This window comes from Lactuca serriola, chromosome 8 (assembly GCF_051521515.1).
Source record: "Lactuca serriola cultivar US96UC23 chromosome 8, Lser_US96UC23_V15, whole genome shotgun sequence".
NCBI classification, from domain to species: domain Eukaryota; kingdom Viridiplantae; phylum Streptophyta; class Magnoliopsida; order Asterales; family Asteraceae; genus Lactuca; species Lactuca serriola.
In genome coordinates, this window is record NC_136415.1 from 284068195 (window position 1) to 284140283 (window position 72089).

Below are 72089 nucleotides of genomic sequence, written 5' to 3' on the forward strand. Positions count from 1 at the left end.
TTCTGTTATGCACTATCTACTCGCACACTAACAAAGCATCTCATATCGGCAAACTCCCCTAGACTAAGGCATCACAAATCAGGTCACTCTAGTCCTATCATGAATACCTAGTCTTCTAGCATGCATAACAATTCATATCATATAATATTGTTAGGTATTTTGGGGATCTTTACCGTTCGGGCGCTGACTGATCGTACACACTGCTTCTTTCTTGCTTACCACAAAACCATTTACAAAAGTTTATGCCTTTATTTAAAAAGTTTCCTCAAATCCTCGGTTTGAGTTCAGTTACCCCTGAAGGTGCACCCAAATCCCTCAAACCAAGGCTCTGATACCAATTGTAACAACGCAAATTTTCAAACAAATTTTTCATTTTAAAAAAATAAAGTATTTCCATTCAAAACAAGGCATAATTAATTTAGATGTCATGTCAAATACAAATTGTCTAAATCCCAAGATCATAAAAACATCCTTCAGTGTGTATCGATCACGCCGGCGCCTTCCCACGGTCCTCGCTAGTACCTGAAACACATACATAACAACTGTAAGCATAAATGCTTAGTGAGTTCCCCAATATACAACTTACGCACATACGCCTTTTCAGGCCCTGACCTTCCGGTCCATGTGTCTCAGGGGACTTCCGTCCCTGCTGGGTAAACCTTCCGGTCCTACCCACGCCGACCTTCCGGTCCATCACACAACATATCGCCTTCCGGCCCATAACATATTGCCTTCCGGCCCATAATATAATCGCCTTCCGGCCCATGACATACATAGCACACATATAACAAATAACTTACCACATATGGCATACATATCATATATCATATCCGACCTTCCGGTCACACAGTCAAACCCTTCCGGGTACAGTATAGTGAGAAGACTCACCTCGCGAATGCTGAAAGCTAGCAAATCCTGAAATCACTCGTGCACAATCCGACGAGCTACAACCTCCCTATAACATCACATATCCCTCATTAACACTTATATCTTCTAAGTGTGACTATCCCTAAGAAGTCAGACTTAGGGCAACTGTGGTCAACGGTCAACTCGACCGGACTCGGCGAGTGCCATGGCGACTCGGCGAGTCTAGACGTCCTCCCCAACTTCCCCTGATGTTCCCTTTCTACTCGTCGAGTATCCCTCTTGGCTCGACGAGATCCTCGTGGAAGAATCGCGGGGCCACCCCGACTCCACTCGCCGAGTCTGAAGAACAGCTCGACGAGTTCCAGTTAATCTCCAAGCCACTCGCCGAGTCTGTTCATCGGACTCGGCGAGTCCATGCCATGCAGTCGATCAAACTGCTTCCTGAGATAAGTTTTGTCCCGAAATACACAAGCATGGGACCTACTGGACCTCTAAGGGTCCTAATACAGGGTTATAGTCGTTTGGGTAACAATGTACTAATTCATCTAATCACCAAATGGGTTCCATAAACCCTAAATCCATGCACACATCAACAAAACAGAAAGAATCCGAAATATTACCTGAATAACGCACTCTCTGTGTCCCCAAACCGCAGAACTCGAATCCCTTGCTGTTCCTTTAGCCAAAACTCTTCTCCTCCTTGCACAACAATTTCTTCAAAGCCCTAATACCCTTCAACCTTGCTTTAGATGCCCACATCCGTTTAGGGTTCTTCTCAGTCGACTAAAGACGGACAATGACGGCCTATAAGTGCCTTATATACGTTCCAAAACCAAACGGCTAGGGTTTCCGCTGAACAGCGTCGACTCGCCGAGTCCATATCTGGACTCGTCGAGTCCAGTCGCGATCCCGCGACCAAGTCTGCGATCCTACTCGGCGAGTCTAGGCTCCAACTCGCCGAGTCCTCTCTTAAATCACCCTAAAAACATAATTTAATAATACCTGAGATTCCGGGCTGTTACACGAAGGAATTATCATACGGGAGACGGGTCGTTACACTAGAAAACACCATTAGAACACCAAGAGTAAGGTGTTCATGGCCTAAGAAGTTCCAGGGCCGTGAACTCCAAACAATAGGTCCAAATGGTGCTATAAACTCTTCTAAAGCCTTGTACACTAGCCTAGTTTAGTTCCTAGTTGAATTAGGAATTTGAAAACACCAAAAACACCCTTCCAGGGGAGATTACGGCCGTAATATCCAAGGGATTTGGTCCCAGGGCCATAAACTCCTAAAAGGAGTTATATAATGCCCTAAACTCTTCCATAGGCCAAGCCATTAAGTAGAAATGCTTCTTACGGTCTTGTAGAGCATCAAACACAAAATGGTCATATAAGTATGAGCTTACAGCCATAAACTCATGAGTTTACAACTGTAAACTCATTTGGTAGTGTCTTTAGGGCCGTGAACTTCATGGTGGAGTTTTCCTTGAGCCCTACACACAATAGCTTCCCCTACAAACACTTAGATGCAATCGTAGAGGCTAATAACACTTGATAAAGGTGTTTAGCATGTCCTAGGGTGTCTTGACTTGTTTATTAGTTGTTTATAGACTAATTTGATACATATATGTGATATTATATGTTAACTAGGGTCATAGAGTGTGTTCAAGACTTCACTTGACACCTAGGAATCCTACATCTCCAGTTCATCCGTACCAATCACAACAAGTGAGTTCATACCCCTTAATCAATGTTTTAAATGTTTTTAAATGTTTATTAGGGGGGGATACAAGTAGAATCATGCTAGTTATTATATCAATCATATGTGATTAATAAGCAGCATTCAAATGATTTACTACACATTAGCTGTTTTACCAAACAGTTGTTATTCAAAGGATTATCATATATGTTTTATATGTTTAAAGCTCCATTATTAAATTGTTCATTATACACTGTATGTTTCATTTCAAACTCATTTACAATTGTGTTTCAAACAAATGTTTCTTTGTATTTAAAATTGTTTTGTTAGACAAATACTTCCAACCCGTTTTATAGATTGACATCAAGTCGATCTTTTCTTAGATAGTAATCCTGTTCAAAAGGTTTTACAAAACTTATTTTATGTTTTTATATTGTCAATTGCATGCTTATATATGTATAGTTATATAAGAAATGTTTAAAGGACTTAGGAAGGCTATCCACCCTATTTCTTTTTCGTGCTTGAGATGTGGTCTCGTGGGATATCGGGTACCCGTCCGAGGGTCTTTTAAATATCAGTTATATATCATGTGTACATATATAGTCATAAAGGTTCATCTAGTTCAGTTCAATACCCTTGGGTAGCAAGGGTACACATCCATGTTCATACGTACCAGTTACATTACTAGTAAGCTACCATATGGGTAATTTGGGAAGATATTAGGACTATTACTAGAACACGATATCATACAATGAGTCAGTTCATTCATGAGTCTATACTTGCTAGATAGAGAGAGAAGACTCGTTATAGCTAGTACACACAGTACATTACTATACATGCTAGACAGAGAGAGAACACACATTACAGCTAGCACACGCAGAACATTACAGTACATTACTATACTATTACATAGATATGTTTACATGATTACTCTTACATGAGTACGTTTACATAGATACGTTTACATGAGTGCGCTTACATATACGATAATAGGACATACATCATTAGGTGCTATAGCATAGAACAAGTTCAGGATCTAACTATACCGATCAATCCCAATGCATTGTGGTAGTTATATCGGGTATACATGATCATAGTAACGTGGATGTTCACGGCTTGCATATAGGCAGGGGTCGTGTAAAGGTCCCAAAATCTCTTTGATAGGGGAGCGTTTAGCCTGGGATCTAGCCATTGATGGGTTTTGGCCATAAGAACATCCTATGTGCTCATACAAACCCTAATGCTTGGATCTAGGTTTCTCTATTGGACATGCAAGTTATCCAAGACTATAAACCCTAGATCTAGCATATGATAATCAATATAACATATAAATAACGGTTTAGATCATACCTTGATTATTATGTAGCAATAACAATCTCAAATCCTTCTTGTATTGACTTTAGAAAGCTTAGAGTCACAAATGTCACTCCTCTAATGGTTCACAAACACCAAGAGCAAGAGGATGAAGAAGAGAAGAGAAGGAGGCTGCCCAAAACATGTGGAAACCCTATAAAACAAGTTCACCACGTTTTTGGGGCATAAGGGTTCCTTAAATAGTGAGGATATTAGTGTTATCTAACAAGGAAACCCTAATTTGGATGCTTAATCCCTAAGCAACCCATGGGCTCCTTCCTTAAAGGCCTTGGACGATTTCTAATGGGTTTCCCCATAGAATTTGTCCACTCCTTTAATATGGAGTCCATTAGCTCAATATTCAACTATCATACAATTGACAGTTCTAGTCCCTTAGTTTAATTAATGTCTTTTAGTCACAAACTTAATTCTTGACTAATATTAATTAAACAATATGATTTCTCCTTTAATATATTATTCTTATAATATATTAATAAATCATATTTAATCCTTTCTCTCCATTATTCATCCTATCAAGTTGCTATGGTGAAGGCAACCCAAAAGGACCATGCACCATCGGGTCAAGTACATACCAAAATAGTTATGGACTTAGACACTAATCCAACAGTCTCCCACTTGGATAAGTCTAATAACTATTCTGTGTATGACTTCAGATCCTGATCTGCAATCGTAGCTTTCTAAAGCCGCTGTCAACTCTGATCTTATCAGATACGCGTTTCCTTAAGATAAGTGATCATATATTCCTCCATTCTAGATATCGTATAGACGGAGACATGGATCTAAATCATTCTCTCTGTCTATGTGTTGTTTCCCAAATTCAGATTTATGACGACTGACAATAGAATACAATTTGAACACATCAAATTAGTCCCGGCTTGGCCAAGCGCTTAGGTGCCATCACTAAATCATCGAGGGGCCCACAAATATCGCTTTTATCTTACTTTGAATCAAAGGAACGGATAAAATTTGACTCAATGCTCGCTTGCACTCACTCACCGAATCACACACAACAATATGTTTTATAACACCAAGTTACTGGTGCGTTTACATATTATCAATGTGCAACCGACTCGCAAGATACAACACACACATCTCGGTTTCAAGAATATAAGATGTTATCGTCTCACCAATCACTCGTGATACTATCCATGAAGTGATCCAAGTGAGTGTGGGTTTAATCCAACGCTCAAATCATATTCATAAGCACTCATGAACGTTGCAGCAAACATTTGCTTATGTCTAATGCTCTTTAGACAATCCACACACCAATTCACGATAGTCTTTATTCATATCTACTTCCAACATATGAATGATTGTGGCCTGTTCGAATAATTTGACTGTTCTCAACCAATTAAATTATTCAGGAAGTGAAAACATGCAAATTGAAACACATGAATAATACTAATCCCATATGGCCTCAAACCTTTGAGTATAAATAAAAAACCTTTTATTTATCACCATATCGATTACTCATTATTTGTCGTTTCGGGTAATCAACTTCTTACTCGAATTATTACTACACTTGTCCCATGCTCTTAGCATGCACACAATGTTTACCTACGGTTCTTGCTTTGTGAAATAGATCAAATTAACACATTTCCAATCATACTCATTTCACAACTCCTAATCCTTTTCATAAGTGAAAGAACATCAAATTCTTTCCACTTATGGAATATGTTAGATTCTAACATTTTATGTAATGATCCTTTCGTAATGTCATAGCACAAAAGTCACAATGACCATTGCCAATGAAATTACAAAGTCCTCTATCAGAGATTGTTACAATATAATTCCTTAGATGTGATATCACTCACTCAAGGTACATTCCTTTGAACATCCTTTTGCATAAAATTTCTAATCTAGACACAGCCTTTCAATATCCAACTCCCAATATGGAAACATTTCCATGTTTTTCCATATGACAACTCATTCTTGATAGAATCTTATCTATTCATAATAACGTCGATATGGTCCATCCAATACTATACTTCCAACTACTCACAAGCGACCAATCCTCGGCGAACTTTGGATTGTCCTTTGATAGTTGTCTAATTATCTTAGTCAAAACCGATTCTTGTCCTTTTCCCTCTAAATGCACTAGACATTTGGAAAACTTTAGAATGGTCAAATATTATAGCATTTTCCATCGATCCTATACTCGAAGCGTTTGCGACACGATGCATAATGTCTTACATAAAGATTCGATACTTTATCAAACTTCTGCCATAATATTATATGTGCTACGTTCTCTCAATTCGAAATATGAAGAGGAATGCCGTAATCATAATCGAATTTTAAGAACGCACTATGTTTCATTGACTAAATTTATTAACATTCCATAACCTAAGCCTTTAGATTTGAAATGAAGCATAATATTCTCTCCCTTAATTATAGCAAAACAACTTTACAACCATTGCGACTTTGCAAAGTATAACTCTTGTTTTCTATAATTAATATTGCTAACTTGCAATACTTGCCTTAATAATCATGCAATCATAATATTTATGCTCCCACTAGCACGATGATTATTACAAACATAACACTTATGCTCCTACTAGCTTTGACATGTATTCAGAAACAACTTAACTTTCAGAAAAACAATGCGTATTGAATTTCTTTAAGTTCATATTTCTAATACCCAATGCTTTGATAATCTTTTATCAATACTTCTTAAACTTATACACCTTTGCCTTAGATAGCTCATATGTGTGTCTTAAACAATTTAGACTAATTTCCAAATCTCATAATTCGAATCATGGAAAGGGATACCGTAACCATAATTGAATTCGAGAATACAATTTTCACAATTACTATCTTCTTAAAATCTTTCTTAGTGAAAGCATTTCCTCACAGTCATTTTCATGAAGGAGGGAATCTTATGACACTTAGATTTTAGTGGTGTATGTGTTCCTATCCATGTGAATTTGTCAAAACCAAAGTTTACGACAAATCCAAACTCATATAGACCGAACCTTCCCAATCTTGATTTCTTGCCTTATGGTAACACAACTGCCCACCATGTCTTCCAAGTAGTTAAGAAGCTTACCCTTTCATATCAACGTACTTTCAATTGATCAAGGTCCTTGCCTTTTATGCATTCAAATGAGAACTCAAAGGGCTCACATGCATAATTAACTCAACTGGAACGGTACAGAAACAAGGTAATGTCAACACAATAGGTTGTAAACCTCTACTCGTGTGCTAGTGACGATCGATAAGGTTTATTCTTGATTTGTTCTTGAAACCTTTCAAGACCATTAAGACTCCTACTGACTCCTTGACATATAATATTCTCTTGTCAATAAACATTTCTTGACAAACAAATATTCAAGAGTTAGTGTAGCCTTTATCAAGACAAAACATTTCATAAAATTGGTCCTAGTTGGTCTTTGTCTTATCCAAGACATTACAACTTTCCAATTTCAAATGTGTGAGAATAGGAAAGCTTTTTCCCAAATTCTAAATTTGATGAATGTTATAAACCTTCCTAAGACTTGTCACTTAATGTCACAATCTTAACTCTAAGACTTGTTTTGGAATGAAGTATGATTGACTTCTTGATTTAACCATTTCTTCAATTCTTGATTCCTCTTCTTATACATACACTTGTACTAAGATTTATTTAGAGCATCAATTGAGATATGGTTCTTAATCATTAAGTCATATCATAAAGCATAAAAGGTACTCTCCCTTCTTCTTAGAATAGAGAAACTTTTATCTTTCTACCTATTTGATTCTTCTTATTCATTCTGCTATTGATTTAAACCTTTTTCAATCAATTCAGAATTACACTTAATCTTATAAGCATAATCATATTTACTAATCCTTTAGTAAATCATGACGAATATCTTTGTTACTCTTGTGGTGGATTTTGATCAACACACATCTTTGTGTACTTGATCTCCTAGTCCTTTACTTGACACTTTGTCAACGAATTACTCTAATTTCCAAATATGAAATTTCTCATTCATCGTGCAACCAAGTTGCATGATTCCAAGTTTCTGTCCAATTGAAACTTGGGCAATGAGAAACTCTCCCTATTTGGTAAATTCTTGACATTTCCACTATTAACATAATTAAGAATCTTATCCATTCGTTGTAGAAATATGCAAACATCAATTTTTCATAACGATTTCATTGCAAGGAAATAAATAAATAAACATGTCAAACAAAAAATTTTATTTTATTCATAAAAGCAGCGGAAAACATTTGTCCTTACAGTGCAAAATCAACTGAAAAACTATGTAATCAAATATTCCTAACAACTCTATCATAACTTTCTAAGCTCAAAATCTAATCTTCAAATCCATGCGATCGAGATCCATTTCTTCGTGATTAGATTCATCTTGCTCTTTCATCAAGCTTCCTCTCTTTTCGCTGATCCTGCAAAGCATTCAAATGCAATCTTATCACATCATGTATTAAGAATCAACGAATAGGAACTTATTGGAGTTAGATAGTGGATTTTACCTGAAGCATAGCCATACTCTTTGACTCTCCCATCTTATGGACTCTTCAGGCTCTTAGGGCAAACTTGTATCCAACGCCCTTTCTCTTGGTAGCAAATGCAGGTTGGTTCTCCTAGAACGTCCTCGGAAGCATGGTTGGTTGACTTTCCCAACAAATATGCTCCATTTCTTTGCGAAATCATTTCTGATTCAGCAGCAATGAGCATGTAAGTTAGGTCAATGAGGTTTGCGTCCTGATCCATCATATAATACTTTCTTTTGAACTCATCGTATGATTCAGGAAGTGACTGCAGAACCCAGTTTACAGCCAACTTATCAAGGAATGACGCACCCAAAATTATCAACCTATCGATGTGTGATTTCATTCCTAGAACGTGGGCACACACGGGTTTACCATCTTCATGTTTCATTTCCAAAAGGGCCTTAGTGACATTGAACCTTTCAATTCTTCGATCTTGTGGGTTCGGTAGAATAACGGGATGAGGAGGAGGAAGCGAAGCATGATTTCTTGTTCCTCGAGCGAATCGTGGAATATCATCTTCATGTGGAATGCTTGTTCCATGGGATTTGGGAAGACCATAGTTGTCGAACTTTGACATCTACAAAACGGGAGAAAACGAATTCAAGTTAGTTGATTGATTGAGTCCTTAATAAATCACCCAAATGAGATATTAAGGCTAGGACCCAACACAATATGCTACAACCTAGAAAAGGGATGCCGTAATCTAGTTGCAGAATATTTGAAGGTAAGTGAATGACGATTCACTAATTTCCACCATGAAAAACGAAAAAGAAATTTAAGTTTTAAATCTATGAAAACTCCTAGCTCCTATGAGATTCATTGAACATTTCAATGGCATGTTTAAATCTCGATATGCCCCTCTAGTTTGTGACTGGGATGCCGAGGATCACAGAACGGGTGTGAATAACCATGCAAACTTACATGGTGCCCCCACATGTTACAGTCACCTATTCGATGTGCCGGTAAACCACACACGCTCCACCGAACTATGACAAACATTGAGTCATCCTTTGCTATGTTTTCTTAGAACCATTTAGTGTGCCGGTAAACCACACACGCTCCACTAAGTCTTCGCAAGGGCACAAAGTGTAATTTCATGGAATTTCATCAATTCACTTTTGCCTAAAGTAACTAAGATTGGGAATTTGTAAAACATTTAGTTACTTTTGTACTTCATTATACTTATAATGGAAGGTTTTGTCCTATCCTACCCATTCGGCTAACGACCCTCCACTAGTCAAGAGTGCGGTGGGTAAGAGTGGATACCCATTCAATCGCCATTTTATAGGCAATTTCCTTAAACACCCTTTATAGACTAGCTTTGTGAATGAGGCCTACTAACGTTAAGACTGACTTTTACTCATACATATATATAATGTTAGACTTTTAATGTTATATATATTATAGGGTGTATTTTACACTTTTAAAATACTAGGTGGTCTAATTTAATAATTATACTTTTAATTCAATTAAATTGTAAACCAAAACTTTGTGGATTTATTAAACCTCTTTTAATTATACACCTTAATTAATTAATAAAACCATAAGGGTGTGATTTGAACTTTTCAAAACAATACTAGGGTTTTAGAATTTAACATTCCTAAATTAAACTTTTAATCAACTTTTAAATTCCAAAACTTGAGGGCAAGTTTTGAAACATTTCAAAACATTAGAGTTTAGAATTTAAATATACATCAAAATTAAACTTTTAATCAAAATTTAAATTCCAAAACTTGAGGGCAAGTTTTGAAACCTTTTCAAAACATTAGGGTTTCAACTATTTAAATTTCAAAACAAAACTTTTAATTTCAAATTTAAACTATAAAACCTAAAGGGGAAAAATTGAAACTTTTCATGCAAGATAATTCAAATCTAAATTACAAATAATCAAATATTATCTAATAAAACAAATGATTATCTAAATTTTGACAATTATCTTCTATTGAGGTAAGGATAATCACCAAATATTGATAAAATTCAATTTTATAACAAAAACATATTTAAGGTAATTATCCAAACTCAAAATAGGAAGAAAACCGAGAAAATTAGCTGTTAGACGTTTCGACTCATCGAGTCTGGACTCGGACTCGTCGAGTACACCTGACTCGGCGAGTTCACCAAGTGACTCGGCGAGTCAAACACTCAGAACCCAAAATTTTCGATTTTCAGTGATGATTTCGATCAAATATGCATCCATACAATAGAAACCAATCTAGTCTCTGATACCACTGATGGGTTTTGGCCATAAGAGCATCCTATGTGCTCATACAAACCCTAATGCTTGGATCTAGGTTTCTCTATTGTACATGCAAGTTATCCAAGACTATAAACCCTAGATCTAGCATATGATAATCAATATAACATATAAATAAGGGTTTAGATCATACCTTGATTGTTATGTAGCAATAACAATCTCAAATCCTTCTTGTATTGACTTTAGAAAGCTTAGAGTCACAAATGTCACTCCTCTAATGGTTCACAAACACGAAGAGCAAGAGGATGAAGAAGAGAAGAGAAGGAGGCTGCCCAAAACGTGTGGAAACCCTAGAAAACAAGTTCACCACGTTTTTGGGGCATAAGGGTTCCTTAAATAGTGAGACTATTAGGGTTGTCTAACAAGGAAACCCTAATTTGGATGCTTAAGCCCTAAGCAACCCATGGGATCCTTCCTTAAAGGCCTTGGACGATTTCTAATGGGTTTCCCCATAGAATTTGTCCACTCCTTTAATATGGAGTCCATTAGCTCAATATTCAACTATCATACAATTGACAGTTCAAGTCCCTTAGTTTAATTAATGTCTTTTAGTCACAAACTTAATTCTTGACTAATATTAATTAAACAATATGATTTCTCCTTTAATATATTATTCTCATAATATATTAATAAATCATATTTAATCCTTTCTCTCCATTATTCATCCTATCAAGTTGCTATGGTGAAGGCAACCCAAAAGGACCATGCACCATCGGGTCAAGTACATACCAAAATAGTTATGGACTTAGACACTAATCTAACAGCCATCACATTAGGCCTTATCCCTCAAATAAGGCAATAGGAGTACAGAGGTAGTCACTTATTACAAATACTACAGTACTTACGAGATTACGATAGATTTAAGGTAGTTAGTATGGTTGTAGCTTCGATACTACACCATAGTACTATTTCCTTTTCCCATTACATTCATTTCGTGAACATTCACATGATGCACGGTAATGTAAAAGCTATATTTTGGATAATGATAGTCGGATTTGGGAAAATACACACTCTTATAAGAGACACACACACAAACACTAGATGCCTTGGTAGAAGGATACAATTAGTAGGAAACATAGGGCTTCCTAGGATCATATAAAACATTTTCATACTTACAGTTCATATACATTTTCAATACTTATAGTTCATATACATACAAATACTTACATACAAATTAAGAAACTAAAATACTTATGATCTTACCAGCTTTATAGCTGATACTCGCTTTCAAAATAACTTGTATCCTGAGGTCAACCATAGACAGGTACCGATGCAAGGTTCAGGGAAGATGGTGCTCGTTCAAGACGCATCTTTCATTTTGATTTATGCTTTAGTGTTTATCATAATTTGACAGAGCACACTTGTATTAAAATTATATTATTAATGCAATGGATGATGTTGTTGCTTGTTTACTACTTTTCATTGTTGTGATACTGTACATGACGTCCTCTGCCCCAGAATGTTTCCGCTGTTCATGGTTTTGGGGTATGACAGTAGGGATCTACATGTATCCCCTCTTTGTTGACCATGTTCCCTAAATAGTCCACCTTTTTAATCCAGAATTCACATTTTGAAAGCTTTGCATACAACTTTTTCCGCCCTTAATGTCTCCAAGACTTGTCGCAGATGTTGACTATGCTCCTCGTTACTTCGCGAATAGATTCGTATGTCATCGATGAACACTCTCACAAATGTATCTAGGTATGGTCGGCATATGAGGTTCATTAGATCCATGAACACCATGAATGCATTAGTCAATCCGAAGGGCATCACAACAAACTCACAAGGGCCGTAACGAGTCCTAAAGACCGTCTTAGGAATATCTTCCTCCTGGAATCTGAGCTGATGGTACCCCGACCTTTGGTCGATTTTCGAGAAGTAGCTTGATCCCTAAAGTTGGTCGAATAGATCGTTAATTCGGGTAGACGGTATCAGTTCTTGATGGTGAGTTTTTTCCACTCCAAATAGTCAATACACATATGGAATGATCCATCTTTCTTCTTTACGAACTAGACTGGTGCTCCCCAATGTGAGAAGCTTGGTTTGATAAATCCTTTGCTCAGCATTTTGTTCAGTTTACTAGACAATTCCTGCATTTCTGTCGGGGCTAATCGATATGGTGACCTGGCTATGGGGGTGACTTAGAAATCAAGTTGATTCTGAACTCCGCTTGTCGCATGGGTAGTACTCCCAGAAGGTATTCTGGGAATACGTTAGGAACGTTTAAAAGTTCTTCAATATCATTGATGTCCTTCACATCACTCTTCTCATCAACAACGTTGGCTAGGAATGTGTGGTACTTCTTGCAGATGTCCTTTTAAGCCTTGATGTATGTAACCTACACGTTTAGTTATCATGTTTTGTAATGAATAATATTATGAAATATTATTTGGAATATGAGTATTGAGTTCTAATAGATGGTTTTTACTTGAATTGAAGTAAAACTATGTTTAGAATCATTCAGAATGTTTTGGAAGTCTTATAAGATTCCGATCAAAAGTTAAATATTGAAATTTAACGAAAATTCAAAATTTGAAATAAGTATAATTTTTTTATTGAAAGTGTTAAAGAATCTCGTTAGAAATGTTTAGGCGAAAACCTCATCGAAATCCGAGTTATAATGAAGAAGTTATGACCAATCAAAGATCCGCGATAAAACCGACAAACACTACTTAGCGTGAAAAGTGAGTTTTCGATAAACTACTTTAAAGCTTTAGTGATCTAAACGAAAGTCGTAGTATTCGTTAAACCGATAATTTTCATAAAAAGAACGTCCAGATCTGACTTCGTATGAGAAAGTTATGATTTTTCTAAGTTTCGGAATAGCAGTAGATAGCTACATACTCGAAATAAAGATCGAGTGATTTTTAGCCGACGTAACCTAAACGAGAATCGAAGGTCTCGTCAATAGTAGTATAACGCTAAAATGACAGACAAAAACGGGCATCAGGTGAAAAGGTTATGAATTTTTAACGGACTTTTCCTTTCCCGGCCTGTTAAAAATATAACCATAAAAATAAAGTCGAAGTTAGCCGATGGAGTCTAAATGAAAGTTGTAGAGCATAATTTCACCTACGCATGCATATAAAGAATGTAAAAGACAGAGCTCGTATGCGAAAGTTATGGATCTTTGAAATTTGCGACACAAAAACCGAGAAAATCCCAAAATCCGAGGAATTTTGCATGGCCAAGCTTCAGCCACGTCACCCTTGCTCGTAGCGTGCACCGTGTCCGAAAATGAGTCATCCAAAGCCAGCTGTCGACTTGTGTCGCTGAACCTCGCACCCGAAGGCGCGGCCCAATCTGAGACCGCTACCCGCCTTGCCCTAGCTCCTGCCGCATGTTCAGTCTTCGCATCCGACGCCTGGACGACCCTCGCCTGCGACACGTGTTCCAATCCTCTCCCTCCGGATTCTAGCCTCGCCCCTATAAATAGGAGGGTGCGAACCCTCTCGACAAATGTTAGAAGATTTCATACTTTTCACTCCTAAACACATTTTTAAGCCATTCCAACTTCCCTGAAAGCCCCGGGATCATACCCAACACCTGAAATACGTTCTGAACTGCCCGAAGAGCCTGATAAATTTATCTTTTCGGTTTGAAGCTCAATCCTCGCTAGGCCCGGTTTTCAATAAAGCTTCCGGTTTTCATCAAAGAAAGTTAATTATAGTAACAAAGTGCTGCCTAAATTACTATTGTAACCTCCAGTTAATTCACGGTGAGTTCAATATATAGGAACAATTGTACGTTATGTGTTATATGTTCTATGTGCTTTTTCGTGTTATTATCTCGTCTTATTATTTCATGCTATTATGGAAGCAAAGTTGGACCTCTGACCATGTGACCAGTTAAAGGACTTAGATTCACGATGGTATTGGTATGTAGCCTCTGACCGTGTAGAGCATGCCTCATAAGAGAATGACTTCTACCCTATGGATTTGGCAGAATGTTAGATAGGGCTAAAAGCCTGAAATCTACCATAATATTTAATCAGAAAGTGTGTCTTCTGTGCCATTTGGGTTGAAGATTTATTGATGTATATCAAGTATGGAAATTTTTATGTCTCATTGATTGATATGGAAAGCTTGTCACATGATTCACATATGCCTTTGTTGTTCCTTGTTCCTCTTCGCTTCTGCCATATATATATATATATATATATATATATATATATATATATATATATATATATATATATATATATGGCATAACATTATATTATATCTATTATTGAACTCACTAAGCGTCTCTACTGATCCCTCTCAATGTTTAACATTGCAGGTAATAAGGATCCAGTATAGATATACTGTTAGAAGATTATGAATAGATAATACTATTACTTTTGTAATTAGTGTTCATGTATGTATAAGACTATAATATCCTGGGTAGTTATGTAATAAATATAATACATTGTAATAGTCTTAATAGTCGGTTTGCATCCAATCTTCTGTAATCAATTTATCAATGTAAAATATTATTTATGAATATGCGTGTAGCATGTTTTGGAGTAATTATATGTAGTTTTAAGTTTTATTGAAAGTGGTCCTCTCAATCATATGAAAGAGTGGATCTTTCAATCATGGTATCAAAGCAGTACTTTAAGTGAACTAAATACCATAGATTGGTATTTAGACTTAAACCCCGTCAGAAGTTCAATATATGAACGAATTCATTGTAAGTATGTGGGTACAAACCATAGGAAAGATTTAAGTAAAGTATTAGGTAATAATAAATCCTAATATTCTAAAATATTATATTACTCCAAATTGTAGAACAATGGCTGAACAAGTGGATAGCCATACACCAGAAGTGGGTGGAGATCCTCGTCCAGATGAAGTAAATACTCCAGCATCCCCTCGTGAGGAGCGACTATTGGGTAAACTTACTGGTGTTATTCGGAAGACTCTCGAAGAACACAAAAAGAATAGTGATAAAGGAAAATAGAAAGGCACTGGAGAATCTTCAAAAGGAGAGGTGAGACGTCCTTCATTTAAAACATTCAAAAGTAATGGTGCTATACAGTTTTCAGGTGTTCTTAATCCCATTGTTGTTCTTACATGGCCTAGAAAACAGAAAAATTATTCCGTATCTCTCATGTGGTTAATGAAGACAAGGCTAATTATGCTTCTGCAATGCTCATCGGAGAAGCCTTAGTCTGGTGGGAAGCAACATTCGAAGCTCTCAATGAGTATGACCAAGAGAACTTACCTTGGGAAATGTTCAGAACTCGCTTGCTAGGAAAGTATTGTCCTCTAGACATGAGGAGAAGATTGGAGAAAGAATTCCTTGAGTTTAAACAAGGAGGAATGACTATGAAACTCAACTCAATCAAAAAGCACGGTTTGCTGCAAAGTATATTCCAACTGAAGATGATAAAATTCAGTTATTCCTGGATTGACTACGGTATGAAATCCGCGACTTCATGGCTAATCGGGATGTTCTATCATTTGATAAAGTTGTTGAGTATGCTCGAAAGAGTGAGCATGACTTAGAAATACGTGGTGCCACTCTTTCTGTTCCGAAGCATCCACATATTGATCGAATTACTCCTATTTCCTCTATTCCACCAGCTCAATCTATTTGAAATGATCCTGGTAAACAAGTGCAAACTCATAATACCCCTCATGGCCGCCGTAGGTCGCAATCTTTTTCTCTTCAATCACCATCATGTCGAAATTGTGGAAAGAATCATTCGGGCAAATGCAAATTAGAAAAATGATCAGTGGTCTGTTATGGATGTGGAGAAGTAGGCCACATGAAGTCTGTTTGTCCGATGAAGAATGTTACATGCTTTGCTTGTGATGTTGCTGGCCACAGGAATCGTTTTTGCTCTACTCTTACTAGTCAAATGACGGGAAGTCAAGCTTCTGTTCAACAACTGGCGAGAATTCAAGCTCCTGTTCATAAACCAAAGAGTACTCCAACTAAAAAGGAGGAGGTGCCAAAGCTAAAGGCTGTGCATTTCAGATTACCACAGAGGAGGCACGTGAAGACCCGAATGTTGTGACTGGTGCATATCTAGTCAACTCTAGACCTGCTCATATCTTATTTGATTCTGGCGCCTCAGATTCTTTTGTGTCTCATGAATTTACGCATTCCTTTCAAATTGCTTGCTATGCACTCGCGCAACGATTTCATGTAGATACTGCGAGAAGTATATCATTACTTGCTGATAAAGTCAATAGGGATTGTGTGATAGAAATTGAAGGCTATAATTTTCTTGCTAACCTGACTCCTATCTCCTTACCCAACATTGTTATTATTCTCAGCATGGATTGGTTGTCAAAGAACCGCGTAGAACTCTTGTGCTATGAAAAGATAGTACATATTCCCATTGAAGGGGAGAATCCTATTTATGTCTACGATGAACAAAGACTTAAAATCGTAAAAATAATCTCTTCCCTAAAAGCTCGTAAATGCATATTGAAGGGGTGTTGTATTTATCTAGCCTATACAGTTGATATCTCAAAAGAGGAGAAGAAAACGGTAAATGATGTTCCCATTGTTAATGAATATCCTAATGTTTTTCCCGAAGAATTGCCTTGACTTCCTCTGGATAGACAAGTAGAATTCCGAATTGACCTTGTGCATGGTGCTGCTCCGATTGCAAAGACTCATTATCGTCTTGCCCCAACTGAAATGGAAGAAATGATGATCCACCTGCAGGAATTACTTGACAAAGTCTTTATTCGACCACGTACCTCTCTTTAGGGTGCTCCAGTGTTTTTTGTCAAGAAGAAAGACGGTTCGATGCAAATGTGTACTGATTACCGTGATCTAAATAAGGTAACTATCAAGAACAAGTACCCACTACCTCGTATTGACGATTTGTTTGATCAACCTCAGGGTGTTAGGTATTTCTCGAATATTGATTTGAGATCTGGCTCTCATTACTTGAAAGTACATGAGCAGGATGTACTGAAGACTGCTTTTCATACTCAATATAGGCATTATGAATTCATGTTCATGCGGTTCGGTTTGACAAATGCTCCTGTTTTATTCATGGATACGATGAATCTAGTATGCCGTCCAATGCTCGATAAATCTATCATTGTATTCATTGATGATATTCTAATCTATTCCAATTCTGAAGCTGATCATGCCATTCATATTCGTGAAGTATTAGAACTTCTTCGAAAGGAGAAATTATATGCTAAATTCTCGAAATGTGAATTTTGGCTTCGCCTAATTTAATTTCTCGGCCATGTGATTTTTGGTGACAGTATATCCGTAGATCCTACCAAAAATGAAGCCATTCAGAATTGGTAAGTGCCTCGTAATGCTTTTGAAATTTGTAGTTTCTTGAGTCTTGCAGGATATTACCAGAGATTCATTAAAGATTTCTCACGTATAGCTATACCTCTCATGAGTCTTACACGGAATGTAGCGAAGTTCGAATAGAGTGAAGAACAAGAAAAAGCTTTCTTAACTTTAAAAGATCTTTTGAATCATGCTCCGATCTTATCACTCCCAGAAAGTGATAATGATTTCTCTGTATATAGCGATGCTTCAAGGTTGGGACTCGGTTGTGTGTTGATGCAACGTGGTAAAGTGATAGCTTATGCCTCAAGACAACTAAAACAATATGAAAAGAATTATCCCACCCATGACCTCGAACCCGCTGTAGTGGTATTTTCCCTAAAACTTTGGAGACATTATCTTTTTGCAACAAAATGCCAATTGTTTACCGACTACAAAAGTCTCAAGTACATATTCAGTCAGCAAAATTTGAACATGAGACATCAACGAGCCATGAAGATGATCCAAGATTATGACTGTGAAATCCAGTATCATCTTGGAAAGGCCAATGTAGTTGCCGATGCACTTAGCAAAAAGGTTTATCATAATAGTGTTTGTTATGCTATTACTCACACTACAATAAAGTTCACTATTCTAGATGAACAAGAGAAATGGCAAGTAGAGGACCTAAAGCCAAAAAATGTGAAGAAAGAAGAGATGGTACATTATACTGATGTTTTACTTGATGATCTACGAGGATTGAAGGTATTCAAAAATCGACTATGGATTCTTAAGATTTGTGGATTAAGACAGAAGATTTTAGATGAAGCCCATAAGTCTAAGCTATCAATACATCCTGGTACAATTAAAATGTACTATTTTGTAAAAGCTGATTATTGGTGGCCTGGACTAAAGAAAGACATTGGAACATACGTACAGGAATGTTTAGTATGCTTACAAGTCAAACTAGAACACCAAAAGCCTTACAGAATTCCAGAAAGCCTTAGTGTTCCCGTATGGAAGTGGGAAGAGCTATCCATGGATTTTATTACCAAATTGCCAAAGACTACTAGACAGAATGATAGTATTTAGGTAGTTGTGGACCGATTGACTAAAAGCACACATTTTCTTTTCATGTGTGAAATAGCCCCAATGGTGAAATACGCACAAGTGTACTTGGATTAAATTTTCGCGAGACATGGTGTGCCACTAAAGATTATTTCCGATCGTGATACTCGCTTCACTTCTCATTTTTGGGCTAGTTGGATCTCGAGTTGCTCTCAGTATAGCTTATCATCCTCAGACAGACGGTAAGATGGTGAGAACGATCCAAACAGTAGAAGATATGCTTTGTGCATGTGTCTTGGAGTTCGGTGGTAACTAGGACAAATACTTACCTCTTGTCGAATTTTCATATAATACCAATTACAGGATTCAATCAAAATGCCACCATATGAAGCACTATATGGAAGTAGATACCGTACTCCATTATGTTAGCGTGAAGTAGGACAGAAAATCCTTGGAGGCTCTGAATTGATTCAAGAGACCACTGAAAAAATTCAAATTGTACGAGAAAGAATGAAAGCGGCCCAGGATCGACAAAAGTCCTATGCAAAAAGGAGGAGACGACCCATAGAATTCCAGGTGGGTGATTTCGTAATGTTAAAGGTATCCCCATGGAAAGGCATTATGCAATTTGGGAAGAAACGAAAATTAATTCCTAGGTTTGTTGGTCCTTTCAAAATCATCCAGAGAATTGGTAAGCAAGCATACCGCTTAGAATTGACGAAAGATTTGGCAGGTATTCATGATGTGTTTCATGTGAGTTATCTATGTAAATGTTTAAGCATGTATGATGAAACGAAACCGCTATCCGAGGTGAAACTACATAATAAGTCAACATATGTAGAAGAGCCTAAAGAGATCGTAAACGAAAGAACAAATAATCTACATAATAAAGAAGTAGATTCGGTGCTTGTCAAGTGGAAACACCATTGAGGCCCAAATTATACTTAGGAAAACAAAAATGAGGTAAGAGCAAAATATATCCATTTGTTTTAATCGTTGTAATTTTGAGAACGAATTCCTCAAAAGGAGGAGGTATTTGTAACATACATGTTTAGTTATCGTGTTTTGTAATGAATAACATTATGAAATATTATATGAAATTTGATTATTGAGTTCTAACAGATAGTTTTTACTTGAATTGAAGTAAAACTATGTTTAGAATCATTCAGAATGTTTTGGAAGTCTTATGAGATTCTAATCAATAGTTAAATACTGAAATTTAACGAAAATATAAAATTTGAAATAAGTATAATCTTATTATTGAAAGTTGTAACGAATCTCGTTAGAAACATTTATGTGAAAACCTCATCGAAATCCGAGTTATAACGAAGAAGTTATGACCAATTGAAGATCCGCGACAAAACCGACAAACACTATTTAGCGTAAAAAGCGAGTTTTCGATAAACTACTTTTTAGCTTTAGTGATCTAAACGAAACTCATAGTACTCGTTAAATCAAGAATTTTCACAAAAAGAACGTTTAAATCTGACTTCGTATGAGGAAGTTATGATTTTTCCATGTTTCGGAATAGTACTAGACAACTAAAAACTCGAAATAAAGATCGAGTGATTTATAGCCGATGCAACCTAAACGAGAATCGAAGGGCTCATCAATAATAGTACAACGGTAAAAAGACGGACAAAAACGAACATCAGATGAAAAAGTTATGAATTTTTAACGAACTTTTCTTGTCCCGGCCTGTTAAAAATATAATAATAAAAATAAATTCAAAATTAGCCAACGGAGTCTAAACGAAAGTTGTAGAGAATAATTTCACCTACGCATGCATATTAAGAACGTAAAAAATGGAGATCGTATGCGACATTTATGGATTTTTGAAGTTTGGGACACAAAAACCGAGAAAAATCCCAAATTCTGAGGACTTTCGCATGGCAAGGCTTCGGCCATGTCACCCTCGCTCGCAGCGTGCCCCGTGTCCGAATTAATGAGTCATCCGAATCCAGCTGTCAACGCGTGTCGTTGAACCTCGCACCCGAAGGCGTGGCCCAATCCGAGACCGCCACCTGCCTCGCCCTCGCTTCTGCCGCATGTTCAATCTTCGCATCCGACGCCTGGACACCCCTCACAGGCGACATGTGTTTTAATCCTCTCCCTCCAGATCCGAGCCTCGCCCCTATAAATAGGAGGGTGCGAACCCTCCCGGCTAATCCTAGAAGATTTCATACTTTTCACTCCTAAACCCATTTTTAAGCCATTCAAACTTCCCCCGAAGCCCCGGGATCATACCCAACACCCGAAATACATTCCGAAGTGCCCGAAGAGCCCGATAAATTTATCTTTTCGGTTTGAAGCTCAAACCTCGAAAGGCCCGGTTTTCAATAAAGCTCCCGGTTTTCATCGAAGAAAGTTAATTATAGTAATGAAGCGTTGCCCAAATTACTATTTTAACCTCCAGATAATTCATGGTGAGTTCAATATATAGCAAAAATTGTATGTTATGTGTTATATGTGTTATGTGCTTTTCCGTGTTATTATATCGTGTTATTATTTCATGCTATTATGGTAGCAAAGTTGTACCTCTGACTATGTGATCAGTGAAAGGACTTAGATTCACGATGGTATTGGTATGTAGCCTCTGGCCGTATAGAGCACGCCTCGTAAGAGAATGACTTCTACCGTATGACATTGGTAGAAGGTTATATAGGGCTAAACGCTTGAAATCCACCAAAATGTTTAATCAGAAAGTGTATGTCTTCTGTGCCATTTGGGCTGAAGCTTTATTGATGTATATCAAGTATGGAAATTGTTATGTTTCATTGATTATATATCTTTGAATCAAATCATTGATTGATATGGAAAGCTTCAGATATTGCCATATTTATACTTATTTTTAGGCAATATTAAAGTACATTTTTATTAATAAATTGGTAATATGTTTAGAATAATGATACTTATAATTTTAAATTGTTATTTTCAGTCAATATAAAGGATTCTCGAAGAGAGGGACCAAAAGTGCCAAAATGTGGAACATGGGAGGCTTGAAAGACAAGAAAATAATAAATTCACGATAAACACTTAATTCACGACGTGGCGATGAAGCCCACGACGTGGCACGGGTGTTCCAGAAGATAGAGATCACGACGCGGAGGATTTCCTTGGAGGATACGGATTGCTTGAAGCCCACGACGTGGCCCGGGTTTTTGAAGATTATATAAGTGTTCCTGATTATTACGAAGATGAGAAGATTTTGGTAGAAGAAAACAGTTCTAAGAGACGATTCAGAGCGAAAGAAAGGTTCTGGAAGAGGATTTTCAACACCAAAAAGGAGTAAAGGTTTATATTTTAGTTAAATAAGAATATGTCTTTCATTATGTTTAGCTGTGTCGGTTTAGTTGCTATGATGAGCAGCTGAATCTAGCTACTCGTGTTTAGCTAGATGAAGCTTTAAACTTATGAATAGTTATATGCTTATGGATTAAGTTTAGTTGGTAAAAATTGTTTGTGTTTGATTTGAATTACCTAGCATGCTATTATTTTTTTATCTAATTGCTTGATTGCATGTTCTGTGGAGCTTAGTGACCATTAAACTGCATGAACCTGTTTACCTAATGATTTAGTGAACATTGAATTGTTAGAGCTAGGATTGACCAATCTTAGTTAGTAATTAGAATAAATAAAGCTTAGCTGTGCTAGAGAACGTGTATTGTGATCATAATTGCGTTTATACAACAAATCTTACATAGCATATTTACGTTCATAATTAGTTTTGTGTTTAATTATGTGTGAACATACATGGTTTGACATGAATTAGTTAATTATTATTGGTAAGTTAGAACTAAATTACTAATACAACTAAAAACCAACTCAATAATCCGTAATCATTAGCTAGCCATTAGGGAGAAGTGGATTCAAACTAAACAAGAGTGTATTTTTATTTATTGAATTTGATTTAAGTTCATCTGATCTTGTAAAACCAGATAAAACCCTGATGAGATTAAAACTTTAATCTTTGAAGATCGATTAGATCTTAAACAGGTAAGTAAATATAAAACAGCAAGAACACGAAAATAAGAACAAGGCAAGAGTGAATCAAACGTGTCGAATGATTAAAACAAAATCCTCAGAAGAACTCGATTAAGAACATCAACTGTAGAGGATTGGTAGGTTTACAAGAACGATCAAAGAAATTTGAAATACTATCGTTATGCTCTAGATCAATCGTTAACCTAATATGCATGCAAGCATATACTTATATAATAAACATAATGGGCTCTCGGTTGGACAGGCCCAAACCGGAATACAAAATAAATAAACAAATAGCCGAGCCCAAAGACGCAACCCTTGAACAAATCTTCAACCCAACAATCTCCCCCTTTGCGTCAATTGGAGCGAGATCTTCACTTGTTACTTGGGCCAGCAGCGGAGGCAGGTACCTTCTTCTTCACGGTGTTAAACAGACGAGAGATAAGAGCCAGAATCGTCTGCCTAAACCTGATGTACCACTGGATCATGTCATTGAAGTACTTAACATCATCCGCTGCATTCTCTTTACACCTTTGAACGATCGACAACACGTGCTCTAGACAAGTAGTGGTGTAAAGATGTTTGTCAGCTAAAGCAAAGAGACATTTCTGTCCTTCTGCTCTAGTGAACATAACCGAATTGCGTCTCGGGTCGATCTTGCCCATTTTCATCTAATTGAGATCACTGGCCGATCCCACAGGAGCTATCTTCGGTTTCTTCTTGAAGACAGTGGCTACCTCCTGATCCATAAGGGCTACCTCCATGATATAACAGACAATCATCCTCTTGAGATGGTCTATGATCGGACCATATTCAGCTTCATTCATCAAGAGGATGTTATGTAAAACAATCCAATCATGAGGATTTAAGTTCGGTAGATCTGCCAGGGAGGTTTGATGTGCAGTTCTTGCAGATCCTCGAATCACCTTGAACCGAACATTATTGAATCTCCCTTCGGTATAAGGCTTCAATACCCGAACGTTCACTATCTTCTGGGCGCTCCAAGTTAGATACTGAGGACGAGCAGCCTTCAGATATAAGTTGATGAGCTCCCTATCAACCTCAAGGTTCGGATGAGGGACTTCATAAATATTTGAGAAGGCGTGGAAGATAAACGCCTTTCAAGTCAACGGCATGTCGAACTGCGAATCGACAGAATTAATGCAGTCGAACAAAATCACCGGCTCGAGCCATAAGATGCTCGGAGTGTCTATGGCCTCTTTGATCATTCGCTCCCGAGTCCAGGCATGGAAGAGAGTCTTCCTGCTCTCAAGGAGATCGTTGGCTTCCTTCTGCTTGCGTTCGGCTTCTTCAGCCTCTCGCGCCACACGATTAACATCTTCATCAGCATTGCGACTGTTCTTTCGTTTCAACATGTCAGCAATGGTTTCTTTATCTTCATCTTCATCTTCTTCCTCAGCTATGTTTTTCCCTTTGTCCTTCACACCCGAACCTGAAGCTTGACCAGTCGGAGGTGGTTCGGTTGTGTGAGTAGCTTTGGAGGAAGGAGGTGGTTTCGATCCGGTCTTCTTCTCTTCTCCCCCTTGTTTCGGATTGGACACGAAACTAGGTAGGCCTTCGATTTTGCTGAGAAGGTCCATAGCAGGAGAAAGCTTTTCAGCAAGGGTTCGCCTCACCGAATGGTTTAGAATTGGATCGTGTGCTTCTAGGATGTTTGATAAGGCAGCGTGTACATCCGAAACACATGTCTTGATGACCTCCCGTTCGGATCGAAGAGCTTCAAGCTGTTGTTGAGAGTTTGATAGCTGAGTGCTCTTGACCTTTAGGGCGGTGGTTTTGCTTGCCAGAACGTCCATCAATGAGTTCTCAGCTGCGAGATCCTCCTGAAGCTTAGCGAGGCGCTCATCAATGGAGGCACGAAGGGCCGAGTTGTCGTCGCTTATTGATTGGCGAAGGTTAGCAAACGAGGTCAACTCCGTTGAGACGAACTTTGCCAATTGCTGAACAATCGGTTCCAAAGTTGTCTTGGTAGAATCCGCACTCTCCTGTAATCACTTCAACAGAGAAGAGGCGTCTGAGAATAGTTTATCGACTTTTGCGGTCGCAGCCTCACAGGCTTTGGTAGAGGCGTCTATGGCGGCAGTGGCTGAGGTTACCGAATCATGCTGAGCCCTGGAGAAGGCATCAACAATCTTCTGAAGTGCAACTTCAGATAGAGAGGACTGTTGGTGGGAAGATGAGGCGAGAAGTAAGTCAACCTTCTCGTTGAGCTCCTTAAGATGCTTCTTTTTCACTGGAGCATCATCCTCTTCATCACTCTGAACCTGAAACGGACTAAAATAGACCGAATCGAAGGTCATGTGATCACCGCCTAGGAACGGGTTATCTCCATCAGAGGCATGATCTAGAGATGGTGGGGGTGGTGAAGCTGGGGGTGTTATGGGTTTTGTGGATTCAGGTTGAGTGTGGGGTGGGGTAGTTTCGGGTGGTGGTTGAGTGTGGGTAGGTTCGGTTGTATGCTGGGTTTCGGTTTGAGGTGGTTCAGTTACGGGTGGGGTTTCGGTTACAGTTGTGAAAATGGGTGGTGGTATAGGGAAAGAGGTTGGAGGAATAGTGGTAGTGGGATTTATGGTGGGAATGGAAGTAGGGATGGTTTGAGTGGGTGAAGGAATGGGTGAGTTGTGGATTTCCATATCTGGGGTAGGAGATCGGGGTGGGGTGTTGCCTCTTGGAGGGGTTTCGCCTCTTTGAGAGCCGTCCGAGTCCGAACTCTCGCCTTCAGAGTTACTTGAAGAAGAGGGAATAACAAGCTTGCGCTTCGGTTGAGTCTTCCTCCACTTCGGCTGTGGGGACTGTGCAGCTTTTGTCTATTTCCTCTTCTTGGGAGAAGGACCCTTAGGAGCTTTGGTCGCTTGCTTCCCTTTGTCCGCCTTTTTGCCCCTGGGCACCGGTTTGTCAGCATCATGGATGGACCAGATGCCTTGAACTCTTTGATTGTCCGGATGATCCTGCTGTCGGATGGGACGTCGCCATACATGGTCTCCGGAATGGAGCCAATGAAAGAGAACCTGGATGCATCAGAAACGATTATCTTGGTGGTATGAAAAGTACCGAACGAAGACATCACTACACCAGCAACAGTAGGGATATCCAGCTTATCCATCGCCCATTTGGTGATTAGAATCCAGAACCGGGCAAACGACACCTCCGAATGTCGTGATGAAGAAGAAAGGCTCTGGATGAGCTGTTGCCAGAGGACCAACCCAAAGTCGAGGTTGACGCCGTTGTAAACTGCGTACATAATCGACAAGAACAGTCGACTAGCACCGTCAGATCCTGAGCTCCGTTCAGACAAGCCCTTGAAGAGGACTGTGAACATGTCGTTCCACTGCGGCAGCAAGCAGGACTTCTTGAACTTTGCGATGGAGTCAAGTGCCTCCGTGTACCCCATGTTATAGAACATGTTGTAAAGATGCCCAATCGGAATTGTCTCCGGATTAATTCTCGATGGGTCAGCAGCCAAACCAATCAAAGTACCAAAACGCTGTCGAGAAATTGAGGTTTTGTGATCAGCAACCTCGAAGAACACCCGCTCGACGGCTTCGTCATAATAGGCAGTTGCATACACCTGTGAGAGAACCACCATTGGCACAGACTCAATCCTGGAGAGAGCTGGAGCTATTTGGGAGTACTTCAGGCACTCGATGATCGGCGACATGTAAGAGTCGCACGCCAGAGGGTTTAGGTCGATCACCAAGCATTGTTGTGGACGAATGGGAAGGATTTGTGAGGTAGCATGGACGGAAGATGATTCTGCCATTGTTGAAGATTGAAGAAGATGATGAACAGGAAAGAGGTAAATGGTGGTGAAGACTGCCTTTTATAGTGGGTGAAAGGAGAGAGAAAAATCGTCTCAAATCTTCTATGGAAATACGAAAAGGTTTCCTGAATGACAGATGTGCGACAGTTGAGGCGTGCGATGATCACGTAGGAGAGAGAGTGTCAGATTCCTAGGATTACGCCGCCCAACAAGCGCCGTTTCAGAAGAAAACCGTTTCAAATCCTTACGCGCCATTAAGTGCCAGAGGGATGACGCTTGGATTTCGCACACGCGTCCACTTTGTCAGTAAAAGAGAGGATGTTTCAAATTCACACGCGCCCCTTTTTACCACCGGTTGAAATTCAATCCTTTTATTTCCCGCCTGAGTCAACAACCCTTCGTCTTATCGTTTTGAATGGCATCTTTTGAATAAACTGCCCACGTGGAGGATTGTTGACCACGTCTTAATTATTAACCACCAATGCAATAAATCAGCCTGAAATTAATTAGTAACAAATTTTTGGAAAATCAAAGATTTTCGTGCTAAGAGTGTAAAAAGAAAAGAAATAAAGCAACTCTTTTTAGGATTTACTGTGATGTCAATAATGACACGAAACTGATGATCCCGGGCACGAATCTCTTCCTTCAAGGTCAAGAGAGACCTTAAAGTGTTAATGTGGATTCCCGTTGAATTACGATCAATCACTTTTTAAGAAATGTTGAAAGGCTTCTTTTAATTAGGCTACCTTAGGGTGGCTTTCGCTTTGATGCATCAATTCTAATCTTGAAATAAGAAAGAAAGTGATCAAAGTACTTGTGAGACCGGTGTAGTCTGTTGAACAAGTAGGTGGGAATTAATATTAAATTGGCTTGGAAAATATGAAATCTCAAAAAAAAAAAAAAAAACTGGATCCCAAGGGAAGAAATGTTATGGTGTTTAACAATTTCATAGGAATCACACAAAATTGAATTTGAGATTTCATGAAGGTACATCCGTCAATTCTTTGGTGAAAACTTGAACAAATTAATTGATCACCATCAATTCAGATTTGGGGTTGAATTTTGGGTTTCACTCAGCTCGTAGTGACACGAAACTAAGATCATAAACACAGATGTTATGTAACCATAAACCTCAGTGGGAATTGCTGAGAGTCTCAAGGGTTACGTTGATGAAACAAATGTGATAGAGAAATGTAATGGAGATGGTGTAAGAAATGATAGTACCTCTGCTGCGAAAAGAAGGACCAAGCAGAAAACTCTTGACTCATGTGAGAAGAGAGTGAGGTAGCTCACGATTAGAATAAATGTGGTAGCCTTATTGGGAAGACAAGGTTTGTTTATACCAGGTCATGAAGGCTATTATTCAAAATCTTATGAGGCTTGGGACACATACAGCAGCATGCTTCTAGGGACACTTAAGTAATCCAACAATTATACACCCTTAAACGAATGAACACACAAAAAAATAAAAGTGAAAAATATTTTTGTAGTTTTTAGATATATTAAAAAATTGAAAAATAAAAAAAAATAAAAAAAATATGTAAGAAAAAAAAACAAGACTGAGAAAGAGTAAAAAAAAACATTGGAAAAAATTTGAAAAACCGAAGCCGAACGTTCGGTTGGGAAAATTTTTGAAAAACCGAACCCGAGCGTTCGGTTGGTTTCGATTCCAAAAAATTTTGAAAAACCGAACCCGAGTGTTCGGTTGGTTTCGGTTCCAGAAAATTTTGAAAAACCGAACCCGAGCGTTCGGTTGGTTTCGGTTCCAGAAAATTTTGAAAAACCGAACCCGAGCGTTCGGTTGGTTTCGGTTCCAGAAAATTTTGAAAAACCGAACCCGAGCGTTCGGTTGGTTTCGGTTCAACAAAATTTTGAAAAACCGAACCCGAACCTTCGGTAGGTTTCGGTTTTGGAAAATTTTGAGAAACCGAACCCGAACCTTCGGTAGGTTTCGGTTTTGGAAAATTTTAAGAAACCGAACCCGAACCTTCGGTAGGTTTCGGTTTTGGAAAATTTTAACAAACCAAGGATTTTAGACATGCAATTGGAAAATATTTTCAACACTAAGAAAAACAATTTTGTACAAGAAATATACAACCAAGAAAAACTACCTTTGAAGTGTTGAGCGAGTCAGATGGTTTAACCGAACCCGAACGTTCGGTTGGTTTTGCTTCTTACGTTTGAGGTTGAGAGGTAGTGTGAGGTACTGACTCTGATTCCATCATACCTAGCCCTTGCAATATTCTGTTGAATGATGCTTCAGGAAGAGCTTTGGTAAAGACGTCAGCCAGTTGATCAGTGGTTCTTACGAAGTGAACTTCGACGTTTCCATCTTCCACGTGATCTTTGATGAAGTGATACCTCAGTGCTATGTGTTTGGTTTTAGAGTGTTGCACTGGGTTATGACAGATCCTAATTGCACTTTCAAAGTCACAATATAGTGGGATCTTCTTCATATTGAGTCCATAGTCTCGAAGTTGACTCTGGATCCAAATCACTTGTGAGGTGCAAGAAGCAGCGGCTATGTATTCCGCTTCGGCAGTAGACAATGACACATACGTTTGTTTCTTGGATTGCCAGGTGACCAACTTCCCGTCAAGGAATTGACAACCACCTGTAGTGCTTTTTCTGTCGAGTCCACATCCTCCAAGGTCAGCATCAGAATAGGCTTGAACGAAGAAGCCTGAGTTGGATGGATACCATAGACCTAAGGAGGTGGTTCGCTTGAGATAGCGTAAAATGTTCTTCACTGCAAGCATGTGAGGTTCGCGTGGGTTTTCCTGAAATCGAGCACAATAACACACATAAAACATGATGTCAGGCCTGCTAGCAGTAAGATACATTAGTGAGCCTATCATTTGACGATAGAGCATGATATCGACAGCCGGTTTGTCTAGGGATGGAGTTAGCTTAGTGCCGAATGCCATTGGGACTTTGACTTTGGAGTCTCCCATCATACCAAACTTTGCTAGGAGAGTCTTCGTGTAAGCTTCCTGATTGATAAAGATGCCTTTGGGTCCCTGTCTAATATTTAAACCAAGGAAAAAGTTAATAGGACCCATTGAGCTCATTTCAAATTTAGTCTCCATCAACTTTCTGAATTCAACTGTTAAGCTGGGATTCATAGAGCCAAAGATAATGTCATCGACATAAATTTGAACTATCATAAGGTGGTTACCTTCCTTTTTGCGAAAGAAGGTTGGGTCAACCGAACCTTGTTTGAATTTAGACATCTTTAAGAATTTAGTCAGCGTTTCATACCAGGCTCTCGGAGCTTGTTTAAGGCCATACACAACTTTATCCAGAATATAGCAATGGTTTGGATACTTTTTGTTCACGAAACCAGGAGGTTGCTCCACATACACGGTTTCTTCGAGTTCTCCATTAAGAAATGCACACTTGACGTCCATTTGGAAAACTTCAAAGTTTTTGTGGGCAGCATAAGCAAGAAATATTCTTACAGATTCCAGCCTAGCTACAGGAGCGAAAGTCTCTTCATAATCAATCCCTTCCTCCTGACAGTATCCCTTTACTACCAGACGAGCTTTGTTCCTTATAACATTCCCTTCCTTGTCCATTTTGTTCCTAAAGACCCATTTGAGACCAACAACCGAAGCATCTGTAGGAGTTGGAATGAGGCGCCAGACTTTGTTCCTTTCAAATTCGTTCAGTTCGTCTTGCATTGCTTGAACCCAATCAGAGTGATCGAGGGCAGTGTTAACTGTCTTCGGTTCAACTTTTGATACGAATGAGTTAAACATACAAAACTCAACCTTTGAAAATAAGGATGTCTGTTTTGCCTTCAGTTGTGATCGGGTCAGAACCTTTTCAGAGACATCGCCAACCACTTGAGAGATAGGATGATCTCTGGTCCATTTGGTAAGAGGAGGATAATTTGGATCAAAGGTTGGGTCTAGTTCAGCATTGATCATTTCTTCTGGCTCGGATTGGCTATCGTAGTCAAGCGTCATATCATCATGCTCCCCCTCGATTGATGAGCTTTGAGAAACTTGAGGTTCAGAGGTTTCTTGTGGTGCTGGACTTTCAGGTGTTGATGCATCTTCGGTTGGAGAAGCACTTTCGGTTGGAGAAGCACTTTCGGTTGGAATTGTAGAGCTTGGCTCCCCCTCGACATGTGAGCTTGGCTCCCCCTCGACATGTGAGCTTGGCTCCCCCTCGACTGAAGCATCGTTGGATGGAGGTTCATCAGAAGTCGATCCTCCTTCATTCATTCTCCTGGCAGCTTCTTCGACAATTTGCTTCATGTGGTCTACCTTGTTGTCTGCTGCACCTGCTTTTGAGAGAGAAGCTTTCTCTGGTTCGTCAAAGAGCTCCAGAAATTTCTCGTATAGATTAGTGATCGAGACTTTGACTTGGCCAGTTTGAGGAAAGATTTCCCCAGCGGTGTCTTCTTTGGCTTGCAGCTTTTTGACATAGCTATCGTCAAAGGTCACATAATATGTCTCTTCAATTTTTCTCGAACGCTTGTTTAGGACCCTATATGCTTTGGATGTGAGAGAGTAGCCCAGAAAGATTCCCTCGTCGGCTTTGACATCAAACTTGTTGCGGTGTTCTTTAGAGTTAAAAATGAAACACCGTGAGCCGAACACATGGAAAAATTTCACATTGGGCTTTCTGTTGTTTAGTATCTCATAAGGTGTGAGCGTGAATCGCTTGTTGAGATAGGACCTATTCTGTGTAAAACAAGCAGCAGAAATAGCATCAGCCCAAAAATAAAGAGGTAAGGAAGCGAAACTTAGCATAGTTCGGGCAGCTTCACATAAAGATCGGTTTCGTCTTTCGAGTATTCCGTTCTGTTGAGGTGTGTAAGGAGCTGAGAAGTTGTGACTTATTCCCTTTTCTGCTAGAAATTCTTCAAATTCCCTGTTCTTGAATTCCAGACCATTGTCGCTCCTGATGTTGCAAACGACCTTCTTGAGCTGTACTTCAATCTGCTTGATGAACACTTTCAGCTTATGAGTCGCTTCAGATTTGAGTTTTAGAAAGAACACCCATGTAAATCGTGAAAAGTCATCAACAATAACAAGAATATACTTGCTACCACCGATGCTTTCGATAGATGAAGGACCACACAAATCAATATGATGTAATTCGAGTGGTTCAACAACTTTTGTGTTAATTACAGATGGATGACTTTGACGAATCTGCTTCCCCATTTCGCATGCAGCACACAAATGATCTCTGTCGAACTTGAGCAATGGAAGGCCCCTAACATGACCTCCAGTGACAAGTCGGTTGATATCTTTAAAGTTGAGATGAGAGAGTCTTCGGTGCCACAACCAGCTTGCATCAAATTGAGCTTTTGATAACAAGCATATAGTTGGGTTTCCTTTGATGGGTTTAAGGTTTAGAGGAAACATTTCACCCTTTCGCTCCGACTTCAGAATTACTTTCTTTGTCTTTTTCTCAATAATTTCAGAACCTTCATCATCGAATGAGACTTTGAGACCTGTACCTCCAACAAGCTGAGATACACTGATGAGGTTGTGTTGGAGTCCTTCCACATAAGCCACCTTCCTTATAGTGAAATCACCATTAGTTATCATTCCGTATCCCTTTATGGTGCCGAAAGAATTGTTTCCAAACATGACATTGCCACCATTTGTAAGAGATCTATATTCCCTGAGCTCCTCTTTCCTCCCTGTCATGTGACGTGAGCAGCCACTATCGATGTACCATTCTTCGTCGAACTGCTCGTCACTTATAACCTGCAAAAATTAAGCAGATTTAGGAACCCAAAGTTTCTTGGGTCCACGTGAGCTTTTCATGGGAATAGGAACAGTAAGAGAGATTTCAACAAGATATGTTCGTTTTATAAGTGTTGTTTCATCTTTCTTTTTAATGGTAAAAACTTTTATTTTATTAGGATTGGGCGCGTTCGGTTTAGACTCTGGTGTGGATGAAGAAACCTTCTGTTTGCCCTTTTGTTCAGCCGATGAATGAGATTTTTGAGAATGAACAGAGTGAGCTTTAGAGCAAGATGGAGATGAGTTGGTAGAAGTAGAAGAATTAGATGACCTAGAAGGAGTGGGTTTAGATTGAGAGGACTTCTTGGCTGGAGACTCTAGGTGACCCTTTTGCTTTTGATCATTGGAGGGACTAACCTTAGAGTTTTGATCTCTTTTGACTTCAGAACCGAACCTTTGCTTTCGGTTGGAATCGTTCTTTGAACCGAACCTTTGCTTTCGGTTGAAGTCATTCTCAGAACCGAACCTTTGCTTTCGGTTGGTATTCTCTTGTGAACCGAACCTTGGCTTTCGGTTGTTGTGGCTCTCAGGCTTTCCGACAGGATTGTTTTCATACTTCAGATTCTTGTCTTGATGTGAGAAGTATGCATTCTGGGATTGCCAGAATTGCCTCCTTTCAGAGAGATTCTTCCTGTATCTTTGGTTCCTTTCACGTTTCTTATTCCTCATCTGCTTCAGTTGATGAAGAATATTAGCTTTCATTTTCGGTTTCTCCTTGGCTGGTTCATTTTGAACTGTAGGAGTTTCACTTTGAACTGAGGAAGTAGAGGGAACGTCTTCTTTTGCCGAACTTTCATTCTCCTGAGGAATGTCTTTCGTACCACTGGTGCTTGGCTCATCGAAATTATCTGGCTTGCTCAAGGGTTCAGGTATATATCTACCTTTACTCATCCAAGAGGTTCTTTCGTATAAGCCTACCGTTTCGTTTGCATTATCTATTGGAGCTGACCAGAAGTACTCATCACAGCCATCAGCATTGTCTTCGTTTACAATAGCTGTGAGTTCAGCCGTCTGATGTTCGGTTACTCCAGTGACCTTGAATAGTTGATTTGGAGTGGTCCTGACCTTTTGATACACAACTGCTTTCTCTGCTAAGATCGGGGACTTTTGTTGGGACAATCGAGCGAACTCCACTGAATTTTCAGAAATTAGATTTTTGTGGTTTTCAGGCTCACTTTTTACAAATTCTGAGCAGTTAACCGTGTCCTCTACAGAAATTTCACTCATGTTGTCATCCTCGTTAAGCTCAGATGCATTTTCAACATCAATTTTGTTTTCTGAGCTTACGTTGGCGTTTAAAGAGTCAAATTTTTGTATGGTTTCGGTTCTCAGTTTAAGTCTATTATTTTCATCCAAAAGGTTTTTAAGCATGTCCTTGTGGTCCTTGGATTTAATGAAGGACTCAATTTTGTCCGGTCCATACATGTAGGTCGGATTGACATCGTCAGATGATATCACACTCTCACAGTTATAAGCTTCGGCATCAATTTCATCCTCCTTAAACTCAAGGAAGGGCAAAATCATGCGATGGATCTTTTGGCCTATTTCACAGTCCAAGTGAAGCTGAGTAATATTAGAATAAAGACGTTTTGCAATTAAACAAAAAACATTCCGCTGTTTTAACAACTTTAAATTGTCTCTTTGTAAATAAATGTTTCGTCTTTAATTTTAACTAATTCAGACTCCTTCAACTCGATCCACATGCGCCGTTCCTCACTCTTCGAAGACACCCTGCTTAATTGATCAGTTAGGTTAGAATTGGTGACTCGAGTTTGAGTTAAGCTACTATCTAGATGAGAAATTCTTGTATTAACATTTTTAGTTCTTTCTCATATGATGATTGTGGTACTTTAAATGAAATGAAAACCGATTGTACCTTCTTTATCAGTTCATCAAGCTCATTGAACTGCTGGCTGAGTGGTTTGGCCGTAAAGCACATGTCCTCCTGCCCCTTCGGTTCATCGCTTCCACCATCAGTGTTGTATCCCCTCATCTGAGATACATCAGACACCATGAAGCATCTTCCTCCACTGCTCTCCTCCTTTGCCACATAAGCCTTTCCATGAGTAAGCTTCCTCACTTCATCGTCTTCTAAGTCGGTAGACCAAACTTCCATGCTACCGAACTCGTCATCAGCAACCGAACCCTGCACAATAAGAGCATTCATGGAAGGGTTATCGGTAGACTTCTTCTTTCTCATCTCATCGAGCCTTTTCTGCAGCACAGCTTCCTCATCCTTTTCATCATCCTTTTCAGCCATCTTTTTAAGGACACAATCTTTAGCATAGTGGTTTTTCCCACCACAGTAGTAACAGCTTATTCCAGAATCACCATCCACCTTCGGTTCCTTCTTGGGCTCTTCAACCTTCGGTTCATTGTTAACTTTTTCTGAACTATAACTCCCCTGCCAGTTTCAGTTTTTATTGCTGGGGAATCTCTTCTTTATGAACCTCTTGGGATTAGACACCATCATAGCATAATCCTCAGACGTGAGGTCATACTCCTCCAAGTTGAGGTCTTCATCCTCCATCACAACTTTACTTTTTGATAGGAGGGCCAGTGAACCAAGGCTTGAAACAACGTTCTTCTCCTGCAGCACAATCTTCTCCTGGGACTTGAGAATACCCACCAGTTTCGCCAAAGAGTATGATTTAAACTGCTCATGGGCTTTGACTGTAGACACCACTGCTCTTCATTCAGACCTCAGACCATTTAAGAACGTAACCTTCTGCTCGATAAGCTTCCTTTCGATGTCATGTTTGATCATCCTGCTGAGAAGATGATTAAAGCGATCGAACGTCTGGGTCACTGTTTCTTCGGCTCCTTGCCTGAATTCTCCAAACTCAGATAAGAGCAAGGTTTTGATAGAATGTTCAAGATCCTCGTCTGTAGAGTACAGTTTGCGAAGTCTATCCCAAACTTCCTTTGCCGTCGTGCATGAGCTGACCAACCTGAAGGTGTCAGACTGAAGGGCGAATCTGATCAACCTTAACGCCTTGATATTGCACTGGAATTTGTCCTTTTCATCTTGTGCAATATCTTTAACATCCTTCAGCAGATCATTGTACTCCTTTTGAGTCTTAATAATCCTGGACGTTGCAGAATGAGAGAAAGGTCCATTAATGATAGCTTCCCATATGAGGTATCCATTATCCTCAGATCCTATCACGTAGTCTTCGAAGTGATGCGCCCAGACTTCATAGTCATGGGTATATAGGATTGGAATCTTCGTGGTTGAACCGATGCTGTTGGAAATATTGATAGGATTTGATTGCGACTCGTCCATTATGATCGAAAAACCTGTTCAAAGATTAGACCTGTAATAAAGCAGATTAGGGCAAAACAATAAATATCAAGATACGTCAATAATGAGATGACGGCTCAATAAATATCGGTAGTTGCGGAAAAACCCTAATTGAAACCTTTTCACAGAAAAGATGTGTATCGATTACACAGTCTCCTGCTCTGATACCAATTGATGAGATTAAAACTTTAATCTTTGAAGATCGATTAGATCTTAAACAGGTAAGTAAATATAAAACAGCAAGAACACGAAAATAAGAACAAGGCAAGAGTGAATCAAACGTGTCAAATGATTAAAACAAAATCCTCAGAAGAGCTCGATTAAGAACATCAACTGTAGAGGATTGGTAGGTTTACAAGAACGATCAAAGAAATCTGAAATACTATCGTTATGCTCTAGATCAATCGTTAACCTAATATGCATGCAAGCATATACTTATATAATAAACATAATGGGCTCTCGGTTGGACAGGCCCAAACCGGAATACAAAATAAATAAACAAATAGCCGAGCCCAAAGACGCAACCCTTGAACAAATCTTCAACCCAACAAACCCCTTTTAAACTTGTTAATAAATTAGGTTAATTTAATAGTAAGTAAATTAATTAAAACACCGTTCCCTGTGATCGACACCCGACTTACCCAAGCTGTACTGTAATCTGACTAGGTACACTGCCTATAAGTGCATAGTTAGTTAAGTTTGTTAGGTTATAAATATTAAAATTAGTGAGTACTTTTGTGCACATCAAGTTTTTGGCGCCGTTGCCGGGGAACGGCTTAGTTTTTAGCTTATTTATTTGCATTAAATTGATCGATCCTTTTTGTGGAATAAAAACCACAAAAAGTTAATTTTTCAGCAAAATAAAAATTTTCTGTCAGACACAGAGTCCACAACGTGGCGTAATACTTGCCACGACGTGGACAGATAGAAAACTAAATTTTTAGTTTTTAGTTAGTTTTTCTTATTTTAGTTCAGTTTTAGGTTTTTAGTTTAGCAAGTTGCAGGAGTTCATGAGTAGAAGCTCAAACACACACTTGGTGCCACCACTTGAAGACCCCGAGTCTGCACTTCACAAGAAAAAGACGCCCTTGCAAGAATTGAAGTCAGCTTTTTCAAGGAAGTCGGGAAAGAAGACAGGAGAGTCAAGTTCATCAGCGATACCGAGCCAGAATTTGAAGAACACACGAGCGAACCCGAGAACGAGCCAAGGAACGAGATGGCAGCGGTTGAAGAAATGTCCATGGGAGCTTACAGGAAGCGGATTCGAGAAGATGTGGGTCCCGGTTTAGTCCAACCCGCACTACCTGCCACTGCCACATTCGAGCTGAAGGGATACATATTGACTGCACTGAAGGACATCCCATTTTTCGGGAAAGATCATGAGGATGCTTTTAAGCATCTAGATGAAGTCAACGACATTGCAGATTACTTCAATGTCCCAAATGTCAACAGAAACACAGTCTTGCTTAGGATGCTTCCCATCACTTTCAAAGGAGCTGCTAAGGAGTGGTTGAAAGCACTCCCACTGGGTAAAATCACCACTTGGACTCAAATGTGTGAGCAATTCCTGGATCAGTTTTGCCCGCCATCCAAGATAGCCAAACTCAAGAAGGCAATAGCCAACTTTGAGCAACAACTGGGGGAGTCACTATACAAAGCATGGGAGCGGTACAAGGGCTTGCTTAGAAATTGCCCTCAACATGACCTAAATGTGCAGCAAGAGATGTCAATCTTTTATGATGGGGTCAATGTGATGACAAGACAACTCTTTGATTCTCAAGGACCGTTGACAAAGAAAAATCCAAGGGAGGTCAAGGAGCTAATTGAAGATTTCGCGAAGCACTCTCGCGAATACCACAACCCAAGGCAAGATGGAATCAAAGGCGGTGGAGGGGCCCAAACTGAAGAAATTGCAGCTGTCATGGCCATGCTGAATAACATGGATCGCAGGATAACACAAATGGACCAGTTGATACATGCCATAAGAGTGGGGTGCGAGAGATGCAGTGGTCCACACTTGACCAAGGACTGCAATGTAGATGAGTTTGGGATTAGAAAAGCTCCAGTGTGCTACTCTAGTGGGGATAAGTTTGATGAGGACTGGAGGAAACCGAAGAAGGAGTGGCTGTCATATGAAGAATATAAGAAGCAAAAAGAAGAGAAATATAGGCAGACAGGTCGAGGCCTTTATCAAAAGGAACAGCCGCCGGCCAAGAAGAAACCCGACCTAGAGACCATTTTGATGAAGTTTATGGAGGCTTCGGAAAAGAGACACGATTCCACTGATTCAGCCATTTTGGAACAACAAACTTTAATAAAGAACCAGCAAGCCTCCATCCATAACCTTGAAGTACAATTTGGTCAACTAGCCACTCTAGTTCATGAAAAATTGTCCCCGAAGAATCCCGAAGTAAAGACCCAATCTCACGTAATGGCCATCGATACCGAAGAAGATGCAATATCTGAGTTCCTGGAGGCATTGGAAGAAGAACCGCAGCAGCCCAAGAAATCAAGGATCGAAAGTGGAAAAATTGCTGAACCAGGCTCGCCACGACGTGGCACTCCTCCGGCCATGACGTAGCGCATGTCTGATCAAAAATACTTTGAGCCCGTTCCAGCTTATCATCCACCTTTGCCATTTCCCACCCGAGCTACACTCAGTGTAACATCCAAAATTTCAAAACAATTAAAACTTTTCAAAATCGTCCATTTTATTAACATTGTTACAAAAAGGTTTTCAATACATTATTAAACAGAGTAATTTCCCGGGTTCATATCATAAAACACCAACGCGAGGAACGGTACGATCACGCCTTTGCCTTGCCACAGACTCTTGAGAACCTGAAACATAAAACCACAACTGTAAGCCCGAAAGCTTAGTGAGATACCCCCAGAATACCAACCACATATATGCCTTTCCAGGCCCTGACCTTCCGGTCCATGTGTCTCAGGGGACTTCCGTCCCTGCTGGGTAAACCTTCCGGTCCTACCCACGCCGACCTTCCGGTCCATCACACAACATAATCGCCTTCCGGCCCATAACATATTGCCTTCCGGCCCATAACATATATTGCCTTCCGGCCCATAAGCATAAAATGCATATACAACATAACGAATAATCATATAGCAGTTCATAGACAACAATCGATCAACAGATTACATATCATAGCATTACCCTATGAATCAGTCAACATACTAAATGCATACATACGCCTTTCCAGGCCATGACCTTCCGGTCCACATAGTAATGCCTTCCGGCCGATAACATGTATTGCCTTCCGGCCCATAACATATAACAAATGACAATTACTCGGAACTGCCGACTGAACAGATAGCTCAAACTGCTCCGATCACTGATACGATCTCCACCTCTGGACAGTCACCAATACACTGAACTCAAACAATAAACAACAATTACCAAAATACCCCTGGAACCACTGGTCAATCCTTGGTCAAAGACAAGGTCAAAGTCATCCCCTGACTGACCCTACTCGCCGAGTCAACCCTATGACTCGTCGAGTCCCCATACTCAGAACATCACTTAACCCGTGACCTAACTCGCCGAGTCACCCCAAGACTCGCCGAGTTCAACGACTCTGAGTCCACTCGCCCTTGACTCACCGATTCCTTAAGATTCCCTTTCTACACGTCGAGTATCCCCTTTTACTCGACGAGTTCCTCCTGGAAGAATCGCGGGGCCACCCCGACTCAACTCGTCGAGTCTGAAGAACAACCCGACGAGTCCCAGTTATTCTTCAAGCTACTCGCCGAGTCTGTTCATCAGACTCGTCGAGTCCATGCCATGCAGTCGATCAATCGTTTGGGGGACTAGGGTAGCATTCAGTCTAATCAAAAAGGGTTCCACAAACCCTAATTCCATAAACACATCAATATAGCAGAGCATAACTCGAATTCTTACCTGAATAATATGCCCTCTATGTCCCCAAATCTTCAGAACGTGACTCCCTTGCTGATCCTTTAGCCAAGCCCTTCTCTTCCTTGCACAACAACTCTCCCAAGATCAATAATGGCTCTTAAACTTTGCTCCAGATGCACCCACTCGATTTAGGGTTCTTCTCAGAAGGCTAAACCAAACAATGACGGCCAATGGGTGCCTCTTATACGTCCCGAACCTGAACGGTTAGGGTTCTCGCCAAACAGCGCAGACTCGCCGAGTCCCTATCTGGACTCGTCGAGTCCAGTCGCGAACCCGCGACCCGGTCTGCGATCCTACTCGGTGAGTCTAGGCTCCAACTCGCCGAGTCCCTTCTTAAAACACCCCCAAATCATAATTATATCGATATTTGAAATTTCGGGCTGTTACAACTCTCCCCCACTAGAACTAGACTTCGCCCTCGAAGTCTCACTCTGAAAATAGCTCCGGGTGCTGCTCTCGCATCTCACGTTCCAGCTCACCGGTCATTTCCGGCCCATCCGGTGCTGCCACCAACTAATACTAGAGGTATCTCCTTATACCTCATAGCCTCGATCTTCCGATTTTTGATGACCACTGGTCTCTCAGCATAATTCAGGCCCGCATCCACCTGAATGTCTTCTAATGGGACCACTGTCGACTCATCAGCTAAGCACTTCCTCAATTGCGACACATGAAAGGTGTCGTGGATCTGTCCCCACTCCACTGGCAACTCCAATCGATAGGCTACCCGGCCTATCCTTGCAATCACCCGAAATGGCCCAATGTACCGGGGGCCCAACTTGCCCTTCTTCTTGAATCAAATCACTCCTCTCCAAAGAGAGGCCTTCGGGAGTACGAAGTCGCCGACCTGAAACTCAAGCTCGGATCAGTGGCTGTCTGCATAACTTTTCCTGTCGGCTCTGGGCGGTCAATAACCTCTGTCTCATCTGCTGAATCTGCTCTGTCGACTGAAGCCCAATCTCTGTACTGTCCATCGCTCTCTGTAACCGAGAATTACCCAAGATGCAACTCTGCTCTAAATCCCAACAATCACTCGACCAATAAGGGTTAGGAAACCACGAACCACCGGATCCCCGATCCGAAGCCCACTTTGTCCATTCCGGACCGACTGAGAGATCCATTCTCACTCTCAGAGCAACTCTCACAAGTTCTCCTCTTGCCATCACATACACATGCTGAACTAGCCCCAACACCCGCAGGTTGGAAGACCCGATACATTGATGATATCCTCGAACATCTCCCAAGATGAACCACTACATCCACCCTACACTCTGATCAGAATCACACTGAGAATTTAAGATTCTCTCTCCCCCTGCATCCCTTCTGAGCCTCAACAGACATCCCCAAACCGGATGGGTTCCTACTTCGCTGCCGTGAACACGATGCTCGAAGCCATACTCGAAATATTCTAACCATAACTCTGCTCTGCAGCTTTCATTCTCGTGAACTTGCACTCCCCTTCGGAGTTATACACCTTTCTCTTTTCCTTCCAAGGGACCCTCTTGGCCATAATGCCACTCCAACCGGTGCTACGGTGCTTTCCCCAAGCGACACCACCCTTTTTGCGTAACCGCTATTCACATACTCTGGTTCTCATTGCAAGGGCTCTCAATCCCATGCACTCTCTCCACTCATCAAAATCACTGCCTCAGCTAAACAAGATCACTAACCCGGGGCCAGACCTTCCAATGCAATCACACTGTAACATACACGATCCGCAATCTCAAACTGATCCAGCAATACCAACAGAGTCTTCAACATTACTGGACCGACTCTCATAACACATACTAGCCACTCGAGGCTATATCTCTGTGGGTCCGTACACCCAAACTCTGCGAACCCTCAGGTTCTAACGCTGGGAACCTTCCGGTTCCAGCTCTAGAAACATGCACAACATAATCCCGTGGGATTAATGCAGTACAACCCATCACGTACCTCAAACATACAATACTCTGATCGCATAACCCCGATTACTTACTCAAGCTTGATTCCGGCCTCCTCTCAGGCCTCCACAATCAAATACCCTAGGTCTGTATCCCGCCCTGCATACTCGACACCCGCTCTCGTCGGCCTATACTCTGAGCTGACAAACACTGCTGAATCCCAACAGCTAAGCACCCTCACATACTCATCGATCTCCTGGAGAATTCTCCAATTCTCCCCCACTAAAGCACTGACTAACTGCCACCGATCGTCATTAATGACCCTTCAGAACAATCCTGCACAAGAGAACATTTAGCCACTGACTGCTTCCCACAAGCATAAGCAACCCTCAGCAAAGCACATCTCCTCCCTGATCAATCCGCTCAAAAGAATCTGGTCTTTCAATTATCCACTCTACGACTGCAGATGTCACCCGACATTCAACCCAGTGCCGCATTTCCACTAACAATCCTCATGAACGATAACCAACGAAATTCCCAAACAATAACCCGTAACCAACCCCCAACCTGCCAAAGGATGAATACCACATCAAAACCGCACAAGACTACCGGCACCAAAACACCAAACTATAACCATACTAAACCATCAGGGAACAACGATTGTTGAAGTGAAAACCTGAAGTACCAATCCACAACCATGCCCAACCCGCGAAATAACGAATACCGCATCGAATCCACACAAGATACCAGCACGAACAATACACCACAATCAACGCAAGGCAATTGAGACATCAAGAAAGCCTCATACCCGCAGCTGCCTCCGGCACTGCTCCGCCTCCCTCTGCCGCAAGCCGATAAGTACGACCCTGAGCCCTTAGGGCTCCGCTCCGTCTTGTCCTCCTCCTGAACTCCTCGAGGTGGCCGGTGCTAGAGCGTGCACCGGTCCTGCAGAAAGTTGTGGACAGTTGACCCTCAAATGTTCAACCTGCCGACACTGATAACAAATCCTCAAATCCCGAATTGGCACTGACTGCCGACAATCCCGTGCACTGTGCCCCTCCTTTCCGCACTTGCGGCATGCACCACCGGACCAACAAGCTCCGGTGCCATCCCTCCCACACTTCCCACAAGTGTGGCCGCTCCGATCCCCCATTCTAACATCTACGGTCCTGGACCGTTTCGGCGCCGACTGCGACTGCATCGGGGCCTGCCTCAGCTCACGCAACTGTAACTCAAACTCTATCTTACGCCCCATGGCGGCCTCCTGCAACTCCAACAAGGTCTCGCGCCTCTGCGCAGACACGAAGTGTCTGATATCCCCTTTGAGCATACTCAGATATCGGGACATCTGAGCCTGCTCCGAAGCGAACTCAGGGCAAAACATCGCCCTCTCAACAAACATCCTGGTGATCTCAGTCACCGACTCCGAATCCTGCTTCAGCTCAAGGAACTCCCGAGCAAATCTCTCCTTCTCATCTCGCGGAACATAGCGAGTACTGAACATCTCTCTAACTGATCTCCCTGAAACGGCAGCCCTCTGCGCGTCAGAATATGACCCCATGGTCAATCTCCACCAATAGGTCCAGAGCACACCTCGCCCTCTGGTCAGCAGGGCATAAACTCGTGGAGAAACACCCCTCCACGTCTGATAACCATCTCATAGCAGCAATCGGGTCCTGAACTCCATCGAATGTGGGAGGCTTCGCATAATAGAAGTCCCGATACTGAAAACCCCGACTAGCTCCTCTCTTTGCCGTTGCTACAGCCGCTGTAACTGCCGCGGCAGCCGTCTCTGCGAGAGCCGCATATCGCTCATCAAACTACTCAATCATAGCGGTCCTGATCGACCCAAACAATTCTGGCGACTCAGCCCGCAACAATGCAACAACCTCATCACGCAGGATCTCGCGAATCCTCGCACCCCGCTCGCTCGTGCTCGTCCGATCGATAACCTCCGACGGCACCGATTCACCCGGAACTCGCTCTCCAGCTCCCGATCCTGATCCGGATCCACTATCATCATGCCGCGAGATCTCCATACTAAAGACACCCTACTAATCTCAGACACTTCCCAAAATCCTGGGATCCAACTCTCGCAACCCTACCCTAGAGACCATGGTTTCCCTGATACGCGTATGGGTCCTGTGCTTTCAGTAGTACGGGCCCATACTACCTTCCACACCTACCCATATTTGTATGAAGTACTACCACAATACCCTAGGGAACATGCATAACAACTATCAACCCTCACCACTAGAGGAACACTGAGAACATCCCATAAGGGACCCTAGGCTACAGGCATCACATATCAGGCAACATTATCATGAATTCCTGAAGATCCCTAGCCTAACTCTAGCATGCTGTTCTATCAAGCTCAAATAAAACAAATATCATGTATGGTATCTTGGGGTTCAAGCTCAAATAAAACAAATATCATGTATGGTATCTTGGGGTTACTTACTGGCTCTGGCTGATCGTACCTCCGCATCCTCCTTATACTTAATTTGAAAACCATTTTAATTTCTCTTTTTAAAATCTTCCTCGATTTGAGACTGGGGTCACACGAATGTTTCCCCAATTCACTCAAACCAAGGTTCTGATACCAACTTGTAACATCCAAAATTTCAAAACAATTAAAACTTTTCAAAATCGCCCATTTTATTAACATTGTTACAAAAAGGTTTTCAATACATTATTAAACAGAGTAATTTCCCAGGTTCATATCATAAAACACCAACGCGAGGAATGGTACGATCACGCCTTTGCCTTGCCACAGACTCTTGAGAACCTGAAACATAAAACCACAACTGTAAGCCCGAAAGCTTAGTGAGATACCCCTAGAATACCAACCACATATACGCCTTTCCAGGCCCTGACCTTCCGGTCCATGTGTCTCAGGGGACTTCCGTCCCTGCTGGGTAAACCTTCCGGTCCTACCCACGCCGACCTTCCGGTCCATCACACAACATAATCGCCTTCCGGCCCATAACATATTGCCTTCCGGCCCATAACATATTGCCTTCCGGCCCATAACATATATTGCCTTCCGGCCCATAAGCATAAAATGCATATACAACATAACGAATAATCATATAGCAGTTCATAGACAACAATCGATCAACAGATTACATATCATAGCATTACCCTATGAATCAGTCAACATACTAAATGCATACATACGCCTTTCCAGGCCATGACCTTCCGGTCCACATAGTAATGCCTTCCGGCCCATAACATATAACAAATGACAATTACTCGGATTTCCATCCGATAAAAGGGTTAGCATTGGTGCCATAAACCCTAGCGATATAGTGAGGATAACTCACCTCGGAACCGCCGACTGAACAGATAGCTCAAACTGCTCCGATCACTGATACGATCTCCACCTCTGGACAGTCACCAATACACTGAACTCAAACAATAAACAACAATTACCAAAATACCCCTGGAACCACTGGTCAATCCTTGTTCAAAGACAAGGTCAAAGTCATCCCCTGACTGACCCTACTCGCCGAGTCAACCCTATGACTCGCCGAGTCCCCATACTCAGAACATCACTTAACCCGTGACCTAACTCGCCGAGTCACCCCAAGACTCGCCGAGTTCAACGACTCTGAGTCCACTCGCCCTTGACTCACCGATTCCTTAAGATTCCCTTTCTACACGTCGAGTATCCCCTTTTACTCGACGAGTTCCTCCTGGAAGAATCGCGGGGCCACCCCGACTCAACTCGTCGAGTCTGAAGAACAACCCGACGAGTCCCAGTTATTCTTCAAGCTACTCGCCGAGTCTGCTCATCAGACTCGTCGAGTCCATGCCATGCAGTCGATCAAACTGCTTCCTGAGATAAGTATTGTCCCGAAATACACAAGCATGAGACCTTCTGGGCCTCTAAGGTCCTAATACAGGGTCACAATCGTTTGGGGGACTAGGGTAGCATTCAGTCTAATCAAAAAGGGTTCCACAAACCCTAATTCCATAAACACATCAATATAGCAGAGCATAACTCGAATTCTTACCTGAATAATGTGCCCTCTATGTCCCCAAATCTTCAGAACGTGACTCCCTTGCTGATCCTTTAGCCAAGCCCTTCTCTTCCTTGCACAACAACTCTCCCAAGATCAATAATGGCTCTTAAACTTTGCTCTAGATGCACCCACTCGATTTAGGGTTCTTCTCAGAAGGCTAAACCAAACAATGACGGCCAATGGGTGCCTCTTATACGTCCCGAACCTGAACGGTTAGGGTTCTCGCCAAACAGCGCAGACTCGCCGAGTCCCTATCTGGACTCGTCGAGTCCAGTCGCGAACCCGCGACCCGGTCTGCGATCCTACTCGGTGAGTCTAGGCTCCAACTCGCCGAGTCCCTTCTTAAAACACCCCCAAATCATAATTATATCGATATTTGAAATTTCGGGCTGTTACAACTCTCCCCCACTAGAACTAGACTTCGCCCTCGAAGTCTCACTCTGAAAATAGCTCCGGGTGCTGCTCTCGCATCTCACATTCCAGCTCACCGGTCATTTCTGGCCCATCCGGTGCTGCCACCAACTAATACTAGAGGTATCTCCTTATACCTCATAGCCTCGATCTTCCGATTTTTGATGACCACTGGTCTCTCAGCATAATTCAGGCCCGCATCCACCTGAATGTCTTCTAATGGGACCACTGTCGACTCATCAGCTAAGCACTTCCTCAATTGCGACACATGAAAGGTGTCGTGGATCTGTCCCCACTCCGCTGGCAACTCCAATCGATAGGCTACCCGGCCTATCCTTGCAATCACCCGAAATGGCCCAATGTACCGGGGGCCCAACTTGCCCTTCTTCTTGAATCGAATCACTCCTCTCCAAAGAGAGGCCTTCGGGAGTACGAAGTCGCCGACCTGAAACTCAAGCTCGGATCAGTGGCTGTCTGCATAACTTTTCCTGTCGGCTCTGGGCGGTCAATAACCTCTGTCTCATCTGCTGAATCTGCTCTGTCGACTGAAGCCCAATCTCTGTACTGTCCATCGCTCTCTGTAACCGAGAATTACCCAAGATGCAACTCTACTCTAAATCCCAACAATCACTCGACCAATAAGGGTTAGGAAACCACGAACCACCGGATCCCCGATCCGAAGCCCACTTTGTCCATTCCGGACCAGCAATTACTGCAAGACTTGATAGACACTCGAAGGCAATTAAAGAAGCAGTCTACAGTGATTCTAAGTGAACAAACTTCAAAAGCTGTGTTGGGAGAAACACCATAAAAGATGGGGGATCCTGGACGCCTCACTCTTCCATGTGAGTTTGGGAATAAAATGAAGGTTAATGCTTTAGCCGATTATGGGGCTAGAATTAATCTGATGCCTTTTTCATTTTATCAAAAATTGGAGATTCAGAAGATGAAGGCTACAAAAATGAAGATTCACATGGCGAATCGTTCGATGACACAAACCCGTGGCATCGTGGAGGATATTTTGGTGAAAATTGGAAAATTTGTTTTTCCAATAGACTATGTAGTCTTGGACATGAAAGAAGATCCGGATGTTCCAATAATCCTTGGTTGGCCATTGCTTAACACTGTTGGAGCCCTTGTTGATATCCGCGAGTCTAAGCTCACTTTGAGGGTTGGAGATGAACAAGAAGTCTTTGGGATAAAAGATGACTTTCAAGAAGATAAAGAAGAGGTGTTCACAATTAATGAAGAGAATGAACTGAAAGAACTAGAAAAGCTTATGGAACAAGAGATAAATGCAGTTCATCAACTCAAAAGGACAAAACCGAGGGCATTTGTTCCGTATTTGATTGAAGTTGTAGCTTACAAGAGTCCGCCTTCTTGGGTGAGCAAAGAGGATGAGGAAATGAGAAGTGATGAAGAGGAGGTCACTTCAATAGTAACAAAGCCGGTGGTGAAACAAAAGGAGGATGCTATGGAGTGCAAGGAACAAACTAAGGGCACAAAATGCAAGCTTGAAGAAGAGGGCAAGGCAAAAAAGGAGAATTCAAAGAAGGCATATAAAAGACGAGTTAAAGCTTACAAGCGGCAGTTCAAGGAACAAAAGATCTTAATGGTGGACTATTCCGAAGATTCAACGTAGAAGGCATGGAGTCCAGCTCAAGACTCCAAGAAAAAGAAGCGCTTCTCGGGAGGCAACCCGAGTTTGGTTTGCATTTTCTTTTCTTTTAATATTTTTTTTTGAAACTAGGAAAGACATCAATTCATCATCTAATAACTGATAATTAGTAAAGAATTAGATGTAGGGAACTTTAAATAATGAATGACATGCAAAGTAATTAGTTAATATGTTAGACTTTATTAAAAATTTTCATTTGCACAGTTTCCACGACGTGGGCATAGCCAGCCACGTCGTGGGTCGAAATGGAAACACGGGACTATAAAGCAGATTTAAGGTCCACGACGTGGGCATAGCCAGCCATGTCGTGGCCTTTAAAAATTCAGTGGGGACCATTTCCTTAAAACCCTTTGACCAATAAGCCCCAATCACACTTGAAACTGCCGCATGAATGGGAACAACATAACCCCACATCCAATTTCTTAATCTACTTCAAATTTCCTTACAAGATCTTGCCAATTAATCTACTTGGTATGTGTTTTACTCATTATTTTGTAGTTAGTTCTTCCAATTTCAAGTTTTCATGGTTAGGGTTTGTATGATTCACGAAATTGGTTGAATCTAGTGGTTGATTTTAGGTTGAATATCCCTTAAATGTCCATAGGAACAAACCCCAAGAACTAATTTTGGTAGATATGGCATGCACATGGACCGATCTGAAAACTGTGACCGATCGCGGCCCACGACGTGGCATAGTCTGGCCATGTCGTGACTTCTGTGAAACAGGTTTAAATTGTTTTAATGTGTTGGTTGTTTGCTGCTTTGGTTTGCTTTTGTATGCAGAAATGGGACCACGACGAGCTGTTCTACAGGAGGAAAACGCGATAGATGTAGCAAGCATACATCCCTTATACCAGTTTCCTCAAAACATTCGCCGACCGTTGCTAACTACTTACGAGAATCGGCTTGGATGGCTGTATAATAGGGAGTTTGCAATAGCCCCAATTATCGATTGGGGATGGCTTGGTGGAGTGGGAATGGTAGATGAGTTGGGACGTTATTGGTCGAAGACTTATGTTGGAGATCCGTTTTCTTTCACTTGTCACAGGTGGAGGAATTTATTTGCCATTCAAGAACCCGTGTACCGGGAATTGTCGGTAGAATTCTTCTCTATCGTATGCTTCGAGGAACGCACCCTTGATTTCACCTACAACCGGGCACTTGTGTTTCATTTGGGTGGTGTGTATAGAGAGTTTAGTCTTCGGGAATTTGCTTGGCGTATGGGGCTCTATACAGAAGTGGAGACGCAATCTCCGTTTTTCATTCCGTTCTTGCTTGGATGTGTTCGGGATTTTGCTCCCGGTACTATGGATGTGCAGTTCTGGCGGGGCATTTCTAACCATGAGTACAACACTCGTGACTCGAGTGAGTCACAAATTCGGAATCCTGTTTTCCGATTTTTGCACCGCCTTATAACTTTTTCAATAAATCACAAGCATCATGGTGATAAAGTCCCCATTCTGAATCTGTTTTATTTATGGACTCTTATTACCCCGGGAGTTTGCTGTGATTTACCTTATATGTTGGCGAGGTTCATGGGGAAGAAAGCGGCCAATTCTAGGCCGGGTAGAAAAAGTAAATTGATAGAAAATCATAGAAGTTGATAGTAAAAATTGAAAATTTTTAAAATTTTGAATTTTTAATAATTGAATCTAGTAATAATAATTTGAGCTATAATTGCTAGTATTATGCGGGATGATCCGATGAAAGTTCAAATGTTTAGTTGAGCCAATATACGTTATAGTGCATTTGTGGCCTCCCTTATTTTAGTGAAATCATGGAACAAAAACATAACTCGCTTGGTTTGAGGGATGCAATATGTTTAGCAGCCTAAACCTGAAATGTATCCAGGAAAATTATTATCATTAACCAATAAAGGTTGAGGTTGAGCGCCTCTGCTTAAGCATGTAGGTTTTGAGTGAAAAAAGTGAGGTACATGTTAAAAAAAAGAATTATGAGAAAAGTGTGAAGAATTTTGGAGCAAATAAAGTGAAGATCAGAAGATCAAAATTCCAAGAAATTCAAAAGTTGAAGATACCAGAAATCAAATCAAATAAGGTGGTGAATTCAAAGAAATCAAAGATCAAATCTCAAAGAAATGAAGAATTCCAAAAGAGCTCTATAGTGGTATCAATGATTGTAATTCTAGATTATGTATGCTTAGGTTGCTCAACTAAAAATACCTTGAGGATAAGGAGGTTTTCTGAGGATGGATTCAGAGGGTTGCATAAAATGAGCATTGTTCGGAAAAAGTGGGCGAGTGTTTATGAAGATTGTGAGTATTTAAAGTATGGGGGGGTACTTTAGGAAAATTTTAGACACAAATGGATGCGTTGAGGTCTAGGCATAATGGCTGAACTAGAGTCGGATTGTTCTGTGTGGTGTTAGTAATTAAGAATTAAGTTTAAATTTTCTTGGGGGCAAGCAAAGCCTAAGTGTTGGGTATTTTGATATTGGCATATTGATACTTATTTTTAGGCAATATTTAAGTACATTTTTATTAATAAATTGGTAATATGCTTAGAATAATGATACTTATAATTTTAAATTCTTATTTTCAGTAAATATAAAGGATTCTCGAAGAGAGGGACCAAAAGTGCCAAAATGTGGAACATGGGAGGCTTGAAAGACAAGAAAATAATAAATTCACAATAAACACTTAATTCATGACGTGGCGATGAAGCCCACGATGTGGCACAGGTGTTCCAGAAGATAGACATCGCGACGCGGAGGATACGGATTGCTTGAAGCCCACGACGTGGCACATCTGGCCACGACGTGGCGCGGGTTTTTGAAGATTATATAACTGTTCCTGATTATTACGAAGAGGAGAAGCTTTTGGTAGAAGAAAAGAGTTCCAGGAGACGATTCAGAGCGAAAGAAAGGTTCTGGAAGAGGGTTTTCAACACCAAAAAGGAGTAAAGGTTTATATTTTAGTTAAATAAGAATATGTCTTTCATTATGTTTAGTTGTGTTGGTTTAGTTGCTATGATGAGCAGCTGAATCTAGCTACTCTTGTTTAGCTAGATGAAGCTTTAAACTTATGAATAGTTATATGCTTATGGATTATGTTTAGTTGGTAAAAATTGCTTGTGTTTGATTTGAATAACCTAGCATGCTATTATTTGTTTATCTAATTGCTTGATTGCATGTTCTGTGGAGCTTAGTGACCATTACACTGCATGAACCTGTTTACCTAATGATTTAGTGAACATTGAATTGTTAGAGCTAGGATTGACCAATCTTAGTTAGTAATTAGAATAAATAAAGCTTAGCTGTGCTAGAGAACGTGTATTGTGATCGTAATTGCATTTATACAACAAATCTTACATAGCATATTTACATTCATAATTAGTTTTGTGTTTAATTATGTGTGAACATACATGGTTTGACATGAATTAGTTAATTATTGGTAAGTTAGAACTAAATTACTAATACAACTAAAAACCAACTCAATAATCCGTAATCATTAGCTAGCCATTAGGGAGAAGTGGATTCAAACTAAACAAGAGTGTATTTTTATTTATTGAATTTGATTTAAGTTCGTCTGATCTTGTAAAACCAGATAAAACCCCTTTTAAACTTGTTAATAAATTAGGTTAATTTAATAGTAAGTAAATTAATTAAAACACCGTTCTCTGTGATCGACACCCGACTTACCCAAGCTATACTGTAATCTGACTAGGTACACTGCCTATAAGTGCATAGTTAGTTAAGTTTGTTAGGTTATAAATATTAAAATTAGTGAGTACTTTTGTTCACATCAGCTTCTCACATGATTCACATATGCCTTTGTTGTTCCTTGTTCCTCTATGCTTCTGCTATATTGATGTATATATATGACATAATGTTATATTTTATCTATTATTGAACTCACTAAGCGTCTCCACTTATCCCTCTTAGTGTTTAACATTGCAGGTAATAAGGATCCAATATTGACATATAATGTTAGAAGATTGTGAATAGATAATACTGTTACTTTTGTAATTGGTGTTCATGTATGTTTAAGACTATAATATCCTGGGTAGTTATGTAATAAATATAATACTTTTTAATAGTCTTCATAGTCGGTTTGTATCCAGTCTTTTGTAATCAATTTATCAATATAAAATATTATTTATGAATATGTATGTAGCATGTTTTGGAGTAATATGATGTAGTTTTAAGTTTTATTGAAAGTGGTCATCTCAATCATATGAAAGTGTGGGTCTTTTAATGTAGGATTTGATTCAGAGGTTTGTGTCGGGTTTGTCACCATAGATGATAAGGGTTTTGTTATTTGGTAAGTTAAGTTAGACGGCCCTTTCATAACACATGATATCGGCATGGTGAAGGATTAACTAATCAATGCCAATTATCACATCAAAGCTTCCTATTGTAATAGGCATTAGGTCGATTTGGAAGGAGTGATTGTTTAGGGTTACGGTGCATCCTATGAATATCTATTTTGATTCTTCTGGTTTTTCTATTAGCCATTTCTACTGTGAATATTTCATTAAGTGATTGAGGTTTTTGTTTAAGTATGTGTTTAAACTTGTGGTTCACGAGACTCCTCTCGCACCGCTATCAAAAAGTATGCATGCATATGAGTTACCGAGGAGAAACATACTGGTAACCACAGTGAGGTCCTTCATCCCTTCCTCACGCCCCATTGTCAAGACCTTTCCCATGCCTGAATCACCCCAACATTAGTAGCTTGTGTGGTCTGTTGAGTTAGCGCCTTATAGAAATGAGCGATATGCCCTTTCCTATTATAGTTTTTGCAGTGCATCTCCTGACAAGATCCATTGTGATGGAAGTTGAACTTGTTGCATTTTGGTAGATTCCCAGCATATTGTTTAGTCGGCGTTGGGGCAGTAGGGACAGTGGCAGCATTGACTGCCATGTTTTGTTGTCTTTTCAAAGGCTCTTAAGTGGGTTGGCCCTTCTTCTTGTTCCAGAACTTTCTCTTGTCATCTCCTTTTTTTGGTTAATCAGGTGTGGGCGGCATAATGCGTTGGCGGAATTCGTGGTCGAGAAGACTTTGCGCCAATGTGTGACACCATTCTAGTATGTAGGTATGTACTTATGCTTTATTAAAAATATCATTATATTTTATAAGTATACTTGTAAGAAATGTTTTAGTCAGAGAGTTTTAGTCTCATTGTATTTATAGTTGTGTATCTTATATAGTTTAATATACTTAGTTCACTATAAACAATGCTATGATACCCATCTATCACACCCCCAAACCATGATGGTGGAAATGGCTGGGGGTGGATGACTTTCATAAACAGTATCACAACATATTGTAAAATAGTGATCAAAGCAAACACAACCATCATAAATATAATTGAGAATGTTACATTGTTACCATCTATTGTATGTTTCAAAACCAATTACACAATGATTGCAAAAAATGAATAGTACGACGCCGTAACGTCCCATCCTCAAAAGCCTTGTGGTTACTTGTTTAACGATTCCCGAATACAAGTAGTTTTCAAAAGTGTCAACAATTAAGTTGGTGAGTTCATAAGAGATTTGTATGTGAAATATCTGTAACCATTTTCCTTGCAAAAAGATAGTGTAAGTTTCTAGAAAATCGAATATTTTCTTAAAAATGAGTTGTAGCTTAAAGACCCTAATACCAAAAATGAGTAAGTATTTCTATACTTAAGATAGTATCACATAAATTTATTCTTTTATAAAACCATTTGAACGCATGTTACCTTGTAAAATAAAAGTATTGTTAGTTCCCCATGTGAGTTATTACAACCATGCTAAAACTAAAGTTGGCCTGCTATGACGTTCTTCATGCGTTGGAATGTTAGACATTTGTCACCCCATACCTACCAGGCTAGCTATAGCTACCAACTTAGGTGCGGTATTGTCTGTCCCATATAGATCTATAAGCAAGTGTCACGCTCTCTTACCGAGATTCTGGTTATAGTTCACAACTTAAGTGTGTACTCTGGTAGGTACGGTGAAGACTGTGTATCACATAATTGTTTCAACAAGTTTACGTATAGTGTAATGAAAACCCTTGTAGGTGTAAATATCACCTTTCCATAGTATTTACATAGTGTAAAATAATTATACTTTTATATAATTATTTGTCTTGTACAAAAGCGATAAACTAGTTTTAATGACCCATAAACTATACCTATTATAGTTTATTATAAATGTTTTGTAGCGCCCACATATATATCTATATATATATATATATATATATATATATATATATATATATATATATATATATATATATATATGGGAAAAGTGAATATACCCTTAAGGGTATATAGCTTAGGTACCCAAACACATCATAATATGTCGTTTTATTTGATATTTTCATTATAATGCTTTTAAACTTCAACTCCTAACTTGATTTACTTTCAAAATTTTCGAAACTTTACTATTATCTTTATTTTACATCGCATCTTGGCTATATATATTGTAGTTGAAAATGAAAATTATGTAAGATGAAGATAAATGTGTAATTTATAAAAATCATAGAAGTAAATCATGTTAGAAGTTAAATTATAAGAACATTGGACAATTAGAATGTATTATATGATACAAAACAACGTAATATTATTAGTTTGGGTACCTAAGCTTATATACCCTTAAGGATATATTCACTTTTCCATATATATATATATATATATATATATATATATATATATATATATATATATATATATATATATATGCACATAAAAATGTTTAGATGTTCATAAATAACATATAATTTATATCTAACACAGGTATATGAACATTTAGTATGATAAAGCGAATTTTCTAGTTTTTTGCCTTTTTACGTCACCAACCGGTAAAAATTGAGTTACAAACTTGGTATATTTTATTTTTACCTATTTGTGGAGATCAAGTCAAGGTAGCCTTATATGTTTAACACAACATATTTTATGTAAAATTTCGCACAAATGGTATTTATAACTAGTTTCATAACATATGTCCAAAATAAAATATTTTGATTTATATCCCACAAAAATGATGTAATAAGTTGGTTAAAATCATTTTTGCTCGAAAAATCATATTATGTTTATAAAACCCTAGTTTTTTCGTAGTTTTGTTTTTATGACTTTTCTAAAAAACATAAAGCATGTTTATACTCATTTTTCATAGATTTACATTTTAAGCAACATACCACACATAAAATATTCATAATGCTAGGTAATAACATTATTTCATGTAAATATCACTTTTACACAAATTGAAGATAAAGCATGTATAACAACTTGTATTATGATACAGGTTTACTTGTATTCCCCCTCCTAAAAGTTGGATAAAAATGAAAATGAGGGGTATTAAATCACCTTGAGTGTGTTTCTTGGTGGATAAAGGGGTGAAGATGAATGTTTTCAAGCTATGATAAATTGAAGACACTTTAAGAACACTTGAAGGTTGAATTACCCTATGGATATTAACACATATTAATGTGTGTAATTGTAACAAGACTAGTATTTATGTGTGTAGAATCACTAGATTAGTAAGGAAAAACTTACCAAAAGATCAAGAACCATCTTATGGAGATTAAATCTTGAGAAGAATAGACCTGGTTCTTGAGGATGGAGATGAAGAAGGAAGAAGATGAAGGATGTGGAGTGATGGGAGGGGTTTAGCCGTGAGTTTAAAGGGGGGATGGGAAGGGTGAGGGGGTGGGTGGGTGAGGCAGGTAGAGGGGAGGTAGGTTGTAGGGGTTGACTCTTATTAAATATTATTTCATTAATAAAGATGTCATCACCATATAAGACAAAAATTGTTTCTTTTATTTTTACAAAAAATGGGTAATTTTTATAAAAGTTGGTGATTTTTATAAAAATGATGTATACTTACTTAATTTGAATCATTTAAATTCAAATTATTATCAAAATTAGTAACACATTACACTTAAGTTAGGATAATTTCTAATCCGTTTCGTTAACGTTTGGGTGTTTAAGCCGGGTATAGAATCTATCGCATTTGGTGACGAGTTCACCAAAACCTTGTATAAGTAACAATTGTTATGAAATTTTCATGTAGTATAAGGTTTATGTGCTCAAATACATTGTGTTATAAATATTATTTATACCTAAATAATATGTAGTTGAATTATCAAATTGTTACGTTACTAACCCTAATTAGGGTTTATATTCAATAATTGGCAACAAGAGAGGTGCTTTGCATTATAACTTGTCAATAGTATATTAGTAACATTAGGGAATATGACATTTCTTCTAAAATTCTAATACATGCTGAGTTGACCTGGTTGACTTTGTTTGACTAAAATTGACGGTTGTAACATTGTACTCCTGCTCGAGGGCACTGTTTGAGGATGACCATTGACTCCCTACTTTCTGGATTTGATGAGGGAGGCTCAAGACAAGGAGTCAAGAGGGAAAATTGGAAGAATAAGAGGATCAAAGGTGAGATTGACAAATTTTATAACGATAGTCTCAGACTTTTGAATCGGTATGGTCGGGTTTGGGTCCTATTTTCTAATGAGATCGGTCATATCGTATTGGAGGAAGCAAAAACGTCCAGGTTCTCCATCCATCCTAGAACTAGAAAGATGTATCGGGACTTTGGACTTAGTTACTCATGGTCATGCATGGAGTGGGAGATAATGCGGTATATAGAGAGATGCTTGACTTGCTAGATGGTCAAGGTTAAGCATCAGAGGTTGCATATCATGTTGCTTCCATTAGAGGTTCCCATATGGAAATAGGAACAGATCACCATGGATTGCATCACCAAGTTTTTAAGGATGACCAAGAGATATGATGTTATTTGGGTCATTGTAGATCGTTTGTCCAAGAGTGGCCATTTTCTCTCCATTCGAAAGACTTCTATAGTCGAGAAATTGGCCGATATATATGCGTGTGATCGCTGCTCGCCAAAGTGTGTTGGTTTTTATTTTCTCTAACTGTGATGTAGGGTTTACTTCTTGATTTTGGCAAAAGTTTTATATGGAGTTGGGTATGAGATTGTATTTCTGATGGGTTTTGAGCATTGTAACACTCTTATGGTGTACATGCAACCCTAGAAACCTTGGATCTATGTTTTCTTTAATATTCATGCAAATTTGATTTTCCAAGGTGTTCATTCTAACTAGCATGGTATGGGGTACTAATAATATAAAAAACTAGTAGAATGACATACCTTTCTTGTACCTTGGATTCCTTAAGACCTTGTAAGCCTAGCAGCCCACATGTGATGCCTCAAATGTTTCACACAACACCACAACTCTTGGAATAACTTGAGAGAAGATCACTTAATCACAAAATCGGCTACCCATCACCCCTTTAGTCTTAGTGCGGATTTTGCTTGCCATGGGGCTCTTTATATAGTGTGGTACATATAGGGTTACACCATGTAAACCCTAATGTGCATGAATTTTCATTTCCTCCATGATCCATGGGTTTTAACCTCCATGGAGCACCCAATGGGTACTAGCCCAATCTAGTGAATCATGAACCATAAGCCACTACATAAGAATGAATGATTTATAAATCAATCCCTATATATTTAATTAGTCTCTTTTTTTATCACAAAATTAATTCCAAATTAATTCTTAATCAATACTAATTAAATAATATATTAGAACTTATAATATATTAACAAAGCATAAGTGTCCTTTTTCTCATTTTGTCTATCCAGTTATTATGATGCCATGCAACCCAAATAGACCATGCCAAACTTGGTCAAGTACATACTAAATGTAGTTATGGACTTAGACACCTTATCCAATAGTTTCCCACTTGTATAAGTCTAATAACTATAGTTACATGTATGACTTCAGGAACCGACCAGCAATCGTAACTCTTTCAGAATCTCGCGGAACTAAGATGATGATGCGCCATTTAAGATAAGTGATCATACAATCCTCTGTTCCAGATATCAGCCGGACAAATACATAGAACAATGTCGTACATATTGTCTAGAAGTTTGTTTCCCGATTTTCGATTTGTTGACATAGAACTAAACTGAACACATCAATTTGGTTCTAACCGGGCCCGGTACATAGGTCAAAACAAAATCATCGAGGGGCCCAAATATCGCTTCAAATCCTCCAAGAACTAGGAGGAACAAATAAAGTTCGACTCATATGCTTGTACTAACTATTTGTTGAATCATACACAAAAGCACGTTTTATAACAGCGAGTTACCGATGCGTTTTCGTTCAACCAATGAACAACCAACTCATAATCAACAACTCATATCTCTAGGTTTGAAGACTAATATGATATTACCGTCTCACGATCACTCGGGATAAATTCCATGAAGTGATACAAGTGTGTGTGGGTTGAGTCTAATACTCAGAACTTAGAAGCACTCATGAATGTTGTAGCAACCTTTTTGCTATGTCTAACATCTTAGACATCTACAAGCCCAATTCATGAAAGTCTTGATTTATATCTACTTCAAACATATGACTGACTGTGGAGAGTTTGAATAAAGTAATTATTCTGGAAGTCAAAACTTGAAAAATTGAAACAATAGTAAATAATTGACACAAGATAGCAACGCTTTACTTATAAATAAACAATAACTTTTATTTAATCATCAAATGTCAATTTACATTTTACAAGTTTCATAAATAACTATCTAATCTGTAAAACTAATATCATCCTTCAACCTGATGCGCCTCGCATGCTACAAATGCTTAAAGCTACACAGTCCCTTCGTGAGGGGATCTGTTGGGTTATCATCCGATGATACCCTCTTTACCACTAGGAGTACATCTTCAATCCGATGTCTAATGAAATGGTATTTTTTGTCAATGTGCCTAGATTTTCCATGATCCCTTGGTTCCTTAGAAAAGGAAATTGCACCCTCATTATCACAGAAAATCTCCATAGGCTCCTTAATACCAGGTAAAACTCCAAGGTCTCCAATGAAGTTCTTTAGCCCTATAACCTCTTTTGCCGCCTCGCTTGCTGCTATATACTCTGATTCGCAAGTTGAATCAACTACTGTTTCTTGCTTGGAACTCCTCCAAGTAATTGCTCCTCCATTTAGGGTAAAGACCCACCCTAACTGAGAGCAGAAGTTATCCCCATCAGTCTGGAAGCCAACATCACTATACCCCACAACTCTCAAGTCATCACTCCCACCAAGGGTAAGGACCCAGTCCCTAGTCCACCGTAGGTACTTGAGAATATTCTTTACCGTAGTCCGGTGAGCGTTTCCTGGATTCCCTTGACATCTGCTAACCATGCTCAAAGCAAAGTCCACATCAGGGCAAGTACAAGTCATAACATATATGATCAAGCCTACAGCGGAAGCATACGACACTCAACTCATCTCAGCTATCTCAACCTCTGTACTCGGGCTCTGAGTCTTACTCAGTTTGACGTTACTCTGGATTGGTAAGTCACCTTTCTTGGAATCCTGCATGCTGAACTTTTTCAGCACCTTATCCAAGTAGGTACTTTGACTAAGTCAAATTAGTCTCTTACTCCTTTCTCTCAAAACCCTTATGCCTAGGATATAGGCAGCTTGTCCATGGTCCTTCATAGTGAAACACTTCCTAAGCCAATATTTAACCTCCTGCAAGGTTGGGATGTCACTTCCTATGACTAGTATGTCATCCACATACAGTACCAAAAAGCTAAGTATACTGTCGCTAGCCTTAACATATACACAAGACTCATCTTCGCTCCTCGAAAAACCAAACTGTTTGACTTTCTCAACGATACAAAGATTCCATCTGCGAGATGCTTGTTACAATCCATAGATAGACTTCGCAAGCTTACATACTCTATTAGGGTGCTTTGCACCGACAAAACCCTCTAGTTGACTCATGTAAACATCCTTAGCCAACTTCCCGTTAAGGAAAGTGGTTTTGACATCCATTTTCCATATTTCATAGTCATGAAATGAAGCTAAGGCTAGCAAAACCCTAATAGACTTAATATTCGCTACTGGTGAGAAGGTCTCATCATAGTCAACACCTGGAGTTTGAGTAAAGCCCTACGCAACCAGCCGCGCTTTATAAGTGTGTACATTACCATCCATGTCGGTCTTCTTATTGAAGATTTATTTGCACCCGACCATCTTATGACTCGGTACATTGTTAAACAAGTTCCAAATTTGATTGTCATACATGGACTGAATCTCGCTGTCCATGGCCTCTTTCCATTTGGCGGACTCAGGGCCTGCCATGGCTTCCTTAAAGTTGTTAGGCTCATCTAAATTTACTAGTGTACTATCACTGATAAATGCATCACCTTCCACAGTAATATGAAAACCATAGTAATGCTCATGTGGATTCCTAAATCTTGTGGAATGCCTCAGAAGTACGGACTTATCAACAGGAGTTTCCTAATCAGGTTGATTGCTAGCGTTTAAGGTTTCTTCACCGCTTGACTCTTGAAGTTCTTCAAGGTCAATTTGCCACCCACTGTTTCCTTGGCTTATGAATTCTCTCTCTCTCTCGAAAGACCCCTCTCCTAGCAATAAATATCACATTCACACTGGGTATGTAGAATAGGTAACCAAAGGATTTATATGGGTAGTCGATGCAAATATCACATTCTCACTACGAGGTTCGAGCTTGTCCTGAGTCTCACGTCTCACGAAAGCCTCGCAACCCCAAATCTTGGTGTGGTCTAAATTGGGAACTTTCCCAGTCCACATCGTGTGAGGTGTTTTGGCAACCTTCTTCATAGGGATTAGATTTAGGATATGGGCGGCAGTCTCTATGGCATACCCCTATAATGAGGTTGGTAATGAAGCTCAACTCATCATGGAACAGACCATGTCTAACAAGGTTCGATTGCGCGTCTTAGCCACACCATTAAGTTGTGGTGTCATGGGAGGTGTCGATTGTGAAACCATTCCACATTCCTTAAGCTATTTAAGGAACTCTGTGCTAAGATACTCTCCTCCTCGATCGGATTGGAGCATCTTAATGTTCCTACCCAGATGATTCTCCACTTTTGGTTTAAAATCTTTGAACTTTTCAAAAGTTTATGACTTATGCTTGATTAAGTAGAGATAGCCATACCTACAGTAATCATCAGTAAAAGTCACATAGAAGCAATTAGCATCCCTAGTGGTGGTTCTGAAGGGTCCACACACATCTGTGTGTATGAGGTCCAACAAACCTTCACCCCTATCACAAGAACCAGTGAAGGGTGAATTTGTCATTTTTCCAAGTAATAAAGACTCACAACTATCATCTGAACTTAAGTCAAATGACTCCAAGACTCCAACGTTTTGGAGTTGGCCTATGCGCTTCTTGTTAACATGTCCAAGATGACAATGCCACAAGGATGATTTATGTAAACTAGTGGAAGAATTGATATGTAATACATTATTTCCTAAGTTTTTTACAACCGACACAATTTCATATACACCATCACAAGGTAATGCTTTAAAATAAAGAACATTATTATAAAAAGAGTTAATACCACCAACTTCATTATAAAATGAAAAAGTAAATCCTTGTTTGTACAAACTGTGAAAAGAAATAATATTTCTCACCATTTCAGACGAGTAACAACACTTATTCAAATCTAACACTAACCCACTACTTAGCAACAAAGAATAAACTCCAATCCTGGTGACAGGTGAAGCTTTCCTATTCCCCATGATAAAGTTGATCTTTCTATGCTCCACATCCTCACTTCTTCTTAGGCCCTATAAATCAGAACATATATGAATACCGCAACCTGTATCAAGAACCCAAGAAGTTGAATGTAATGAGTTATTAGACAATATAGTATAAATACCTGCATGGGTAGGTTTGACCTTCCCATCCTTAACATCTTGCAGGTACTTAGGGCAGTTTCGTTTCTAGTGCCCCTTTTCCTGACAATAGAAGCATTCAGCTTCCTTTTAGTTGTTAGAAGGAGTGTCAGAACCACTTTTGAATCCACTTGAAGAGGAGCCATCAAGAGACTTTCCCTTAGTACCCTTTGAAGGGGTCTTCCTTTTCTTCCCTCTACTTTGCCCAATTGCTAGAACATGGGCGATGTTAGGAGTAGGAGTAGTAATAACTGATTTACCCTTGAGACCGGTTTTAGTGGTCTTCAAAAGTCCTTGAAGTTTGTTGAGTGTGACCTCCTCCATGCTCATGTGATAGGTCATCCGGAACTGATCATAACAAGTAGGTAAGGAGTGTAGTATGACATTAATAGCCAACTCCTCGGGGAAGTTCATATTTAACTTCAGTAAACAGTCTACAAATCTTTGCATCTTCTGCATGTGGCCCTTAATGGATTCACCATCCTTCATTTGGGTTGTTATCATAGAAGAGATGATTTCATACCTCTCTTGACGAGCACTTTGATGGTAGCGGTCCATCAAGTCCATGTGCATCACAAATGGGTAAAAGTCCTCATAGGACATCTGGAGTTTAGCTGTCATTGTGGCCAACATGTTACATGCCGCTTTGGTAGCATCTCTCATGTGCCCTTAAGTCAGCGATCTCATCTGGAGTAGCAGTAGACTCATCAATTTCTTTCAGCTCCATGTCAAGGACATATTCCTTGTCCTCGTAACGCGTGACCATCCTGATGTTGCTGATCCAATCATTAAAGTTTGAACAGTCAAATACGACCCTCCCACAAAGGTTCATGAGAGAGAAGGAGCCCGTAGGGTTTGATCCTGAAGCAGCATTGTTAGAAGACATCTGAAAAGAAGAATTACAAGTTTAGATTAGATATAGAATCCTTAACAAGACACCCAAATGTAATATTAAGGCTAGGACCCAACACAATACATTACAACTTGGAAGTGGGATGTCATAATCCAAGATATATAATATGTGAAGGTAGGTGAATGACAATTCATCAATTTACACCATGAAAAACAAAATAAATTATTAGGTTTTAATTAGATTGAAACTCCTAGATTCTATGGAGATTCACTGAACTTTTCAATGGCATGTTTAAATCTCAATTGTGCCCTCTCAAGTTTGTGACTGGGATGTAGAGGATCACAAACAAGGTGTGAATAACCATGCAAATTGACTTGGTACCCTTAATCTTTATCACCTAATCAGTGTGTTGGTTACCCACACGCGCTCCACCGATCTATGATAAACATTAAGTCACCCTTTGCCACTCTTACTAGCCCACGTTAATGTGTTGGTTACCCACACACGCTCCACCAATGATTGGTAAGGTACAAAGTGATATTTCATGGGTTAGCACCAATTTCACATTTTCCTAAAGTAACTAAGAATGGGAATTTATTAAAAAGTTTAGTTACTTTATATTTATCATTATTCTTTCAATGAGAATTACAGTCCTTGTCCTACCCGTTCGGCTAACAACCCTCCACCAGTTAAGGAAGCGGTGGGTGAGACTGGACACCCATTAATCTGCCATTTTATAGGAAACAACCTTATACCCCCTTATAGACTGGCTTCGTAGTTGAGGCCTACTAACGGTAAAACTGACTTGCTCTTATATATATATATATATATATATATATATATATATATATAAAGTATAAGGGTTGAATTTTAACTTCTAAAACTCTAGGGGTATGGAAATAAAGTTTTATAAGGTGACTTTACAAATTTCAAAACATGAGGGCATGTTTTGAAACTATTCAAAACCTGTCATATTCGTAACTTATGAGTTTAATGGTTTATTAAAATGAAGACTCTTCATGTTATGTAACTTATGGTCCTTTAATGACTCTTGATAGAAAAGACATTTGGTAATCCATAACTTGAGGACAAATTATAGACTCCGTCAATTACACTTAGATTAAAAATTACATCATCAAACAATTTGCAAATAATTCCTATGATCTTACTAAAACTCATAAGCATGAATATTTATATCAACAATTTCAAGAATCATATAAACACTTATAAAACTTGAAATTTTGATAATAGCCATTGTAAATGGATTAGCACAATCATTACCACATCAAAAATAGGTTTTATAAGTCCAGAACAATTTAGGGTAATGAGTCTAGTCCATTTCCAGTAGCAAAACTCGAAATTCTGCACACATGGGCTCCTACTTGTCGAGTGCAAGAACCTCTCAAAGAGTAGGATGCATTTTCACTTTGAATCGTCGAGTCCCCCCATGGACTCGGCAAGTCCACTAAATAGTGGGCATAAAATTCGATTTTTTCAAGCATTTTGCATCAAATATCAAGAAAGCAAGCCTAGGTTCTGATACCACTGATGGGTTTTGAGCATTCTCACACTCCTATGGTGTACATGCAACCCTAGAAACCTTGGATCTATGTTTTCTCTATTATTCATGCAAATTTGATTTTCCAATGTCTTAATCCTAACTAGAATCGCATCGGGTACTTGTAATATGAAAATTTTGTAGAATTGCATACCTTTCTTGTAGCTTTGATTCCTTAAGACCTTGTGAGCCTAGCACCCCGAATGTCATGCCTCAAATGTTTCACACAAAACCACAACTCTCGAAATAACTTGGGAGAAGATCAGTTAATCACAAAATCGGCTAGCCCTCACCCCTTTAGTCTCAGTGCCAATTTTGCTTGCCATGGGGGCTCTTTATATAGTGTGCTACATGTAGGGTTACACCATGTAAACCCTAATGTGCATGAATTTTCATTTCCTCCATGATCCATGGGTTTTAACCTCCATGGAGCATCCATGGAGCACCCAATGGGTCCTAGCCCAATCTAGTGAATAATGAACCGTAAGCCCACTACATAAGAATGAATGATTTACAAATCAATCCCCATATATTTAATTAGTCTCTTTTTTATTACAAAATTAATTCCAAATTAATTCTTTATTAATACTAATTAAATAATATATTAGAACTTATAATATATTAACAAACCATAAGTGTCCTTTTTCTCATTTTTTCAATTGAATTATTATGATGCCATGCAACCCAAATGGACCATGCCAAACCGGGTGAAGTACATACTAAATATAGTTATGGACTTATAGACCTTATCCAACAATTTCATCATTGCTTATTAGCCTCAAACTGATGTATAGAGTAAGTAGACCATTCAAATTCTCGAGGATATGTTGAGGGCTTCTGTCATCAATTTTGGTGGGATTTGGGACTTCAACCATTCCCTGGATAAGTTTTCTTACAACAACAACTATCATTCTAGTATTGACGCACTTCCTATTGAGCTTCTCTATGGGATGAAGTGTTGTACACCAGTATGCTAGAGAAAGGTCAGCCACAAGGTCACAAGGAAAAATAAGGTACTCCTCCAGATAACGGAGCTCATCCAACATATCAAGAAAAAATTGTAGATAACCTAGAGCCGATAGAAGAATTATGCTGACAGACGATGATCTGAGATAGAGTTTCAGGTGGGAGATATGGTTTTGCTGAAGGTATCACCCTAGAAGGGTGTTATACACTTTAGCAAGAGGGGAAAGTTTGGTCCCCGATTTATCGGACCCTTCCGAGTAGTGGCCAGACTAGGTAAGGTGGCTAATCGATTGGATTTGCCAAAGGAGCTAAATCAAATTCACAACACCTTCCATGTTTCTCAGCTTTAAATGTGTGTGGTTCACGATTTGGTGGTAGTTCCTTTGGATGACATCTAGGTCTATGAGCACCTGAATTATGTAGAGAAACCGGTGGCGATTCTTGATATGATGTCCAAGGCCTTATGCAACAAGGTGGTACTTTGGTTAATGTCCAATTGCAGCATTGGAAGGGTTTTATGTAGATGTGAGTGTTAGGTTTTGAGCATTATAAAAGTCCTATGGTGCACATGCAACCCCAAATGATTTTGATCTATGTTTTCTCTAATTATACATGCATTTTCAATTTTTCCAAAGCATTTTCCTAACTAGCATACATTTGAACAATTGAATGATAGAACTAGTTTGGTAACATACATTTATGAAGGACTTGTAGCTCTTGGCCTTTGAAGCTTGAGCACCTCAAGTGTAATTCCACTAATTGTACACAAACACCAATATGCAAAAGACGACTTTAAGAGAATAAGCTGCTTAGCTCACAAAGAAGGTGCAACCGAATTTGGTTTCGTGAGGGTTCTATTTTAGTGTTGCAAACGCTAGGGTTACACTTTGTAAACCCTAATGATCCATGACTTTTCACATTCTTATGCTCCATGGGTTTAACCTCCATGGACTATCCATGGATTATTTCATTTTCTTAGCCTATCTAAATAATCATGGATCAGTATCCCACACTATAAGAATCATTGATTTACATAATCAATCCCCATATATTTAATTAGTCTCTTTTGACCACAAAAGAAAATTAATTTTTGATCAATACTAATCAAATAATATGATTTCATATTAATAAATTATACTTGTAATATATTAATAAATCATAAATAACCTTATTCTCAAAAGTCCATCCAATCAATTAATTAGGCTTAGACACCAAATTAATTTGGCTTAAATACCAAATTAATTTGGCTTAGACACCAAATTAATTCCAAATTATGCTTGTAGTAACTACTCATCAAATCATGCACAATGACACATTTTATAACATCAAGTTACTGATGTGTTTTTATGCCATCATTGCACAACCAACTTGTAGTCAACAACTCATATATCTTGGTTTGAAGATTATATGATATTATCATCTCACAATTACTCATGATAAATTCCATGAAGTAATTCAGGTGAGCGCGGGTTGAATGCAATGCTCAAATCTTATTTTAGGAGCACATATGAATTGTGTAGCAAACTCTTGCTATGTCTAACATCCTAAACAATCTACAAGCCATCTCATGACTGTCTTCTTTCATACTTTCTTCCAACATATGATCGACTGTCAATGGTTTAAATAATAATTTTTGTTATTCTGGAAGTCAAAACATGTAAAGTGAAACACTAATAAATAATTGACACAAGACATTAACTTTACTTATAAATAAAACTCCTTTTACTCAATCATCAAATGTCAATTAAAATTTAGCTATTACAAGTTTCTATTTATCTAACTGCTAAAACTAATATCGTCTATTAGCCCAATGCCCCTTGCATGCTGCAAGTGCTTAACCCAAGTCAGTCCCTTTGTAAGGGGATCTGTTGGGTTGTCCTTTGACAATAAACCCTTTACCAAGAGGTGCCCTTCTTCTACTTGATGTCTTATGAAGTGATACTTTCTATTAATATGCATGGTTGATCTCTCGGTTCCTTGTTTAAGGCAACCGCCCCTTCATTATCCCAGAAAATCTCCGTAGGTTCCTTTATGTATGGAATGACTCCAAGGTATCCAATGAAGTTTTTCAACCAAATGGCCTCCTTCGATGCTTCGCTTGCTGCAATATACTCTCATTCGCATGTTGAATCAGATATAGTCTCAAGCTTGTAACTTTTCCATGTCACTGCTTCTCCATTCAGGGTAAACACTCAGCCTGACTAAGAGCGGAAATGATCTTGGTCGGTCTGAAGGCTGGCGTTGCTATACCCTATCACTCTCAAGTCATTACTCCCATCGAGGGTAAAAACCCAGTCCTTAGTCCTCTGTAGGTAATTAAGAATTTTCTTAACCACAGTCCAATGAGCTTTCCCAGGATTCCCTTGATATTTGCTGACCAATCTCAAAGCAAAGGCCACATTAGGGCGAGTACAAGTCATAGCATACATGATCGAGCCAACCGCAGAAGCATATGGAATTCGACTCATTTATGCTATCTCAGCCTCTGTAATTGGATTCTGAGACTTACTCAGTTTGGTATTGCTTTGGATAGGTAAGTCACCTTTCATGGAGTTCTCCATGCTGAAACGTTTCAACACCTTGTCTGAGTAGGTGGTTTGACTATGCCCTATTAGTCTTTTACTCCTGTCTCTCAATATCCTTATCCCTAGGATGTAAACAACTTCCCCTCTAAGTCGGGCTGGGTGCTGACCCTCAATAGAGGAGCAGTGACATGCAAAAGTTCCAAACAAGAGACTGTAGCTGATTCAATGTGCGAATCAGAGTACATAGCATCAAGCGAATCATCAAAAGAGGCGATATGGTTCAAAAACTTCATCGAAAACCTTGGAGTCATTCCATCCATATAGGAGCCTATGGAGATTTTATGCGATAATGAAGGGGCAGTTGCCTTAACCAAGGAACCGAGAGATCATGGTAGATCCAGGCATATCGGCAGAAAGTACCACTTCATAAGACATCAAGTAAAAGAAGGACACCACGTTGTAAATGGGATATCGTCAGAAGACAACCCAATAGATCCACTTTACAAAGGGACTGACTAGGGTTAAGCACATGCAGCATGCAAGGGGCATTGGGCTAACGAATGATATTAGTTTTAGCAGTTAGATAAATAGAAACTTGTAATAGCTAAATTGTAATTGACATTTGATGATTAAATAAAAGGGTTTTTATTGGTAAGTAAAGTTACTGTCTTATGCCAATTATTTACTATTGTTTCACTTAAATGTTTTGACTTCCAGAATAATAAAATTATTATTCAAACCATCCACAATCGATCATATGTTGGAAGTAAGTATGAAAGAAGACTGTCACGAATTGGCTTGTAGATTGTCTAAGGTGTTAGACATAGAAATAGTTTGCTACACCATTCATCAGTGCTCCTGAAATAAGATTTAAGTATTGGATTCAACATGCGATCAGCTGAATTACTTCATGGAATTTATCACAAGTAATTGTGAGACGATAGTATCATATAGTTTTCAAACGAATATATATGAGTTGTTGACTACGACTTGGTTGTGCATTGATGGAACGAAAACGCATCAGTAACTTAATGTTATAAAACGTGTCGTTGTTCAGGATTTGGTGAGTAGTTAGTACAAGCATATAATGTCGAAGTTTATATGTTCCTTTTATCCTAAGAGGATTAAAAACAATATCTTGTGCCCCTCGATGATTTTGTTTTGAATATGTGTCGGGACCGGTCAGAGCTAAGTTGATGTGTTTAGTTAAGTTCTATGTTAGACGAATCAGAAATCAGGAAACAAATTCCAGGACAATAAGTATGACTATGTTCCATGTGTTTTTCTGCATAGATATCTTGAGAGCAGAGGAATGTATGATCCCCTATCTGAAGGACGTGTCACTGACTAGGTCAGAGTTCGACAACGGCTTCTCAAAGCTTATGATTGCTTAGTCGGATCCTGAAGTCACATTGGCAGTCATAGTTATTAGACATATCCAACTGGGAGACTGTTGGATTTAGTGTCTAAGCCCATAACTGTAAATGGGATTTACTTAACCCGATTGAAGCATGGTCTTTTTGGGTTGCCTTCACTAGTGTAATTTGATAGGATGGACTTTTGAGAATAAGGTTATTTATGATTTATTAATATATTACAAGTATAATATATTAATATGAAATCATATTATTTAATTAGTATTGATCAAGAATTAATTTGGAATTAATTTTGTGGTCAAAAGAGACTAATTAAATATATGGGGATTGATTATCTAAATCAGTGATTCTTATAGTGTGGGCTAATGATCCATGATTATGTAGATAGGCTAAACCAATGAAATAATCCATGGATAGTCCATGGAGGTTAAACCCATGGAGCATAAGAATGTGAAATGTCATGGAGCATTAGGGTTTACAAAGTGTAACCCTAGCATTTGCAACAGTATAAATAGAACCCTGATGAACAAAAATCGGTTGCACATTCTTTGTGAGCTAATAAATTTATTCTCTTAAAGCCAGCTTTTTCATATTGGTGTTTGTGAGCCATTAGAGGCATCACACTTGAGGTGCTCAAGCATCAAAGGCCAAGAACTACAAGTCCTTCATAAAGGTATGTCACCAAACTAGTTGTATCATTCAATAGTTCAAATGTATGCAAGTTAGGACAATGCTTTGTAAAAATTGAAAATGCATGTATAAGTTGAGAAAACATAGATCCAAAGCATTTAGGGTTGCATGTGCACCATAGGATTTTTATAGTGCTCAAAACCCAAGACATATTTCTTAGGCCCTTTGGGTTTAAACATTCATGGACTATCATATAGGTTTAGCCCATCCCTAACCAACCATGTATCATTAGCCCAACTATAAGTTTTGCTGATTTACTTAATCAGTCCTCGTAAATTAAATCAGTCTCTTTTGATCACTAAATTAATTCCAAATTAATTTTTGATCAATAATAATATGATTTCTCAATTAATATATTATACTTATAATATATTAATAAATCACAAATAACCTCTTCTCAAAAGTCCATTCTATCAAATTGCTTCGGTGAAGGAAACTCAAAAGGACCATGCTACTATCAGGTCAAGTACATACCAATTATAGATATGGGCTTAGACACCTAATCCAACAAAAGTGTGTTAGTGTTGTTGTTCTCAAGCCATAATGATGATATATGCATGTACTTGTATGTTATGTAAAATGTTTTAACTTGTATTTACATGTTTACATAAGAAGAAATTGGGAATTAATATGCTAAAAAGAGATGATAATTAATATGCATGATTACTTGTGGATGTCATTTGTGTAATCTCTTGAAAGATAAATTAAAAATTAATTAATTAATAGGGGAGTACACTAGTGGAGCTAAGGGTAGCAACCTAGACTTAGGTATGTATCCTATCTGGATAATATGATGGCCTTGTGGGTTGAATGATACCTATAGGATAAGAGCTTAAGCCAGCATTGATACCGAATGGTTTTTATAGACAACCACTCAAGCCATGGTCCTGGTGCACATTGGCATACTAGGACTGGAGTGGTGTTGACGATTGATGGAACATCTATGCAAGAACCACATAGGATTTGGGAAGTGTAACATTATGGAATTAGCACCGCTCATACCAATCGTTAACGATAATATATGTATAAGTATATGAAACTTTAGAGTAGCGAACACAACAAAACTGGGGGCAATGTTACGGGGTTAGATTCGTGCCTCACTTAGTGCATTGGTTCATGTCGGTCACGTTAGTAGTGAATAGGATACTTAACATGGGGTTAATGACCAACATATAGACCCATATATATAAAGTATTATCACAAGAATTACAAATATAGTTAAGAGGAAAGTATTTTTTAATGATGATAATAAAGATTATTATTATTTAATAATATTTTAGTGATGAATGAAGTTATAAAAGATGGTTACAAAGATGAATAAGAAAGTATAACTAAATGAACACGCTCTAAAGATGAAAATAATAATTGGGCTTAATTGTGTAGATTATGTGATGTATGTGATGTCATGCTATGTGAGTATTTGAATGGATGTTTATATGATGTTTTGTATAACCATTTCGGATATGTGCATTCCATAACACTGTACTTATGATTAACTTACTTATCATAGGTTGACACTTGTCTCTTTGCTTGTTGTTTTCCATGCATTGGTACATGTAGCATAATTTGATGTGTAACGCCTGGTTCCTAGTATGAATTGTAATTTATTCATAATTACAGAGCAACTCGATGAGTTAGAAGCCCCAAACTCGTCAAGCATATACTATCGGAACCTGAATGATTTAAGTAATCTACTCGACGAGTTGGGAGGCCTCAACTCGATGAGTAGACCGGCTGGGATGAAACCCTAATTTCCAAGGTTTTTACACCCTATTTACAGGACTTAATCTTTTCCCTCACCCTCTCATCAGCCTCTCTGAAACCCTAAATTGTATTATGAGCTCCTTGGTGAGAAACTTGAGCTTTTGAGTGGATTTTTGTGTGTTTTGTGCTTGATGAAGGATTTCGAAGAACTAGACGGTCATTCAGCTTAAGGAGAAGAAATAGATATGGGATCTTGTCCACCTTTGGCAACTTTCTGAGGTAAAAAGTCCCTAACTTGATGATTTATAACTTAGATCTCTCCTAGTCTTGTTTTACGGGTCTTTTTGACCCCATTGTTGGAAGCATGATAATCTTCATAGTTTTGTTGCTACAAACCCCCATTCTCTATGTTATTTGGTCCATAGATTCATAAAAAGGGTCCTAAAAATGTTTGTGTCCAAGAAGAGACCATGTCCATAGAAGTAGGTTGCTCTATCACGATATTGGGTCCATTTGAGGCATGCAAAGCTATCAAGTTGTCAACTTTACAAGAATATGCCATAGAAACAATGTAGATCTATATTTTGGAACGTTAGATATGAGGAAAAGGCTGAATAGACTAGAAATGAGAGGAACTCGGTGAGTTCATAAAGGAACTCGACAATTTGGGTCGAGCATTCCCAATTCTGTTAATGGAACTCTGCGAGTCCACAAGGGAACTCGACAAGTTGTACTAAGAAAGTTATGTTTCTGTTAAGAAGGAGGAACTCGACGAGTTGGAGGAAAACTCGAAGTGTTAGATCGTGATTTCATGATTATGTGATTCATGAGAACTCGACGAGTTGAAGGGTAAAATCGATGAGTTGAGTCAACTCGGAGTGGTGAATTTGACTTGACTTTGACTATGACTTGACCAG

At 39.3% G+C, this 72089-nt stretch overlaps 1 non-coding gene across 1 annotated transcript; it reads right to left on the reverse strand.

Moving 5' to 3' along the window:
- Positions 1-37429: 37429 nt before the first annotated feature.
- Positions 37430-37536, reverse strand: LOC145071540 (small nucleolar RNA R71). The gene has a single exon (XR_013690549.1). It is a non-coding gene; the product is annotated as a small nucleolar RNA R71 (small nucleolar RNA).
- Between the last annotated feature and the right edge of the window lie 34553 nt (positions 37537-72089).